The 64145-nt window shown below is 39.2% G+C and overlaps 2 protein-coding genes across 3 annotated transcripts; one reads left to right on the top strand and one right to left on the bottom strand.

Annotated features, from left to right (window-relative positions):
- Window positions 1-3471: 3471 nt before the first annotated feature.
- On the top strand, window positions 3472-28906 carry gipc3 (GIPC PDZ domain containing family, member 3). The gene is made up of 6 exons (XM_036586087.1): window positions 3472-3777; window positions 13469-13654; window positions 14511-14691; window positions 24700-24809; window positions 27927-28008; window positions 28691-28906. Exons 1-6 carry the CDS (start codon window positions 3472-3474, stop codon window positions 28840-28842), a joined length of 1017 nt encoding a protein of 338 aa, XP_036441980.1. The 3' UTR covers window positions 28843-28906.
- A 3328-nt stretch (window positions 28907-32234) lies between these two features.
- On the bottom strand, window positions 32235-55425 carry tbxa2r (thromboxane A2 receptor). 2 transcript variants are annotated; one of them, XM_036586086.1, is made up of 4 exons: window positions 55324-55425; window positions 44146-45031; window positions 40553-40686; window positions 36978-37307 (listed from the first exon to the last, which is right to left on the bottom strand). In XM_036586086.1, the coding sequence occupies exons 2-4, from the start codon at window positions 44935-44937 to the stop codon at window positions 37175-37177; spliced, it is 1059 nt and encodes a 352-aa protein (XP_036441979.1). In that variant the 5' UTR covers window positions 44938-45031; window positions 55324-55425; the 3' UTR covers window positions 36978-37174. The 2 variants fall into 2 exon arrangements, with proteins under 2 accessions (XP_036441978.1, XP_036441979.1); XM_036586085.1 differs by lacking the exon at window positions 40553-40686 and having other exon boundaries at window positions 32235-37307.
- Between the last annotated feature and the right edge of the window lie 8720 nt (window positions 55426-64145).

Genomic DNA, 64145 nt, shown 5'->3' with positions numbered 1-64145 from the left:
TTTTGTCTCTCGTTTACTTCAGTTACTCAGAGTTCATTTACTTTTGTTCTAAGCCGTCACTACTGTCCTCACCCTTGTCATGATCACAGTGCATAAGTCAGCTACAGTACTTTACGAGGGACATTTTCACCCAGTTATAATGTTTAATTTGATGCTGTAGCTGTCATGGGGTTTAGATCATGCAAATGTTCTATATTTATCTCTGAGCTACCTCACTCACCTCACATACAATTCATTTTTACATTTATTTGATATGTTGTAATTTTTATTGTAACTGTCATTGCCATATGTCATAGTGTTATCGGGTGTTTTTTATAGGATGTTTAATGGTAACTTCCTGATTCACATAAAATCAGATGACCGATTGTGTGAGTTGACTGAGATCACCTGACAGTGCTTTGCCTTCTGCCCTGATGAAGATCAACTAGGCCAAAAAACTGGCATTTTGATTTTAACCAAAGAAATGGCTTATAAATAGTTCAAACTGAACTGATTATTAAACACATACATGCTCAAGTAATTAATTAAGGCATTTCAGGTAATAAATAAGTGAGAAATAAGTAGTGCATTCTGAGATATGGTATGTGACAAAGCTTAAAATGAAAAAGTAAGTTTATGCATATATGTATATATATACCTACGCACACACACACACACACACACATGGTATTCATCATCAGATTTACATTCAAATTATGTCAAAAACTGAAAAATGGACAACAGTGATATATATATAGGGCGGCACGGTGGCGCACTGGGTAGTGTTGTCGCCTCACAGCAAGAAGGGCCTGGGTTCGATTCCCGGCCAGGCAACCGGGGTCCTTTCTGTGTGGAGTTTGCATGCTCTCCCCGTGTCTGCGTGGGTTTCCTCCCACAGTCCAAAAACATGCAGTCAGGCTGATTGGATGTGCTGAATTGCCCCTAGGTGTGAATGTATATGTCTGTCTGTCTGTCTGCCCTGCGATGGACTGGCGACCTGTCCAGGGTGTATCCTGCCTTCTGCCCAATGACAGCTGGGATAGGCTCCAGCACCCCACTGCGACCCAGAAGGGTAAGTGGTTTAGATGATGTATATATATATATATATTGCTGTTTTTGAAATGGGATATATATTTTCAAAAGATTGATGGTCTAATTACACATTTGCCATTTGGTTAATTTTCTAACTGAAAATAAGTATGAACGCTGAAATATGGCATTTTTTTCCAAATTTTGTGCTCAGTCTCTATTTAACACATTATATATATATATATAAAATATAAAATGTGCCATTACATTTGCACAGACTCATTTTATGTTTTATTAATTTTCCAATATTTTTATTTCATCAAATGAACAGTAAATTGGTCATTAAAATGTACAGTGTTCTCTGTAAAGGATGTGCACTGTGCTCTTCACTAAAATGAAATATTGTTATGAATATTTAGTCTAAATTCCTGACTTTGCCAAAGAGGGTTACATTTCCCCAAACTGAAGAACTCTTCTCTACAGTAGAGGGTCAATTTGTCTTTACTTACAGCTCATTTGTGATTTTTTTTTTGAGGCATTGATAGGAATAAAAAAGTGAATGAAACAAATAAAAGTGCACAGTTGGGAATTGGGGCTGAAATGGAAACTGGGTAATTTACTTGTTGCTTAATAAAGTAGTAAAGTTAATTTGCAACCATTGGTGTTTTGATGTTTAATAGATAAATAAAAGTGCTCAAAAAAAGCTTGTCACTATTTTTACTGGTTAATAAATTAGTAATGAGCAGCTAATTAGTAGCTACACTCTAAAAATGAAGTTCTGCCAGAATTTAGTAGAAAATAAAGAGTCCTTGGAAAGGACCCGTCCTTAGTCCAGGTCTTAGACCCTCCCTGATCTTGCCAGATTGCCAGATGGAGATGGCAGGGGCGGAGCCAGTAATCCACCCCCCCACCTCGGACAACCAGACAGGGAGCCAACTGGTGGTGGTGGGGAGGAAGGAGGGGAACATCAAAACATGGGCACCTGAAAGCAGCAGAATAGGTACGTAAGTCGAGTCATTTTAAAGACAGATGTAGGCCTGTGATCGGTCAGGAGTAATGAATGAATGATGAAGCATTAGAGTCTTCCTGGCAGAACTTTCACTAAAGCTTCCATGCACTAAACTGTCACTGGGTCAGTTCCACTCTTCTCACTGGGGTGGTACCCTCAAGGGTACATCTCAGTACCTTTAGTCAGGGAACATAACTGAACCATAATCCACTGAAATGATATGTTCTAAGCTGTACTGACTCCACACACCCCGTCAAATACGAACTTTTCACCTGGAAAAACTTATTTAAGGTTCACAATCAGACCTTAAAACCACTGTTGTACCTTTGAGGGAACATTTACATTTTTGTACCTCGAAGAATGAAAAATGTACCTGAACAGAACCTTTATTTTTAACAGTGTAGCATCAAATAGGGTTCTGCTTCTCTCACAAGTCATAAAACTTCTTTGATATATGTTCTTAACAAGAAACGTCCTCTAAAAAGAGTAAAGTGACTTTTTTGGTGGTACGTTCCTGAAAATGTTCTTTAAAGACGTTTTCCATCTTTGAGAAGAACAATTTAACCATGCAAAGAACTTTTTATGCATTCAGATGTTTTGTTGAGTGTTCATGGTTCTTTATACAACCATTGTCTGTGCTAAAGAACCCCTGAAGAACCATTTTTAAAGGGTGTACACACTTAAAAAATTAGCTTCCTAAATGGTTCCTGGCTTGGACGTGCAGTTCTAGGAACAACCTGTTTTTTTCATAGAACACACAATTGGTGTTGAGCTGCTTCGTTACATGGAGGTTCTTTAAAGTTTCAAAACGTTCTTCATACTCAAACATGTCCTTTATAGAAATGGTTCTTTAAAGAACCATGCTTTCATAGTTCAAACATTCTGTAGGGAACCACAAGAGGTGTTTCTATGGCAGCACACTCAAGAACCCTTTTTAGCACCTTTATTTAGCAGGAACTGTTGTACCTTTGAGGGAAGGTACGAAAAATGTACCTGCACAGAACCTAACAGCGTATTAGCTTGATAAGACTTAATAAGAGCATTATAAGGGGATTATAAGGCCCCCTATACTGAACTGTTACCTAAGATCCTTATAGAAATTCATTATAAATTGTTATTACTATTAATCTTACTATCGATATTTTTCCTAAGGTTTGTTTTCTTTAAACTGAAGAAGCCGCATCGTCTGACAGGCGTGAAGCCCTTATCTTCTGCCAGATGGGCATCATGGCTGGCTGGGCGGTCATTCTTCAGGTGCCTCCCTGGCTCGGAGGGTTTGTTGCTCTCCGCTGGTCTCCGATGACAATAATGCGATCCCCAGCTAAAATGGTGTCGGGTTCCTCCTCAGCAAAGCCAACCTCGCTCACCTGTTCACCGTTACCTGGCAACCCTCATCACTAATTCAGCACGCTGGACCCACCTCGGGACGGCTGTGTCTGTCCCAGCCGGATAGCATGCAGAAAGGGTCCGGGAGGAAGAAGTGCGAGCAGGAGCCGATGCAGAACGGAGAGGCCATGAGCCCACAAACGCAGGAATCCAAAAGCTCGGCAGGAGAAGAGGAGAACCGTTTGACTCCTTCAGCTCCACCGTTACCTCCATCACCTCCTCCTCCGCCAGGGCCTCCACCATGCCCCAGACCCAGACTGGTGTTCCACACCCAGCTGGCTCACGGAAGCCCAACGGGCCGCATCCACGGCTTCACCAATGTGAAGGAACTCTACGCCAAGATCGCAGAGGTCTTCAACATCTCACCCTCTGAGGTGGGTACATTCTTAGTGAAGAGTTCTATCTGTACTCTTAAAGATAAAGGTAGAAGAACCTCTTGTGGTTCCCTACAGAATGTTTGAAAGTAAAGTTCTTTAAAGAACCATTTCTATAAATGTGATGTTTGAGTATGAAGAACCTTTTGAAACTTTAAAGAACCTCCATGTAATGTAGCAGCTCAACACTAATATTGTGTTCTAGGAAAAAACAGGTTGTTCCCAGAACTGCACATCTAAGCCAGTGACCATTTAGGAACCTAATTTTTTAAAAGTGAACACACTTTTAGAAATGGTTCTACAGGGGTTCTTTAGCGCAGACAACAGTCACATAAAGAACCGTGAACACTCAAAGAAACATCTGAATGCATAAAAAGTTCTTTGCATGGTTAAATTGTTCTCCAAGATGGAAAATGTCTTTAAAGAATGCTTTCAGAAACGTACCACCAAAAAAGTCACTTTACTTACTTTAAAGAACCTTTTTTGCTAAGAACGTATAACTGAAAAAGTTATACTATTTGTAAGAGTAGCAGAACCCTTTTTTTTGCTACACTGTTAGAAATAAAGGTTCTGTGCAGGTACATTTTTTGTCCATCAAGGTACAAACAATGTAAATGTTCCCTCAAAGGTACAACAGTTCCCGTTAAATAAAGGTGCTAAAAAGGGTTCTTCAGCATGATGCCATAAAAAAACCTCTTGTGGTTCCCTACAGAATGTTTGAACCATGAAAGCATGGTTCTTTAAAGAACCATTTCTATAAATGAGATGTTTGAGTATGAAGAACCTTTTGAAAGTTTAAAGAACCTCCATGTAACGAAGCAGCTCAACACCAATTTTGCATTCGAGGAAAAAACAGGTTGTTCTTAGAACTGCACGTCCAAGCCAGGAACCGTTTTTAGCCAGTAACTAATTTTTAAGTGTGTACACCCTTTAAAAATGGTTCTTCAGGGGTTCTTTAGCACAGACAATGATGTGAAGAACCGTGAACACTCGAAGAAACATCTGAATGCATAAAAAGTTCTTTGCATGGTTAAATTGTTCTTCTCCAAGATGGAAAACATCTTTAAAGAACACTTTCAGGAACTTAACACCCCAAAAAATCTTTTTTTGGTACTTTAAAGAACCTTTTTTGCTAAGAACGCATAACTAAAAGAGTTCAATGACTTGTGAGAGAAGCAGAACCCTATTTGATGCTACACTGTTAGAAATAAAGGTTCTGTTCAGGTACATTTTTCATTCATCAAGGTACAAACAGTGTAAATGTTCCCTCAAAGGTACAACAGTGGTTTTAAGGTCTGATTGTGAACCTTAAATAAGTTTTTCCAGGTGAAAAGTTCGTATTTGTACCTTTTCATAACCGAATGATTTAAAACAGAACAGTAAAATAAAAGCCTGGAGACGAGACGGGGTGTGTGGAGTCAATACAGCTTAGAACATATCATTTCAGTGGATTATGGTTCAGTTATGTTCCCTGACTAAAGGTACTGAGATGGAGCCTTGAGGAAACCACCCCAGTGAGAAGAGGGGTCCTGTCCCAGAGACAGTTTACTAGCTTCTTTCTGAGAGTGTATGTTGAAGTCTCTATAAAGAACTTTAAAAAGCAGGTTCTTCATAGTACCTTTAGGTCCTAGAAAGAGCTATGCTTCCTTAACTGTACTTGGCCCAAGTTGTATTTACCTCTTTCCACTGATATCATGTTTATTATTATATTATCACATAAAAAAAGCATTTTGCAAACGGCAAAGAAACATTTGAGCATTCAAATGGTTCCTTACACTGTCATCGTTGTATATCGGCGCTGTTGCACAAAAACCTTGTATATCTATTTTTTCATTTTTTACATTTTGCACAATTTGAAAACTCCAGTTACCCTTTGGATTGTATTAATTGATTAATTAACCCTTAACATTCCAGGTTTATTTCACACAAATGCTTATTATTCAGTAACTACAGGGACTTCAATGCAAACTAATGGAGTTATTCTTAGGTTACAAAGTGTGTAATAATGAATTAATGTCATGATTACTGGACCAATTGATCTGGCCCAAAATTACTTGGAAAAAAATTCAGAATGTTTTTCCTTCTCCTGGAAAGCCACCATTTCAGAGGTTTTGTTTCTGACTGTGGGGATGTATAACCATTGTTACAGGGTAGTGGTTGAAATCTTCCCTCTGAAATGGGACCCTCAAATAAAAAAGAACATCACTTCATTAACAGCTACTAGCGCTGCTCTGTAGGCGACCCTGCCAGTCTGCAGTGATAGCAGAGGAGGGTAAAGTTCAGCTCCTCACTGCTGGGCTTTAAATTTAGGAAATCATATGCCGTCGAAGATGGCATATGATTTAATAAAAAATGTATTATTTTTTTTATAATAATAAAAAATGTATTATTGTCCACCCCTAATTCTTCAGTGATATGAAGCTGAAGTCAGCTATTCGCCAGCTTCTCATTCTAATTTTCCAGTTCCACCTTAAATGGAGCAGCAGTTACATTCAGGCATCTTAGGCATCAGAACTGAACTGCAAGACTATTTAAGGTGGAACAGGAAATTTATCTAGCTAGCTACCGAGACATCAGCATACTACTAGCGATATTTTATGCTTGTTACGAAGAAAAGGACCAAAATACACTGAAACAACATTAAACTAAGATAATATAATGGTTACTCTAATTTTTAACAGAGAAAATTCTCACATTTGTGTGTTTCTTTGGTCGCTTGTTCAGCCATCTTGCCATTTTTTTTCTCATAACTCTCTGTTTGGTGTCTCTGAAAAACCTCTGTTTGGAGGGCCATGTAGCCCCAACACTTCACCCCCTCCAGACCCCTCCATCTCAACAAGAATCAGGACTCCCTACACCTAGGCATGAACATGCAAAATGGAGGGGTTAGGGCTAAGTGGTAGGGGCGAGGGGTGAAATGGGATTGGGCCCATATATAATCAGACAAAATAGCACAATAATGATGAGCCAGGATTATGAAGGCTAAAGAGATTCACTGCTAAAAACATCAAACTGTCTTTTCTGGATTCAAAAACTTTTTCTGGATTTTTTCCCCTCATAATAAACATAAGAAGCAGATGATTTGTTTGTACGCTGCGATGAGTGATAAACAGTGTCGGAAATGGGGTCGGTCTGATTGTATCAGCTTCAAGACTCCCAGAGGAGGGCATCAACTTTACAGGAACGTAATGATCACAAGAAGTCTTGTGAAAAGGTCACAGTGCGGACGTTCACTGACTGACTGATAATCTGTCAGTTAAGTGACGTTATCTATTTTATTTTAGATGGTTTACTGTGGGCTTAATCACTACTTTTTTTTTTTTTATTTTATGTGCATGTATCTCTCCCTCTGAGGCTGCACTGTGACACAGATATCTGTATGAAAAAATAATGCAATCCAAGATCATATTCTGAAAGAAGTCACTGCTGAATGGTTAAACTACCTTTAATGTGTTTAAATTATTTATTTCTCATAAGACACAAATGAAACAGTGAGATGGTTTGTATGCTGTGATAAGTGACAGCATCAGAAACAGGGTTGGTGTGATTATGTTGCGTTTTGATCTGAGAGGAGATCATCGTTTTTACAGGAGTGGAAATAGATAAACAGGAAAGGTCACTGAGGGGCCTGTGATTGATGATGCGTCAGTTAGATGGGTTTATCGTTATTCCGGCAGTTTCCTCTTTCTCTGAGGTCAGAAACAGAAATCTATTCATAGCTAGAAAATGATAGAGTCCAGCATCATGAAGCAAATATTCTGCTGTACAGGTCTAGAAGAGTTGAATTCATGACAGGCCCACAGTCATATGGGCCCAGTTACAAGATAAAACAGCTGTTTACATGTCTATCTACCTATCTATCTATCTATCTATCTATCTATCTATCTACCTATCTATCTATCTATCTATCTATCTATCTATCTATCTATGAACTAAGTGACGACATAATACACAACACATTTCTAGCACTTTCTACTATCCGAGGTCCCAGTGTTTAGAACATTATCGGCTCTTTAAAGGTGCAGTGTGTAAGATTTAGTGGTATCTAGTGGTGAAGTTGCAGACTGCAACCAACTGAAGACCCCTCCCTCACCCCTCCCTTTCTAAGCATGTAGTAGAACCTAGGTATGTTTTCACTTCCTTGAAACATGGTGGCGCAACATGGTGGCCTCTGTTGAAAGAGAAGCCGCACCGTACGTTGATATGAAGGGCTCATTCTAAGCTAACGGAAACATACAGGATAATATAATTATTATAATTATACACTATGGCTCTGTATACTACCTTCCATTTTTGCTAATACATCTCCCTAAATCTTACACACTGTACCTTTAATGGGCCAAAATGACTTTTTTCACAATGAAAATCACCTAAATGAGTCAAATAAAGTGCTACAATTAAAGACTGGCTATTTAGCACAATGAGTCATGTAGAATTATGCTAGAACCTGTTAAAATATCTGCATGACATTTACAGCATTTGGAAGACGCTCTTATCCAGAGCGGCTTACAATCTGATCATTTTACACAGGTAGGTGAAGGTAGTGTTAGGACTCTTGCCCAAGGACTCTTATTGGTTTAGTGTAGGGTGCTTACCCAGGCAGAGGAGTGAACCCCAGTCTACAGCGTAGAAGGCAGAGGTGTTACGCACTACACTATACCAACCTGCAGCATGAGCACTGCAGAGGTCTAAAACATAAATGTATTGTCAGTTCAGTTAAATGAATAAGTCAACAAGGAAAAATAAAAAAGCACCAGGTCCAAAACTCTCCTCTTTCAGTTCCCTGTAGAAGTGCAGCGCAACTTCTTAGTGCTTCCAGCATCTACCAGCATAGGAACTGAGGTCTGTGAGACGTCCGTTACTCTTCTCTTTTCTGGATCCTTTTTGGTCTAAAATAAACTGCTAAAGCTCCAACACCACAGAATTAAATTAAATAAGGAACTAAACAAGAAGGACTGAATTAGAACTGAGGGAAACTAAACTCCTCACAAATGCAGTTGTGTGCAAAAGTTTGAACATCCCAGGTCAAACTGCATATTTTGTTAATTTTCTGAGTGAAAATAAGTTAACACATCTTCTACAGAGAACACACTTAAACATGGCATTTTACTGCACATTTTAGTGCACAATTTCTATTTATTTGCTGAGTTTAATTCTTGTGTGGTGTTGATGTGTGTGTTACTCAGTGGTCTGCTGGACTCACTGCATTATTGTTTTTTAAATCAATACAGCCATAATAATTTATATAAAAATACCAGATGTTTTAAAAATATCACAAGTGTCCAGCGTAGGGTTCTCCTTTAGCAGCTGTAGCCAGTCAGCAGCCTGTTCGTGTTGTCTACCCTCAAACACACACACAGACATACAAACACATACACACATAGACACACACACACACACAGACACATATACAAACACATACACACACAGACACACACACACACAAACACCAGGCCATGTAGGAGGAGAGCAGAGTGAAGGACACAGCACCTCCACACTTTTTTTCCCCGCAGGTTGACCCAGCACCACACGTGTAATATAAATAGCAAAGGCCAAGGAATCTGAGGTTGAAATAATAATAAATTGCATCATTTTTTTCTTTTGGTAAATATTGAAAATGGGTCCCACAGACCTGAACACCACACAAGGGTTAACATATTGGAATAAAATAAAGCATAAAATAAAAAATATGCCACAATTTGTGCACAGGCCATATTTTATGCTTTATTATTTTTTTACCAATATGAGAAATTTAGCAAATAAATAGTAATTGTGCATTAAAATGTGCAGAAGTGTGTTCTCTGTAGAGGAGGTGTTAATTTATTTTCACTTAATTCATCACTTCATTATATTTTCAAATCAATAACACCTTGTCATTTGTGCGGGGGTGCACAAACTTTACTAAGGAAACTGCAAATCCATCAGAACTGTACATAAACAGAGCAAATGTAATGAGCTGTGGGCCGTTGTGGCTGCAGGTTTTCATTCCAGCCATGCAGCAGCACGTCTCATATGACATAGCTAATCAATAGTTTGATCACTGAGACCAACTGATTAAGCAAAGGCAATCAGGTGTGCTGCATATACTCGGAATGAACACCTGCAGCCACACCGGCCCTTTACGGATAAGTTTGGTGAGAACTGCATGGGATTCCTTGTGTGACAAATATCGGCATAACTGACTGAAATATTTCAAAATAAATATGCTTTTATAGAAGCGACTTTATAGAAGCGACTTTATAGAAGCGACTTTATAGAAGCAACTTTATAGAAGCGCATGTGGGGTTTTGTCCTTGAGCAGATCTCTTATCTACAGTGGCATTTAGTTTACGATTACGGCCAAGGAAGCCTGGTTATCTCGTCCAGCTCAGGCGGCTCTTATTTAGGTCAAATTCGCTCAGATTGCAGTCTGGAAAGTGAGGACATGTGGAAGAACTCCAGGGCTTGCAGGGCAGGCAGGCCTCTGATCACACAATACGAACCTTATAGATTTAACAGATCAAACTATGTGGCCTAAATGGACAAAGGTAAGAGTCTGTATGCTACACACTTGAAAAAGATGGTTCTTCAAGGGTTCTTTAGTAAAGAAAATTGTTCTATATAGAACCATGAGCACTCAAAGAACCCTTTGCATGATAAAAGGGTTCTTCAGATTGATGGAGAATGTGCTGCAGAGGGGTCTGTATAGCACCAAGAAGGGTTCTTCTATTGTAAGAAGATTGACATTGTAACAATAGAAGAACCTTTTTTGGCGCTATATAGAACCCTTTTTCAAAAAGGTTCTGTATAGGACCATCTACAGCATATTCTCTTTCGATCTAAAGAAACTTTTTATAATGCAAGGAACCCTTTAATCATGCAAAGGCTTCTTTAAATGTTCATGGTTCCATACAGAACCATTTGATTTGCCAGAGAACCCTAGAAGAGCCCATTTTAAGAGTGTTCAAAATGGGCATAGTAGTTTTACAGCTATGAATAATTCATAGTAGTTACTGAATAATAACTCTTATTAACAATGACTGAAAAAGAAGCCTGCAGGTTTAGGGACCACAAAAACATATTGAGATAAATAACAACAACAACAACAACAACAATAATAATAATAATAATAATAATAATGTCTTTATTTATATAGCACCTTTCATACATTAAATACAGCTCTAAGTAAGATAAGACAAGAAAGTTAAGTAAAAAGACAATAATAAATAAAATAATATAAAATAAAACAAATAATAAGAAACTCAACAAATAAAAATGATTAAAAAAATCATAAAAGACATAATAAAAGATAGAAAAGTGTGTTTCTTGAAGAAAAGCAGAGTAATGACCACCTTAAGCAATTGCTAGAATGTTGCCAGATGGTTTCTAAATTTTAGGTGGTTGCTAAGGTGTTGCTAACCGGTTGCTATGGTATCCCAGTTGGTTGCTTAGGTATTGCTAACCAGCTGCTATGGTATCTTGTTGTTAGAGTGTCAGTAGGTGATTGTTATGGTTTCCATGGTGGTTGCTAGGATGTTACTAGGTGATTGCTATGGCATTCCAGGTGGTTGCTAGGGTGTTACTAGGTGATTGCTATGGCATTCCAGGTGGTTGCTAGGGTGTTACTAGGTGATTGCTATGGCATTCCAGGTGGTTGCTAGGGTGTTACTAGGTGATTGTTATGGTATTCCAGGTAGTTGCTAGGGTGTTCCTAGGTGATTGCTATGGTATCCCTGTTGGTTGCTTAGGATTTGCTAAAAAGCTGCTATGATATCTTGCTAGGGCGTTACTAGGTGATTGTTATGGTATTCCAGGTAGTGGCTAGGATGTTACTAGGTGATTGCTATGGTATTCCAGGTAGTTGCTAGGGTGTTACTAGGTGATTGTTATGGTATTCCAGGTAGTTGCTAGGGTGTTACTAGGTGATTGCTATGGTATCCCTGTTGGTTGCTTAGGATTTGCTAAAAAGCTGCTATGATATCTTGCTAGGGCGTTACTAGGTGATTGTTATGGTATTCCAGGTAGTTGCTAGGGTGTTACTAGGTGATTGTTATGGTATTCCAGGTAGTTGCTAGGGTGTTACTAGGTGACTGCTATGGTATTCCAGGTGGTTGCTTGGGCGTTACTAGGTGATTGCTATGGTTTCCAAAGTGTCTGCTAGATTGCTGCTTGGCAGTTGCTATGGTATCCCACATGGATGCTAGATTGTTGCTATTATATTTCCATCTTGGTGACATGAGAGAGGTGCACAAACTCTTAGTTCTGCCATTCATTCCTTTGGGAATTTAAAAATCATTGTATGAAAATTGTGTGTCCAATCAAAAAGCTGTATAGAAGCACACAATCAGACCAAACTTGCTGGAGGTTTAATGATGATTTCTCAACAACTGCAGAAAGAGAACTGCAGTGGTAGCAATGTGTGATCTCTAATTACAAAACAACATGTAATTCTCACACGGCTGATGAGCTGCAGGCCTTTTTAGCACATAGCATGAGCCACATTAGGAGGTTACATATTTCCTACACCATGTAAGAGACTTAATATCTGTCTTTCATTTCGACAGTAACATTAACCACCACCAGAACCGGGAGCAAAGCTGTATTTATGATCCATAGCATTTGCTGATAACACTCACAGCTGCTACAGACATAAAACTACTGAGTATCTTGAGTGAAGTTCTAGCAGGCCTAAAGCAGACACTGCCCTCTGCAGGTAAAACTGTGTAACTTCTATGCAATATGCATGCAACATGCAATATGACTATACAAGCATAGTTTTGTACTTAGTTATTAGTTACTGTTATTCGTTGCCTACTCATCCAGGACCCAGGCTTTTGCAAAGAAGTCACATTTAAACTGCTGTTCAATCATGCAATTTTTTAAATCATGCAAGTTTTTTTAGTTATGAATGTTTAAAGTTTAGTCCACCAGACTGCACCTTAAATATTGGGGTTGACTGCTTTTTGCAAATTAATAAATAAATATTAAACACTGACTGAAAGATTGCATTTCTAAGGTGAAAGAGTTCTCACTCTTACATAAAAAAATACACCCCCTTAATAAAGGAACGTGTTGTGGGAGTATATTAAAGGAGCATTCCAGCAACGTTTAATATATTTTTTTTCGTTATGTAATATAGTACTCTGTAGTGCAGCACTCAGCCTCATTAGTTTGACAGACGTTTTCTTGTTTTCATCCATCAGTGTTCTCTCACTACAGTACCCAGCATGCACTGGACAAATACTTCAAACATCCCTACAGTACTCAACAAATTCTGACTGATAGCCAATACAGTAACAGCCTGCATCCAAGCATCCACCCCTAAAGTAACAGCCTTTCAAACATCCTTTTTTGCCAGAGTGTCCCAGTAACAAGCTGGATTATTTAATTTTTAATTACATTTTATTCATTTTCATATCCAGTTAAACTTCAGTTATACTCAATATTTACATTGTTATTCAGAACCAGGTAGGACCAAATTTGAAAATTCAGAACTAAAACACTATTTGTAGCACAGCTTTGAAATGTTTCACTATAGCATAAATAATAAGTAATAAAAGAAATAAATAAAAGTTTTTTCTTGATTTTTTTCACGTAAAACCATGACGTGGCCTTCCAGGCTGAGTTGGGGTATCAGTTTTCAGCCTGACTCATGGCTGTGGTCATCCTGACAGTGGGGTCTAGAGTTTAATGTCTCATCCTGTTTCCTCAGATCCTCTTCTGCACCCTGAACTCCCACAAAGTGGACATGCAGAAGCTGCTGGGCGGTCAGATCGGCCTGGAGGACTTCATCTTCGCTCACGTCAGAGGGGAGACTAAAGAAGTGGAGGTCACTAAAACGGAGGACGCCCTCGGCCTGACCATCACAGATAACGGAGCAGGATATGCTTTCATTAAGGTAACCGGTGCTGACAGACAGACCCTCTCTCCTCCACCCAACCACCACAGTTATGTGCAAAAGCCAAGATCACCCTTCATTCATTTATTTGGCAAAACAGCCATTCAGTACAAGTTATTCATTTTTTAGTGAGGAATAAAAAAGCAGAAAAGAAAATTACACAGAAGTCTCAACAGCTAGATATAAAGTCATTTTTCAGTGTTCAGTGTGTCACTCTTTACCTTTACTACAGCTTCAGTTCTTCTCAGGAGACTCACTTTCAGGTTCTCAATCTGCAGACACACCTCCAAAGTTCAGTCTCAGAAGCTGGTTGATCATTTTCTGAAGTAATCAAACACATTCAGTGAGGAGGTCTGGACTCTTGACAGCTACACATCCTTTCAGACCCACAGCGCTGAGTCGTCTTCTCACAGTGGAAGGATGGACAGAAACACCTGTGGATGTTTTCAGATCTGAAGCAGCTGTCTGTCTGTCTGTCTATCTATCTATCTATCTAACTATCTATCTATCTATCTGTCTGTCTGACTGTCTATCAATCTATCTGTCTATCCATCAATCTATCTATCTATCTATCTATCTATCTATCTATCTATCTGTCTGACTGTCTATCAATCTATCTGTCTATTCATCAATCTATCTATCAATCAATCTATCTGTCTATCCATCAATCTATCTATCTATCTATCTATCTATCTATCTATATATCTGTCTGTCTGTCTATATGTCTGTCTATCTATATATCTGTCTGTCTGTCTGTCTGTCTGTCTGTCTATATGTCTGTCTGTCTGTCTGTCTATCTATGTCTTCTTTTTATTTGAACTGCATAGTAAGTACTTCTGTTTTTTCACCTTTATAGAGAATAAAAGAGGGCAGCACTATTGACCGACTAAAAACAGTCTGTGTGGGTGACCATATCGAGGCCGTTAATGACCAGAGCATAGTCGGATGTCGCCACTATGAAGTTGCCAAGATGCTGAAGGAGCAGCCCAGAGGAGAACCCTTCACACTGAGGCTGGTGGGACCTAAAAAGGCCTTCGGTGAGTCCAGCTCATTGTTTTTCATTAATTAAAAAGCTCTAACTGCCCCTCGTATTAAAAGTTCCACTTGCATTTTTTATCACTGCTATTATTTCCGTATTGTTATCATTTTTGATGACATTTTCTTGTACAGTTCCCTAAGTTGCAGGTATTAACTGGATAAGTTCGAGATAAAACAGTTGTATGCAAAGGTTTGGGCACCTTTTTGCACGTTTTGCTGTGAAGTTAACACGTCCACTACATCCTCTGTATTTCTGTATATGTTGTCCTCTGTGTTCTGTATATCTTGTGCTGTAGAGCTGTAGAGAGTAATTCCCTGAGCCTCACCTCGAGCATTTCAGTGTACAGATGTCCTTGGCATATGGCACATAAGATAAATATACCTTGAAAATACACTAAACTATAGAAAGTTTAATTTAAGCCTTTAAGCCTTTTGTCGTTTTTTACCAAAATCAGCACAAAACCACAAAACTCACTACTGTCCTGTTTGAGTAAATTACTGCAGAGCTACAGCCCCGCCCTGTGGTCACTCACTGTAACTACATCTTTACACCCTCCGCCCTCCATTTTATGATGCAATGCTTACAAACTCCTCCTGAAGCGAATGAACTCACTCACTGTATACAGATCAGACTCACAGTCAGACTCACAGTTTAATGCCTCTAAAAGCTCCTTCACAGAAAATCATTACATTAAATGGTTATGAATTCACTGCCTGAGACTTTGGACAAATGAGTCAGAGAAGCTCCAAAATGGCAAGGCTCACAGAGCAGGTACTATTTGGGTGGTGGATCATTCTCAGCACTGCAGTAACACTGATGTGGTGGTGGTGTGTTAGTGTGTGTTGCGCTGGTCTGAGTGGATCAGACACAGCAGTGCTGCTGGAGTTTTTAAACACCTCAGTGTCACTGCTGGACTGAGAATAGTCCACCAACCAAAAATATCCAGCCAACAGTGTCCTGTGGGCAGCGTCCTGTGACCACTGATGAAGGACTAGAGGATGACCAGCACAAACTGTGCAGCAGCAGATGAGCTATCGTCTCTGACTTTACATCTACAAGGTGGACTGACAAGGTAGGAGTGTCTAATAGAGTGGACAGTGAGTGGACACAGTGTTTAAAAACTCCAGCAGCACTGCTGTATCTGATCCACTCGTACCAGCACAACACACACTAACCCACCACCACGTCAGTGTTACTGCAGTGCTGAGAATGATCCACCACCCAAATAGTACCTGCTCTGTGAGGGTCCATGGGGGTCCTGACCACTAAAGAACAGGGTAAAAGGGGGCTAACAAAGTACGCAGAGAAACAGATGGACTACAGTCTGTAACTGTAGAACTACAAAGTGCACCTATATAGTAAGTGGAGCTGATAAAATGGACAGTGAGTGTAGAAACAAGGAGGTGGTCATAATGTTATGCCTGATCGGTTTATAAGTATATGTATGTATACATCTTGTAGACTTTGCAGCCCCTGCTTCCTGTCACCATCCTGTAAAGAGTCAGTAAATCTCTATATAATGAACATCTCACATCAAACTACTCTGACTTTGTTTACACCTCAACAAAAAGAAAGAAAATAAACCCACCGACACACAGGCAGCTGTAGTGGCCTCCATTTCTGTATTAGGAAATGGGAGCCTTCCAAACAGTAATGGAGAGAAATTTCCTGCTATACTTATCATACCCTGGATTAATAATAACGAAGGAAGCAGAGGGTCATTCCCGGATCTAATGGGAGAGACTTAATGAGAGACTGCATCCAAACTCTGATTTGTCCTAAACCCCTCTGCAGACAGGATGTCTCACTACATCCTGTGTGTCACTCCAGAAAAACGACAGAAATCATGGTTCGACTGCGGCGCAGGATAAAGACTAGAACATCTTGCAAAAGGAGTGTTGACATCATTTGTTGTATTCACAGTCATAACAGGAAGAGTTTTTTATCGTTTAGAGATCTACATTAAAGCTGTTTTCGATCATGTCCTGAAAGCCTCCTGCAGCATAATTAAAGTTCACTGGGCCAAAATAGAAAACAAAAGTCAAAGGAAACAGTTTTATGATGCTTAAAATGAATAATAAAGTAAACACAGTGAAGTGAAAGGAGATCAAAAAGAAAAAGATGAAAAACGAAAGTAATTATGGCAAAAATGAGAGAAACACGCATATCGCCGCTGCCCAAAGAAAAACAAGTATCTTCAAAAAGGCAACTTTTCAGGAGAAGCCACAAACGTTCTTTACTTCTAATGTAAGTTAATGTGAAAAGGTTTTATTCCAGGCTATTTTATTTATTTTACATTTATGTTTAATCATTGAAGTGATTTTAGTGCATTTGTATTGGTCCATTCATTATGAAATTTTCACACAATGTAAAGGGAAGCTCGCGTTCAAATGACTTAGAAAAATAAAAAATAGAAAAAAATGGAGATACTTGTTTTTCTTTGGACAGCGATGATATATTATATTATATTATATTATATTATATTATATTATATCACAACAAGAATGGCCTGGGTTCGATTCCCGGCCGGGCGACCAGGGTCCTTTCTGTGTGGAGTTTGCCTGTTCTCCCCGTGTCTGCGTGGGTTTCCTCCGGATTCGCCGGTTTCCTCCCACAGTCCAAAGACATGCAGTCAGGCTGATTGGACACGCTAAATTGCCCTTAGGTGTGAATGTATATGTCTGTCTGTCTGCCCTGTGATGGACTGGCGACCTGTCCAGGGTGTATCCTGCCTTCCGCCCGAAGACGGCTGGGATAGGCTCCAGCACCCCACCGCGACCCAGAAGGATAAGCGGTTTAAATGATGTGTGTGTGTGTGTGTGTGTGTGTGTGTGTGATCTGTTAAACTGAGATAAACTGAAGTTGTGCACTAAAATTTGCAAAATAAAATGCCACATTTAAAATTGGTCTCAGTGGATGATGTGTTAACTTATTTAAAAAAAAAAACATCACATCTGACCGGGGTGTTAAACTTTCTGCATATGACTGAATACTTAAATTATAAATCATAAGAATAACTTTCTGAGATGTATAAAAATGATTGATTGGTTTGATGTAAATTCTTTATTTACAGCGTCCATTCTTTTCAGGAGTTTTTAAAGAAATCTGCAGGGATGTTTTTCCACACCTCCTAAGTTCAGTCTTAGAAGTTGGTTTTGCATTTACTGCTTCTCACCATCCAAGTAATCCCAAACATGATGTTGAGGTCTGGACTCTGGGGAGGTCAGTACATTGTTCTGAGAGCACCAGCAACTTCTAGGAACCCCCACCATCATTTAATGGGACTATTGTATTAGGGAACAAGTCAATTTATTAACTTGTAACTGTGGCTTCCTTTAATTCCTGGCACTAAATCTAGTGACAAAGGGCAATTACACTGGTTTTCCAAAGTTTCTACACAAACAATTGGTTAAAGCTCTAAATAAATTCATTTAAAATGGTTTGACAGGAAATTCCCCATTACTGAGAAACTTACTGAGTCAGAATTGTTCACAGTGGCGGTGATAGGAACCAGATGTCTGAAGAGTTTAATGCCTCTAAAAGCTCCTTGACAGAACGGTATTACATGAAATGCGTATGCATATGCTTGAGAAATTGCTTTACTGTAGTTTTATGTTATTTTTTTTTTACCACTATTTTACCATTATTGGCATGACTGGTCAATTTGCATAGTAAATAAAATGACTATATTTGTGTTATAGACATCATGACCACTGTAAGGGTCAGTAAGGTTCTCAGCAACTAATCATTTCACATCACACCACTCTGAGCGACTCTCAGTGCAAAATTTGTAAAAGAAAATCGATGGAATTCCCCTTTAAAAGGAAAGAGGTGGCCATTCTCCACTCTTAAAGCTGAAAACACTAATATGGCCAAGACGGCACGGCTCTATTCGGTTCCTCTGAATGGTTCTGCCATGGTTGGGAGACAAAGCAAATGCAGAATTAGTGCTAATATACTTGCAGTGAAAACGAGCGTGCCCGTCGCTCTGCCCCCCCCCCACCCCAACAGCAAATTACTGTTGTTAATAATAGAAGGGCCTTTGATTATCATTATAGCATTAGCTAATTGGATGGTTAAGAATGATGGATTACCTTTCATGGGCAAAATGTGAGTAATTACACTCCCCAGTGCACACAGAACATCCTATAAGGCGTGCAGCGCTCAGAGAAAGCACATCAAAGCCATATGGAGAGAACAGCCCACCGTACTCGACCACTCAGACGCCACTGCTGTCTTACTTGGCAGTGATTCAGCCATGTTGGCTCAAACTGACTCGCTGTGGCAAACAGCTCCTCCTCAGTTACCTGAAGATAATAAACAGGTGGTTTATTGTTGCAGCTGCTGTCATAGATGAAACATTAATTCCATGATGTCATCGTTGTCATTGTCCTTCTGCAGATTAAAGATAAGTTAGTTTAGCGTGTCAAGAATAGGAAAACGAGTCTACAAGAGTGGCCTGCTAGTTCAAAAACAAAGGTTCCCTGCTAAGCAAGTTTACTTATATGCTGCATTTCATAAACACTGCGGGGGCTGTGGTACATAGAGACACAATATCTTTGGCACTTCAGCATCTCCAGTGACAATTAATCTGTATTTTACTTAGTTTATATATATATATATATATATGTATACATATTTTTTTTTTCTTTTCTGGATTGTTATTTTGAGATAACAAGTTATCTTGAAATAACAAATTACTTATCTTGTTATTTCAAGATCTTGTTATATCAAGATAACAAAGTTGTTATATTCAGATTATAAGATTTATATTGTTATTTCAAGACAACAAAATTATCTTGAAATAACAAATTACTTATCTTGTTATCTCAAGATAACAAAATTGTCATCTTGAATTTACAAGTTACTTATCTTGTTTTCTCAAGATAACAACTTTGTTATATTGAAATAACAAGTTATTTATTTTGTTATCTCAAGATAACAAAATTGGAATCTTGAAATAACAAGTTATTTATCTTGTTATCTCGAGACAACAAAAGTTGTTATCTTAAGATAATGAGTTCATTATCTTGTAATCTCAAGATAACAAAGTTGCTATCTTGAAATAACAAGTTACTTATCTTGTTATCTCAAGTTAACAATCCAGAAAATTATAGCAACAGCTCATGGCCTCTCCGGACTTCCGTAGAATTATGCTTTATTATACTGGTTTCATTTTCACTCTTGTTTTCAATGTGTGTTTTGGGTTTTTGGCCCCAAACAGTTTGTAAATGTTGTCAGTTTCTTCATTATTATTTTCATAACTTACACTACACCTCTAAAAATGATGGCTCTTCAGGGGTTCTTTAGCAAAGAAAACCATAAACATGTATATAAAACCATAAACACTCAAAGAACCCTTTGCAAGGTTAAAGGGTTAAAGAGTTCTTTGCATCATGAAAGGGTAGAGCCTTTTTGAAAAGGGTTCTAAATAGCACCAAAAGGGGTTCTTCCACTGTTACAAGTCTGGCATTGCAACAATAGAAGAATCCTTTTGGGTGCTATATAAAGCCATTTCCAAAAAGGTGCACTCTAAAAAAGAAGGTTCTTCAAGGGCTCTTTAGCAAAGAAAATGGTTCTATATAGAACCAGGAACATTCAAAGATCTCTTCACTTGATTAAAAGGGTTCTTTGCATTGTAAAAGGGTTCTTCAGATCAAAAGAGAATATGCTCTAGATGGTTCTATATAGAACCTTTTTGAAAACGGTACTATATAGCACTAAAAGGGTTCTTCTATTGTTACGATGCCAAGCTTCTTTAAAATAGAAGAACCCTTTAACCCTTCAGCCATGCAAAAGGTTTTATGAGTCTTCATGGTTTTATATAGAGCCATTTTCTTTGCTAAAGAACCCTTGAAGAACCATCCTTTTTTAAGAGTGCAGCCATCGACTGAAGGCATGCCTCCTAAGTTGTGCTCTGGTACTAAGCTGTTCTTCTCTATTGGAAAATGAATGGTGTATCTCCACTGTAGTAAACTGAAATGTTCTGTAGTAAACCTGATACGTTCTGTCGTGTGTACATTTCCCCCAGATGTTACTGGATCCTCCAAATTCTAAGACCTTTAAGGTGCCCAAATATGAATACTGGTACATCCATGCTACCATGTGGATTGAAATGACATTGCATGAAAGTAAGCCTACTATTAATGCAATTTGTGGGCAAAACGGTCGGCCACTTCTAGCCTTCATAACTTTAGAACAGTTTAAGGTACAAACATGATTCACGTATCAGGACATTCAGCAGACCTGCCCCTAACTAGCTTGCTTGACATCATCGAGCTGTGATGTCAGCATCAGTAAGTAATTCGGCTTGGAAAATCACCTAAAATCCTGATATTATTGCTCTGCTTTTTGGCCTTCATATTCCAACAAAAGGGTTAAAACAGCGACATGATTCACAACCAGATCACTCATCAGACTCTGCCTCACCATCCAGAGTGATTTCATCCACCTGTGACCATCAATCAGCCAGACATCCAGCTCCAAAATCACCCAAACCCCACTCGCTACTGTTATATTACATCTCTGCTTTTGTTCTTCATATTATAAACAAAGGGCTTTCAGTTTACATGGATTTTGAGTATTAAAAATATCTGATATTAAATATGCACCTCAATTTGTAACTAAAAATAAAGGCTGTCTTGCTGTGTATCAGAGTTTTAGGACTCAGCATGAAGCCAAGAGGACAGAAAATCAATAAAAAAACATGACCCTCTTATGCTAACTGTTTATTTTTGCTCATAATAACCAAAAGAATGAATCACCATCAAAATTATTGCACTTTTAGCTCCAGACTAATCATTTCTGAATAAGGATCTGAGGTGCAACTTGTTTTCAACATCTCTATAAGCAAAAAATGACAAAATTTAGCAGGCGCTAGGTAAATTTTTGATCAGAAATTACCCAAATTCATAAAGATTTTAAATTTCTGGTGGCATTTACATGTCAAATAATGGCATATCTGAGTAGCCCAGGGTCTCCTGAAAATAACAACATATGGCATGTGTGACTGTCTCATGCAAATACTTTATAATTGCAATTGTAATTGTAATTGACCTAAAATACCAAAAAAATTCCCCAAAATTCTGGGGTTCTATTAAACTAAAATACTATGTACCAGGCATGTTCACAGATAAGCCAAAAGGAAGGGCATGAGCTCTTGCCCTTTTGCCCTTAGACTGTATAAGTGCCCTCTTGGTTGGCATGTATTACATTGTGATTTATATGGCCATTCTCGAGATCCGTTTTAACATGGCTCAGCTCAGTCTTGCCCCAGGAATAGAGCTAACGGGTCGACTCCGGTCAACTCGGTTCTCCGCGAGCTTTATCACTTTTGGGCACCCTCTCATGACTTCAGTGGAGATTTCCACTCAGTAATTTCAAATCAAGTAACTGTAAAACACATCAATAAAACACAATAAGATTAGTGCCACACTCCATACTGTAAACAGCGACTAAATTTAACAGTGATCTGCTTTTTGTTATTGTAAGTTCAACGCTCTGCCGAACTCCATAGAGCCAGAACTCACATGTTTTATAGCAATTAAATACAGTTGTGGGAAATGTTGCAGCTTTGTGAGCTGGAGGTTGGGGTTCACTTCCTGTTTGGGTCATAAAGCTAGTGCTTTTGGCTGCCCTGTGGAAACACCACGCCTGGTTTCCTCTGAAACAAGACTTCACCAGGGAACTTGTAGAGGAGAATTACCTCTCTGTAATGTCTTTCGGGTTTCTCAAACACTAGAGGGCGCTCCTGAGCGAGTCCAAAATGAATGGGTTCAGATGGAGCATTTGAGCAAAGTCATAGTTTATAAATCCTTAAACAATTTTAATATAAAGGAATACATTTGTTTCCTGAACTCAGAACAGCGTTAAACATTTTAACAGCACTGTTATATTTTTAAGAGCTTTTAAACTCAAGTTATAGGAGTTTAAAACGGCGCCTCATGTACGTTCATGACGTCAGTGAGCGCGAACAGCCAATGAGCTGCTCCGCTCGCCAACCAATCAGCACTCAGTAGCAGTAATGTTAGCGCCCTGCTGCCCAAAACCCGTTTGCTGTAGAAAAAAAGGAAACACAGGTGAGTTTTCTTCACTTTTTTAGTGAAATACATCCTTCTACTTTCTAAAATTAAAGCAAAGTTCTGGGCAGGTGATTAGAAACTATTTTAACTTTTAGTTTTTAGCTGTTTAGCTCCTTTCACCCCCATTCATTGAGGACACGCTCATGGGCGCCCTCTGGCATTTTGTAGTGATGTTTTTATTATAACGGGGGAAATAAGAAGAGGCCAGGCTCCGCAAGAATCGGCTCTGACTGCAGTGTCTCTATGCTGTTCTAATCAAATTTATTATATTAATAATAATAATTCATTTGTGGATTCCTGCCTTCTTCTCCCTGCTCACTGCTGCATTGTTGTGGCCCAGTACACTCTCAAAAATAAAGGGACTAAACTCTCACTGGGATTGTACCCATCTTTAGAACCTTTAATCAAGGAACATAAATGCACCATATTCCATATTTTTCTATGTAAAAACAGCTTCTCCTGTGAAGGTGAGTGTAGCATACATTCAAAACTTACATAACATACACAACAGGAATTTAACTGCAGCCTGCCCAGAGTGTTTCCTGCCTTCCACCCAATGACTGCTGGAATAGGCTCCAGCACCCCTGCGACCCAGGAGATTAAGCAGCTTAGAAGATGAATAAATGAACTGGAATTTAAGATCATTGTTGTTGCTCAGAGAACAAAAATGTACCATTACTGTAGGGGAGCACAGGGTAAAATGAGCCACCCTTTGTATTTAGGCAAGATGTTGCTATGTACACTTACTGTAAATAGCACAATTTTACTGTTTACACTTAGCGTTCAAAGTAACATCACACTATTTACGCTTGCAGAATTATGTGCTTTTTTACACAATTTCTATTTACTATTTTTTTCATTTTTTTTCAATTCAGCAGTTCGATTCAGCAGTATTACCCTATATTTCAGCAATAAAATAATTCTGCTTTTCTTCCAAGCTATACTTTCGGTCACTAGACTGAAAGCCAAACCTGACGTCCTAGCATGCTTTCTCAACTGCCATAGCAGACAAGCAGCTGAGTCTCATGCCAAAATGGTTTGCTTACATAAACATAAACATATATGATACGTTCTTGCCTTTTCATTCCAACAGAACAGGAAAAGCAGATCGATTGAGTATGTATGTATATATATATATACATGTGTGTCCTCAATTAATCAGCTAAGCCATGCCTGAAGCTATATATATATATATATATATATATATATATACATACAATTTGGAAACAAAAATCTACTTGGAATTTCTCAATATTTAATATTGCGACTGTTATTTTGGCCAAAAAGACCAGAGCATCCATTTCTGACTTGAACACTGAACATACCTTGACAGACTGGCAGTTAGTTGTGGCTGTGATGTCACAGCATATCGCTGTTGTCAGAACAAAACCTCGTATCTCCATTTTTGTCATTTTTCGGTTTTTGACATAATTTGAAAATGGGTGTTGTCCTTTATATTGTGTGTTAATTTCATAATGAATGGACCAAAAGAAACGGCCCAAAATTACCTGGAAAACATTCTAGTTCCATTGAATTACATTGAAAATAAAGTATATTTATAATTCAGCAACTACAGGGACTTCAGTGCAAACTAGCTGAGCTGTTCTTAGATTATAGAAGTGTGTGATAAAAACTGCCATGAGGCCCTGGCCATTTAAGAGGTTAAAAGGTCAGCATGATTATATCAACTTGAGAACTTTTTGTCCAAGAGAACGATTTCACACAGAGACGGAACGATCACGCATGCATGAAGTCTGTAGACTTGTGAACTGGTCATGGAATGGATGCTGGTAATCTGATGGTCAGATGGTTTTGAATTCCTGCATTTTTAACTTACTGAGATTAAATGTAAAGGACTGTACAGAGTGGTCTCGCTCACATCAGAGAGAACTTTGATCTCTGTCTTTTTGTGCTTATCTGCTAAGACATGATCGGCCAGAGGACGAAGGCGCCCAAGTCCAGCGAGGGCAAAATGGTCAGTGGGAAGGAGACGCTGCGTCTGCGTTCGAAAGGGACAGCGACCGTTCAGGAAGTGGTGAGTTCAAGGCCTGAGGGGGTCACTGACAATCGTGGTGGTCCGCCCTGTAAGAAAATGGGAAAGGGCCAAGGTTGATGTGAAGTGTTCGTGAGATTTGGACTTTAGAACATGGCTTTTATTCACTGTCATTTTGATGCACCCTTAAAAAAGTGGTTCTTCTAGTGCTCTTTACTAAATGATATTGTTATAAATAGAGCCGTGACCACTAAAAGACCAATGTGAATGCATGAATGGTTCCTTATGTGGTTAAATGGTTCTCCTCTTTGATGGAAAACCTGTTAACCCTCTGAAACCTGGAACCTTTAAGTGTGAATTGAACGCATTATGAGAGCAGTGTTTAAAAAATACAGTTTTCTTACATAAAATTGGTCTAATTATTTAAAAAGCGAGTGGGTCATTTTAGGGTATGTTGCCTTGAGGTAACACTGTGCGACAATGTTGGAATATAGAAAACAGGATTTGTCCAAATATTTGGGGTGAAACCGAGTAACTACACAATATGTTGCTCTTTAAATATTATGACACCAAAAAATCATGTAATACCGTAATAAACAGCTTAAACCTGCTAAAGCATAAAATAATAAGTTCAGATAGATCTGTAATCAGATCAGTTAGGTCAAGTAATCAGAATTGGTCTTTTAATTTTTTAACAAAACTGATAACACTAGTAAAATATACTGTGTGCTGAGTGCTGTATGATAGAATTGACTGTAATGGGCTTCTACTAATATTGCCTTTATATTAATTATACCAGAAAGAGGTTAAAAAATGCACAACCAAAGGGAAAAACCTTTTCATTTAAACCCCTCCCTTCATCATTATCTCTATTGTTGTTATTAATGAGTCCTGTGCAAACGTTTGAACACCAAAGTGCATGTTTTGTTGATTTTTTAAGCAATAAAAAGTTCACATCCTCTACAGAGAACAAACTTAAATATGGCATTTTTCTGCTAATTTTAGTGCACAATTTCTATGTATTTGCTGCGTTTAACAAATTCAATTTAAAAGTGCACAGCACTGATTCATGTTTTAGTTTTTCCAATAGGTTAAATTCAGCATATAAGCAGTAAGTGTGTCTTAAAATGTGCAGAAGTGTGTTTTTTGTAGAGGATGTGTTTGATCAGGGGCGCACAAACTTTTGCATACGACTGTCCTTGTAAAATGAGAAAAATGAGTTCGTTTCCCTGAGGCAACATTGCGCAATAGAGGGTTAAAAAATGCTTTATAACATGTATGGTTGAGGTAATCTGATTGGCTAACCCACATCTAAAATACTCAACATACCATTGTATGCACAAGTTTGGGCACCCCAGTCAAACTGGCAACCATAGCCTACTATTAAACTACATTGTTTAGCTACAGAATTGTTTAGTGCGAATATTATTAACATATTAAGAGATTTATTGCACATTGGTGAATTTTATCATGTTTTTCGTGGCTGTTTACAGGCCTTGTGTTATAGGCCTTTTATCACAGCTAAGGGGTTTTTATTAAGAGGGTTTTATTATCCCCTTACCTGTCATAAAATCACAGTAATGCACAACCTCAATTGTCTTATTGCTTTTATAAAATGGTGGACAACATAAAATATTTTAAATATACCACTTTCCAATAAATAGTTTAGGCTCTTATTAATAAAAATCACGATAAACAATTCATGAGATACGCAGTGTAGTTCCTTTACAGTATGGTATTGTTGCCAAACAACCATGAAATACTTAAAGAGGACCAGAACATTCAGTCACCCATCTTTGTATATTGCCGTCATTTTACGAACTGTTTAACTTTTTGTCATATAATAATGAAACATATCATAATACAGGGAGATTCACTCGAAAGAGGCCCCGAATATTCCGTCGTAACTCCCATTATGATGAAGCAATCTGAACCAAAAAATACACAACATACCTTGACATATGTGTAATCGATTGCATTACATGCGTTACTGGAAGTGATCTCCGATTTCAGTCAGTCAGAAGAAGGGGTACGGGGGTATGCAGCCGGAAGTTGCAAACAGAGTTTAAACGTTGCGACGACTGTCCGGCGCCTATCTCATCACTCCGATGCAGGGGCGTCCTGGCTTGTTCGAAGCTCCATATAATGAGAAGCACACTGCATGTTGTTTTGTTCAGATTGCTTCGTCCTAGAGAGAGTTATTACAGAATATTCGGGGCCTCTTTCGAGTGAATCTCCTTGTATATCATATTTAACTCAAAAGTTTTCACTTTATTAGTCCTTGCTTACCATATTACCTCCATGACAACAACGCTAATTTCCATTAGTGCTTCTATGCGATTTTCATGCTTATTTAGCACCAAGCTAATGATGTTGTACGTCCCTTTCCCCACTAGGGCCAAATCGCTACTCCATATATAGTGCATTACAATTAAAATACGGGAAAATAGTCGGACACAATTCCATACTGGACAACTAGTACCCTGTTTGGGTGTAGAAGCCAGAATTTCATAGCTTACATAGCACACTATATATGAAGGAGGAAGCCTTTTGAGATTCAGCCATTGAGTCAAATGCTACTTAAGGCAGATCTGACTTTAAAACAAAGACATGTTAAACATGCAACACACTATTTTATGTTGCAGCTTTACAGTGAATCATACAGGAAGTGCTTTAAGTCAAGGCCTATAATATTAATGAAGGAGTTAGCCAGCTGGCCAGCCTGGTTCAGTTAAGAAAATAAGTTTAAACCAAACTGGGTTCTTACTTCATCAGTACACTGTCCATGTGAGCAGCATTACATCAAAGATTATTCCATTTACAGCACAGGGATGTTTTGTGACCTAGCACATTATTACAGAATTCAGTTGTTGTGAGATGATCACAGGTGTGCATGTATCAACTATTTTAGTATTCAAAGGCACTTAGATTTTCAGGCGACAACCATCTGTTTTATAATGATGAATTAACTGTTACATAACTATTAATTCAATATGTCAAAATCACTTCTTTAATGCTTGGCTTTTCATCTTATTTATTTCATGACAATCTGAAGAAGTTTTGTCCTGATGAATGAGAACTTCTGCCTGACTTACTTACCCTTCCATTTCTTTCATCTCATCTCATCTCATCTCATATCTCACCTCATCCTCCAATCAGCCCAGCGAGTTTGAGGAGAAGGCCATAAAGAAGGTTGATGATCTCCTGGAGAGCTACATGGGCATACGGGACCCAGAACTTGGTGAGCTGTGATTTGGTTTTACTTGATTTTGGCAAATCCTCTCCATAAAAGGCAACTGGATGACACTGAATCAGTGAAGCCTGACATTCCCACAGTTCCCATGCATTCACACTGGACAGCAGGAATAATAGACAAACAGCACATACCAGAGGCTGCTGCTAAAGATTCCTTTCATTTATTTCCATCAACATGTGGCTAAAAGCTAACATAATAATACTAAAGCTTTTTATCAGGGGTTTGGGGGGGATTGTTATTGGGGGGAAGACCTGGGAAAGCTTTAATATTTGCTTAGCCCTTCAAGCTACAGCAGGAGAATCTAGACCTAATGTGGAAAATTCTCTTACTGAAGTCAGGACGTCAGTCAGGCCCTAATTATTGCACCAACATCCAAAAGCAGTGTGAAATTCTGTTGCCTCCTTTTACGTTGTAGCTACAGGCAGAGCTTTGGATTGAAATGTAGTATATCACTTTAAATCCACTGTGCTGTATGCATAGTAGGTTAAGAATAATACCTGAAGCTTTTCTTGATTCTGTTACCACTGCAAAATGATACATTTCTACTAAGTTATAAGATACTACTCAGCTCAGTGACACTAGCATCAGCTTGACCTCATTTAAATGTGCATTCAAGTTCATAACGTTGAGTTCTTCACTCTGAAACTCTGTTTTGTGTTGTCTGCAGCAACCACCATCGTGGAGGCCGGCAAAGACAAGAAAAACCCTGACGATTTCGCCGAGGCTCTCGACTCTGTGCTGGGGGATTTTGCCTTCCCTGACGTCTTTCTGTTTGATGTTTGGGGAGCTCTGGGGGATGTTAAAAATGGAAGAGTTTAGAGGCAAAGGAGTGATTTTTCAACCATGCTCACCTTTTTAAACTGCATCTCGCTTTACCTTTAGATCTGGCTGCTCTTTTCAAACATCTGTTGTGAATAGATGTAATCTGTGACCCTGAATCTGGTTCCTTTTTGGCAAGTTTAAATGCACCTTGCTGGTGACAAAACGGATTTACAGACATCACTTTGATTTCACATACAGTATTTTTATTATGGTCATTTCTGAATATCACAACACTGCAGCTGTTGCTTGGACACTTTTCTGGCAAAAGAACATCAGGAATCTGATCTTATCTACAGTTCAGCAGTAGAAAAAAAGCCCAATATTAACCAGTAATAAGATAAGACATTTATAGAGATCCCACAAGACAGATTTGAACTTCAATATCTAAAAGACATGCACCAGATGTGCCATGTATGCCATAAATCATGACCATTGTGAACATTTGAACCCCAAAAAGTACTGGTTCTGCAAGCCAGATGGACCAACGCCTGCTTCTTGAAATAAAAGCACTCGCAATAAAGGATCCCAACTGGCAGAAGTTATTGGTGTGACACTTCTAAAGAAGCCCCGCCTTCTAAGTCATAACATCACATAGAATATGATGGCTTCTCCAGACGTCCTCTAAAAAATCCAGCTATTTTTGTTCACATTTTTCTTGGGAGAATGTTGAACAACTGCCAGTGTAGGGAAAGGACCACAGGTCAATTCAGTGTACATAATGGTCACCCCAGTGTGTGGATAAGTCTGTCCTTAGTTTAGTGGGGGAAAGGCCACAATACTGCATAAGTACTGTTTTAAAACAACTAAAGAAAACCTCAAATACAATCTCAATAACAAAGACTTCAGGAAAAGCACTTTAATAGGCATAAAGCCCATAAAGTACTGTGCAAAAGTCAGAGCGAACACTTCAGTCATTTAATTTCCAATCAAAATGGCCAGTAAGTACAAGTAATTCATTGTTCAGCGTCAGGAGTTTCCACTCTTTCTATAAGGCTCAATTTCAGTTTTTGAAAGAAATCTGCAGACACACCTCCAAAGTTCAGTCTTAGAAGCTGGTTGATCATTTTCTGAAGTAATCAAACACATTCAGTGGTGTTGAGGTCTGGACTCGGGGGTGGTCAGTCCATTGTTCAGCTTCTTTGTTTGATGTGTCCGTCTTCTTTTCTCAGTGAGGTTCTTCTTGACACATCCTTTCAGACCCACAGCGCTGAGTCGTCTTCTCACAGTGGAAGGATGGACAGAAACACCTGTGGATGTTTTCAGATCTGAAGCAGCTTGATTTTCTCCTCTCTCTCAGAGATGAAAGCTTTAAGTGCTGTTTATCTGATGGGGGCAGTTTTGGTGTCTACCAGGTCTTGCTTTGTTGATAGGAGTCCCATTTACTCTGTAGCTTTTTTGGAACTACAGTTTGATGCTTTTTTCACGTTTTCCTTTGATTTTCATCTTCCTTTCGCACAGTACTGTACACTATGTGGACGTTTCAAAGGCTCTTCACACTTGGACATCTCATTTACCAATATGGTTAAACAGTCATCAATTTAAAGGTTCATTATGGAACCAAAGTGATTCTTCCATTGCATTACAGAACACTTTCTGAAACCTTTTTCCTTAGGACAGAAATTCCCATCATTCATGCCTGAAAATTCCTGAACGGTTACTCGGCCTCAATGTTTGTCTTTTATCTGTCTGAGTTTAATACTTGCTCACAAATGAAGGTCTTCACTTCCTGTGTAGATATTTCATGTGTTAAAAGTGAAAGTGATTATCTGTTTTAACTTATGATCCTGTAAGAATAATGCTTTATGTATATATTATGACACACTGTTGCAGCCTTTAGTCTGTTATATGTCTACATTTTGATCTTCACTGTTTGAAAACCTGATATGAAGTTTCAAAGGAGAATTGAATCAGTGTTTTGCAGTTCATGACAGGCACATCTATAAACAAACTGAATGCAGCAATAGTGTTTGTGTGGTTTTACGTTATGTATCCCATTCATATTCTGTATGTATCTCTTTTGTGATCCTTAAGTGAAGACCTGACAATGTACAGCATCTTGGAATTCATGTTTTTCAATCAATAAAATGCTTATCTTGAACTTGAACGTTTTTAGACAAGCTGTTAAACTGCTATCACAAAGCTTTAAAGTTTTAAAATATTCAAAAGTTCTGCATAATTCAGGGGTTGAGATGTAAACAAAGTCATTCAGAGTGATTTGATGTGAAATCGTGGAGAAACTTACTGACTCTGGTTTCTTTACAGTGGTGGTGATAGGAACCAAGGATCGCCATGACTACAACACAAATATAGCCATTTTATTTACTATCCAGAGCCACAAGTGAACTTATAGGTGTTTTCTGAGTTTTATATACAATGTTAATGATGGTGAAATAGTGGATAATCTGACAAAGAATTATGGTTTCTCTTGGTTAACTTGCCTTATGATGCCCTACATGTATCTCTCTGCCCATAATATCTTTTGAAAAACAAATTTCAGGTCAAAATCTAATAATAATGAGTGCGTTTACATGCACACAATAATCGGATCATAATCGGATTTCTGCAGTTATCTGATTATTCAAATGGTCATGTAAACAGCACACTCTGATCTAGAAATCTGATTAAGAAATCTGTTAAAGAAAGCTGGATTTTAGCTCAGTAATCAGATTTCTCAGTGTATGTGAACTCTTACTCAGATTTCTTTCGGATTTCTCAGTCTGCGCATGTGTGAAACAGACGGTGGTACTGGAAGTGAGCAAGCAGCGTCGGCGTGAGATGCAGCAAAACACTGAAACCAACTACATGCTTGACGAAATGAAGGATTTAAATACTCTTCATCTTCTAGATGATGTATGTTCATATTTTCAGTGGTGTGATTTGTTTAAAAAAAAACGCTGCATGAAGTTTGAGGTTACATTTACGTCACGTCTCCTTTGGTGAGTTTACTGGTTGTAAAGCAGATATCTGATTACTGTCTGACTTATGTAGACCTGGTGTTTCCCCAGTATCTGATTACTTAAGTGCATATAAACGTGTTGATCGGATTATTGACAAAATCTGATTTTCTGCAGCGTATTCATAACCATTTCATGCAATTACATTCCATTAAGGATTTAAAGACGTTAAACACCATCTGGTTCTGATCACCAAAATTCTGACTCAGTAAGTTTCTCTAGAGTGGCGCGTTTCACATCAAACCACTCTGAATGACTTTGTTTACATCTTAATATCTTAATTTAGTACAAATGTTAAAAATCTGTGGAATTCCCTATTAAGGGTCACTGAAGGGGAGGCTGTTCTCAATGGCTTCACTGGGGTTTATCAGAAGCCACAACGCAAAACAGTGGAAAAAATCTTGACAGTAAATGAGTCAGCAGGAAAACACTGAACCAAAAGCCTCTGATCCTTTACTGTTCGGCTCAAATGACAAGCTGCACATGTGGATATGGACAGAAATCAGATCATTCGTTCCATATGTGTGTTGTTGCTGAGTGCTTCTTCACTGGCGTAGGATGTGCAGAACATTTCTGATTGTTTCCAAAAGCAATCCAAACAAAAGGAGGGTTACACAAGAGGCCGATACAATGGTTTTATGTTTTGTGACTAAACAGAACAGGTGATCCGTACATGTATTTATACTGAGAATAAATATATGACAATGAAAGACCATTTATTCTGACTGTGTTTACTCTGAATGCTAAACAGCTTAACATCATGCACTTCGGGGCGAACCGAGAGCTCGATTCGTGGTGAGAGGTTTGGATGAAAGTTTGTTAAACTTGGCATGTAGTCCTTCGCTGTGAATCCAGTGGGTATGTGGAGAATGTTTAGTCCTGGACACGACGCTATGAGTGGGTGACAGTGTGTGATAGCTGAGAAGCAAGGGACCACCTTCAGAGTGTGCCAGCTATAGAGAGCTAAAGAGAGAGATAAACTGGACAGGACTTCACCTGGCTCTATATTCGCAGCATCAAGAGAACTCCTTCATACACACACAAACAGGGGGGTGACTTAAGAAGGGAATGGGGGAATGCACCCCCCCACTTTTGAAAAGAATTTTCCCCTAATATAAAGCTAAAATATACCTAATGCAGAGGGGACCTTCAGGGCATTCTAGGCTTTAGAAAAGGTTTCATGAGACCCACAAAAAAGATTAGAAATCTTTAAAAACACCCAATGGAAAAGTGTCCAATCAGGGTATTTTCTTAGTGGTGTCTAGGTAGATACTTCCAAGCAATGTCTCCCATTCGGCAGGACTTAGATTAACTAACAACATAATTGTTAAGTGACAATGGAATCAACCAATCATGTTTTGATTTACAATGGGTGGGACCTATTTTGTGATAAAACCTCACTCTAGGCCTTTTGAAACTAAATTGAACTCCTAACTGAAAAAGTAAAAGAAAGCACACTGACAGGCGCAGTAACCCTTTTAGTGGACAGCGATGAACAATGTTTGTTTATTTGATCCGCGTCTGGCTTCACTTAAGAATTCACCTCTACTTGCTAACATTAACAAAAAGGCGTTTGTTAACATTCCGCAAACACAACAGAAAGAATTTGTGACAACTCAGACATGAAAATTCATGAGCAGTCAAAAAAGGTGGCAAGTTCAGATACCAATCCCCTGTAGGGGGGTCTGGCGGTCCCCATGAAATTCTATGCAAATGTAAGTCAAGACCAAATATTGCATCATTTCTAGACCCTTTGACAATATTTAAATCTATCTGCTTACCATACCAAGGCCAAAGGGTGTGTATAACATCTGAGACCCACATCCATTAAAATCGAGGCCACTCTAAAAACTCTGCCTATCATTTGTGATCTGCTGGTTTCATAACTGCACATAGTGCTTGGACCCCCATGATCGCTATTTGCATCATTTGTAGATGGGCGTTCTCACAGCATTTAGAAAGTCCACAGAAGTCAACCTGTTCTACATATATTTCAGACTCAAACTAAATGGAAGCTGACTGTCTTGGCTGTTTGCAATGATAACTTGCACATATTAAAGGAGCAATATGTAATACTGACAACAAGTGTTGAAAATGGGTATTACAGAGAGGGGAGAGTTGTTTGCCACTGTCCCCTCCTCCCAGGACTCGAAGCTTACGAACACATACACGAACAAGCGCAATGTTAAACTTTGACAACATTAAACTTTGACAATAGCAGGCGATGACGAGTCATATGCTGTAAGTTGAACAGCTAATGTATATGTATGCAATGTTACTGTTGTTTGCAAATTATAAACCAGCTCATGTGGATTTTTTATAACTCTGTGAATGTTAGCTAGATGCATGACTGGCTATGTATGGTGGCCAAAGCTAAGTCCTTTATCCCAACAACAAAAGCCCACTGCTCCAAAAATACTTGCTGCCTTGAAGGAGCCGAAGACAGCTTCTTACTCGCCAGCTTATTGTTCGTTGTTGCTCATTCCACCTTAAATGATTCAGGACTTACACTCTGGTACCTCAGCCTATTCACCAGGTTCTTATTCAAACTTGCCCGTTCTACCTTAAATGGTGCAGCACTTACATTCTGGCGCCTCACCCAATTTGCCAGATCCTTATCGAATTTTTCCGTTCCACCTTAAATCGTGCAGCACTTACATTCTGGCACCTCAGCCTATTCGCCAGATCCTTATCCGAAGTTTCCCGTTCCACCTTAAATGGTGCGGCACTTACATTCTGGCACCTCAGCCTATTCGCCAGATCCTTATCCGAATTTTCCCGTTCCACCTTAAATGGTGCAGCACTTACATTCTAGTGCTTGAGGTGCTAGGTGAAGCTGGAAAACAGAAGCCCAACTTCAGCCTCGTCTGCCTTGGTAGCCCAGCTGAACATGCACCACAGGGTATGGATGCCAGTATTCGAATGTTGAAATTACTTACAATGCCCATCTTTACTAGCTGTGATAAATTAGTTAAAGTTAGCCAATCTTAGCTGAAGCTCAATGCTTACCTGTTCAGGAGAAGATTGGCCAACTCAGTACCCGTCTTAAAGTCCTTCTGGGCTCTAAACTGTCTCAATTTTTTAGATGCACTGCCAATATTTACTCGTATTTTACTCCATCTCTGGCCATGGAGCTCTTTAAAAGGATGCCAAGGCTTTTTAGGTTGCAGCACACTGTGTTTGCCTGACAATTTGTTTTGTATTTGACAACCCGGGGTATCGGTACTGGGAAATGGGCAGTGGGTGGGCTCACAGGCCAAAAACACAAACAGACTTTTTGCTCTGGAACAAAAGATTTAACAGAGAACATACCAGCTGTATCACTGCTGCTGGAGAATCCAGTATTATAACTTAGCATGTTTCTTTAATCTCTGATGACATATCAGGGTCATTTTCTGATTTACTACAGTCAATATACACCAATAACATTATGACCACCTCCTTGTTTCTACGCTCATTGTCCATTTTATCAGCTCCACTTACTATATAGGTGCACTTTGTAGTTCTACAGTTACAGACTGTAGTCCATCTGTTTCTCTGCATACTTTGTTAGCCCCCTTTTAAGGCGTTCTCCAGTGGTCAGGACCCCCATGGACCCTCACAGAGCAGGTACTATTTGGGTGGTGGATCAGCTGATCGGTGTTTTACATATTGCTCCTTTAACTGTTTTTCGCCCACCATTCAAATCAGACTGAAGAAAGATATTAGAAGATGTGAAAATGAAACCAACTTGGCCACAACCTTGCTTGCTTTTCACTTTTCAGTCAGGCTGGGCATACAATACACGACTTTTAAAATCTAAAAGGGTCTCTAAAACGGAGAGCATCACACACTTAACGTCAGTTTGTCACAGAATTTCTTGTCTTTTTGTTGTGAGGGCGCTCAGACTGGACGACAGGGCAAAGAGAGAGTAAAACACATAACGAGTTTGGGCTATGAATAAGAACTCCCACATGTCCTCAGATCACATGACACAAACTAAGCTAAACTTACTGGATCTGATCTGTTTGTGCTTTTATGCACAGCGAAAGTGTGTATTAATATGGATCTGAGAAACGCTACTTACACACAACACTACTGTTTACATCTGTCACTTGCAACATGCACTTTATGGACCACTGCTCTACATACTTGCACATACGCACATGTAACTTTAATTTTTCTTTCAACTTTGCACATATAACTACTTTTTTTTTGTTTTTAGTGTATTTATACTTATTCAGCATATTTAATATATTCTTATACTTTTTTTTTTTTTCTAAGACTATATTGGTGAATGGAGGAACAGCAAAGTAAGAATTTCATTGTTCAGTGTAACTGCCTGCTTCTGCTGTGCATATGACAATAAAGCTCTTGAATCTTGAAACACTGAGCTGGACAAATATTTCACTACAAACTGGCAGCTGAGCTGAAAATATAAAGACAGTGCTTTGACGTCTGGATCCACGCATCATTTGCATGTACGACAATTCAGGATGAGTATTAAGTCACCGAGAGTAATCACATGACCTGATGATTATGTGTCGACTGCCTAGAGTTTGCTAATCTTGTTTGTTAGCTTGGTCGCTAACACTAAGTCTAGTAGCATAATAGAAGCTGCATGTTTTTGCTCATATTTCCAAAAATATACCCGTCTCATTTCTTTCCCTCCTATTGTAAGTTATCAGTTATGCCCTTGCAAATACATAACACTCAGACATTGAGAAACAAATGCTAAGTAGCATTCAGCTACAGTGGCCAGCAGTGCTGGTCAACGCCCACACAGCCTGATCCAGGTCCACAGCATGCTGCTGTCTCATCACTGAGTCATCTCAGCAAGATTCGAAACATATGTTACTGATAGAATCCACTTATTTCAGTCTGACGAAGCGGTTTACAAAGCCCCCCCTGGGTGGTGAAGGTCAAAAAACACTGGAAGAGGTTCCAGAACATGCTTCAGAGCCTTTTTTGGGAAAAAAAAAAAAACAACGCATGCAGAGTGCAGAGCTCAGACACCTCTTCATATCTTCCCATCATGCTTTAAATGGAAAAAAGGCTGACATTACTGTTTATAAATGTGAAAATACAGGTCCGGAGTGATAACAGTAATAGAAATGATTATGAACTTGGAGAGGTGCTCTGCACTGGTAACGGAGCATCTTCCTGCTTGAGTTCCTGGGAGTTTTGCCCGTTGAGCTCCTGGGAGTTTTGCCCGTTGAGCTCCTGGGAGTTTTGCCCATTGAGCTCCTGGGAGTTTTGCCTGTTGAGCTCCGTTTCGCCGAGCCTGCTGGTGCCCCCCAGGGAGGCCCGCGTGAGCTTGCGGATAGAGGAAGAGAAAGAGGGGTAGAGGCTGGCGATGGAGCCCCGGGACCAGTCCATGCGCGGGTAGACGCGCTTCAGTACGGAGCGTCGGAAGAGGATATAGACCCAGGGGTCCAGGATCTGGTTCCACGTGGCAAATCGTATCCAGAGCAACAGGCCGTGGATGCTGAGTGTTTCGTCCGAAAGCACAGTTTGTGCAATAAACACCTGCGTATGGAGAAACGGACAGCAAGAGAGAGAGAGAGGTTGATGGAGAGTGGTATATTGAAGATGGAGAAGACAGAGAGGGAGAGAGAGAGAGAGGGAGAAAGAGAGAGAGAGAGGGGGAGAGAGAGAGAGAGAGAGAGAAAGGGGGAGAGATAGGTTGATGGAGAGTGGTATATTGAAGATGGAGAAGAACAACAACAACAACAATAACAACAACAAGAACAAGAACAGAGAGTGTAAGAGAGACAGAGAAAGAGAGAGAGAGGGAGAGGGAGAGAGACAGAGAGAGGGAGGGAGAGAGAGAGAGAGAGAGAGACAGAGACAGAGAGAGAGAGAGAGTGAGAGGGTCTGTTAGCTGGAGGATACAGGCTGAAAGCACTAACTCAACATGGAATATGGAACACATGCAGGTCTAACTCTAGTTGAACACATGCACACATGCACCCCCCCACACACTTTCACTCTCTCACACACACACACACGCGCGCACACACTCTTTCATTCAGATCTGCTGAAACTCCCTTTATCTTTTATATAACTCCTGGCAGACCACACGGAACGACACGGAACGACAGCCACGTTCACAGTTGTCTGTGTTTGAGCTGAAGGGAAAATCAGCTGGACTGTAAGAGTCACACAGAATCACCAACTAGTCATGAAGATTCCAATGAAGAACAACATGCAGAACGAAATAAATGGTGGTAAACTAATTAAATGGTGACTCTAATTCGGTAATTCTGCCTTAAGGGCAGAAAGCTCTCCTTATTCACACAGTCAAACTCTCTTAGACATCATTAGCCATAACAACGTGACCTGTACATCTTTACATAATGAAAAGGCAGCTGCATGTCAGTCAGTCAACACTACTGCAAACCAGTGAGTCAGACTCACCACACACTCACAAACATCATCAGATCAATTACACATGCTCAACAGGACAGTACAAGCACGGAATGAGTTAGAGATGCTTGGAATATCATTTTTAGGGATGCACGATGATATTGGAATAACATCAGTATGGGATGAATGACACTGGACCAAAGCTTAGATTTGACCAATAGTACAAAACTGATATTCAATGATACGTTTATTATAAAGCAGACAGTTCAGGCGACGCTGGGTTTCTATGCTAAAATGCTCACTTTTTTTCATTTTACTGCATTTTTAATGCTATACAAACAAACTGTTGCTGTCATAACAAAACCTTGCATTTCCAAAATGGTGATTTTTCAGGAGAAGGAAAAACTTTAATTCAATTCATGTTAATAAAACGAGTAACTTTGCACCATTTCTACCAGTTCAGTGTTTCCCCCACCATTAAACAGGCCGCGTAACCAAACTCACAAGCTGCCTGATTTGAGACATTAAAGGATGTAACTGGCGGGCTACGGTTTACTTTCTAACATTTTATTCTTATGTGGTACTCTTGTTTTTGGCAAAATAAGAATTTCAAAATTAGTTAGTTTGGGTGGTTTTATTGAAATATTGTGGTAATAAAAGACGTGAAGCATAGTGGTTCGTCTTTGTTGTTCCATCTACAAGAAAACCAGCAAGAACCCCCCTTTCTGGATGTTTGCAGACCTTAGCAATCGATTCTTCAAGCCCTAATAATCAGAATTTGTAATAATAATTTGTGTCAATTAAACAAATTTTTAACACTGTTGTTATGCATTTCTGTAGAAAAGTATAACTTTTTTTTTTTGACCAGCATGAACTGTGTAGTTGCACATAAATTCTTCGGATATAAATGAACTGACTGGGTCATTCTCCATTTGCAGTGCGAATTCAGCTGGATACATTTAAAAAAACTTTCTTTCATCCCAAAACTAAATAACCTTAACATGTCCATTAACATCTCCCATTATCATATATGCAAAAAGGAGAGCTTAACTTCAAACATATTTCACAGTCACTGGTGTTGTATGAATATGGTGTAACACCAGTTACGGTGACTCCAGTGACATTCTGGCTAAAACTGATGATTTTGTAAATTGGCTGACTCATTGTTGGTCAGGTGACCTTGTGCAACTATTTAAAATCAGTAATAAAAATGATAATATGGCATTATTTAGACACAATTTTAATTACCCAGCCATTAAAGCACAAAACACTGATGAGACATAGAAGTAATGTGCTGCCTAATAAACAAAAGTATTAATAAATGAATGAAATATAGTAAGCGAGTCTGGACTCGCCTTCTCAGGCCTTGAGATGCTTCCTCTCTGATGAGCCTCGACCCAAAGAAGCAGTTTAATAGAGCTGAAAATACTGTGTTAAAATGTAATATAAGAGTCCTGAAAACACCAGTGACCCAAAAAAGTAAACATGAATCTGTTTTACATACATTCCTAAGTTAAACCTCTTAAAAATATAGTTTTATACTAAAAATGGTTTCTCAAATGTTGAAGATTGGTTTTGTGACGAGCTGTTTTACAGATGCAGAGCGACTATGAAACAGGATTAAAAAAGCATAAGGGAAAAGTGTTATTTAATCATATGTCAACTGTTTAAATGTACATTCTGACTTTTGGAGCTGTGCCTAATATTTTAAGCATCTCTATAAGCTCTGCAACCTTTGTGACACGGTTTCCCCTCCAAATGGAGAATGACCCGATTGTAAATAAGCACTTAATTAATCAATCCCAATGAAATTCCTGAAAATAAATGGACAGAAAACATAAAACTTGGTATATTCACATGCATAGGTGAAGTTACTGTATTTGTAAAAATAATTCTGTGTGATGATATGACTCCAGTTTGATGACAGCTTGTACCCACAACAACACTGGTAGCTATAAAGTTGTAATATGACAGCAACAAAATGCAAAATTTTGCTTTTGCTAGTCGTTTTCTAAGTGTTTGTTTATAGTTAATTAAAATCGGCATCGGCAGATACATGAATGAAAAACATCGCATATCAGCGTCAGCTCAGAATTCCCATATCAGTGCATCCCTAAATGTCCCAAATACATTGGTAGTTAATGGACGCCAGGCTTGAGATGCTGAAAAAGAGAAGGTGAATGGTCAATGTCATTTGGCATGGAAGCTTAAGCACTACACACTACAGGCACTACAGTGCACTACAGCCTGCGCTACTGCTCAATGCGCTAGCAGCTAGCATGGAGCCATTCTGGATCTGTAACGTTTTGGAGATGAGTCTTTAGCGTAGTTCATTGCAGACCGGTTAGCGCTGACAGGTGAGATGGTCGCTGTTAATCTGGATTAGGCTTGAGTCATCTACTCGCCTCAGTCTAGACTCCTGACAGAGGATGTAAATCCACGGGTCACATATCTGATTTAAGGTGGCCAATCGAAGGTAGAGCAAAACAAAATCTCGGTGGACGTCCACTGCAGACAAAACAGTCCTCAAAATGTATATCTGTCCAGAAGAAAAAGGGTTAGTCAATGCCAGGGAAATCTCCTCATCACAAATCAGAAGTTCTCTGCGTCCTGGAGCCACGTTTCCTAAAAACAAGGCCAGTTAGAGCGGAGCCTGCACACCAGTTATACCACAAACATTAGCGCCAAATGCTAAAGTTCTCGGTCAGGGGAGCTAAATGGCTAAAATGTTAATAAATTATGTTTCTAGCTAATCACACAGAAACTTTCCTTTGTTTTGGGAACAGTAAGTTGTTTTATATTAAATCGAGGAAAACTTATCAGTGTATTATTGTTTTTCTACAGTAAGTAGAATGCTAGCATTACTGCTACTGAGTGCTGACTGTTTGACATTACTGCTACTGAGTGCTGATTGGTTAGCATTACTGCTACTGAGTGCTGACTGGTTAGCATTACTGCTACTGAGTGCTGACTGGTTAGTATTACTGCTACTGAATTCTGATTGGTTGGCTTTACTGCTACTGAGTGCTGATTTGTTGGCGTCATTGCCACTGAGTGCTGACTGGTTGGCTTTACTGCTACTGAGTGCTGACTGGTTGGCATGATTGTTATTGGGTGCTGATTGGTTGGCATTACCGCTACTGTTTGCTGACTGGTTGGCATTATTGCTACCGAGTGCTGATTGGTTGGCATTACTGCTACTGTTTGCTGACTGGTTGGCATTACTGCTTTATAATCCTTTAGATTCACAATTCATAATAAAAGTCCTGGGAGAGGTCTCTCTGTGCTAAGACAGGTTTATGCCTTTAATATTTAAATAAATACTACTGTATGAAGAAGGGGCCCCTGAGTACAGATCAACATTCTTGTCCTTACTGACATTTGACCATGTTTACTTGCACACAATAGCCTTACTAAGTACTAAACCGAGTTCTTTTCCAGTCCATTTGTACTAGTCCATTTGTAACCCCATTTTCACGTACGCCAGCACAGTCTGACATAAGATCTTTATTTCGGTGTCATAAAGCTGTCGCCTTATGGGTGCAATGGAAGGAAGTGCCGCAAAACATCCATGTGAGAGTCAGGGGAATGATCTAAGTGCATACATGGCCAACTGTATTCTAAATGGCCCAGCCAATCTGCCTGGACTGCATTTTTCACCGCAATTTACCACAAATTTCTTGAAGCAAACAAAATTATCAGGCAGTGCAATAAGATAATTTCACTAGGCAAAAATACTTTCTTGACTACAAAAAGACTATAATATTTGGTAAGACTTCACTGTAGGGCAGCATTCATAAGGCCCTATATAAGCCTTTCAGGACAACTGGCATATACCTATATAAGTACTTAATATACTAAGGCTTTTATCGGACCATGACAATCCCAATCGCGCTGTTTACATGATCATATCTTAGACTAGCAGTCTTGACCTAAGTATGAACTGGACGTGCTATGTGAGAGCCATGCATCTGAGGAGTTGGAGGGAGGGACTTCCTGTGTTGTCCTCCACCGGAGATGGTTCTTCCACACATGCCTTATCAGCACCCAACACAGTAACGCCTCTTGCCTTACAGAACATAGTGCATTTCCTGAGCCGGGCCTGCTTCTGAAGTGCGGTCCTTAGGGAGAAGTGAAGTAGCCAAATCCACTTTAACTTTGTTTGTTTTAAACTTCATTCATCATCATTTTGTTGCTTTTTCTGAAATATCCTTGCATTGTAAATTAGATGATTAAAAGCATACACAAAGCACTGGATTGTGAGACCAGTCCCACTTAGCTAGGTCTCCATCATTGATACCACTGAACACAAATTCTGATGTTCCAGATAAAAAGCATAATACATGAAGTAAGATTGTGGTATTTTGCTGCAAATTTTACAGCACAACTTTAGTGCCATAATGTTTGCACAAGATATTTTATTATGACCCCCGTATGTTAAATTAAGGGGTGCCCAAACTTTTATGGATCACGTGCTGTTATAAACTCCAGTAGCAGCCATCTTGAAGGCTAAATTGTCTGTAAATTTATCCATTTTTTACACATACAATTGCCATGCAAACATATGGGGGGCCTGGTCAAATTACACATTTTGTTGATTTTCTAAATGAAAATAAGTTAAAACTATTTTATGCAAAGAAAAATTAATAATAATATGGCAAATATTTCTGCTAACTTTAATGCATGATTATTATTTATTTGCTGAATTTAATATATTGTAAAGCAACACTTAAATTTTGAAGTGCATAAGTTACACTCTCAGTCAATACTAGGTGAGACCACCTTTGGCTAAAGAAGTGCTTCTAGTTGGGAAATACACATAGGTCGTCTTGCACAGCGTGCTTAAGATCTAATAATATACTGAATAACATTCAAGGGGACATTCCAAAAGCTTAATCTTTTGTTTCTCTAAATAGTACAGGTGGATTTTGACATTGTTTTATTGGAATAGCCAACCTCTTTTCTTCTTCAGTTACTTCACTGGACTGTGGGACACTAGCTTTCACTTTCAGAGCCCAAAGCATAATAGATCCACCTCGTATGTTTAAAAGTCGGAAAGGTGTTCTTTTCATCAAATGCTGCTCCTTTCTTTCTGATTTTTGATTCCAAAATGCCTCTGGTGTATCTAAGTGTTGTGATTCATACTTCAGATGTTGACTTGTGAGAGTTTAACTTCCGATGACCCTTTCAGTAGGTCAATGCATCACTTTTCCCATGCCAGCCAAAACTTCCTGTAGGTTCTTCACAGTGATGTGGGGGTTTGGCCATGCAAAATGTATGTGACTGAACTACGCGTTTTTTCAGTTTTTCTGAGATTTCTTACAGATCTTGTTTGGAAGTGTTCCCTTGCTGTGTAAGAGCCAATTATCTTTAGTTTCAGATCCTCATCAGCTGCTTAGATCACCAAAAATAAAAAGTATAAATAGAGTAATTAAAAAAATCTAATAACTAAAAATCAATTAAACTATGCTTTTAATACATTAAATGTTTTATGTAATATTTAGTCTGTAGTAAGCCATCCACACCACTAGGAATCTATAACACCTGGCTTGGATTAATGCCCAATGACTCAAATAAGCTCTGAGACCTTAAAAAAAACACTAGTGACTTGTGGTACATTTTAGTGTTTTTTCCAGCAAATTCATGGTACTGGTGCATTAAAGTTTGTAGAAATGTGGCAAATTTAAGTTGTTAGCTACATTAGCCCCATATATCCAATGCAAAAGGTGGCAAATTTCAGACATCAAACATGTTTTGACTGCTTGACTACATTTGGGTAAAGGGGAACATTGTAAAAAATTAGATTTTTCACCAAATTATTCTTCAAACATCACAAAATACCTAAGAGATGTCCTGTACAATAGCACAAGCCCAAAAGGAATCTGCAGAGATCCTGTTCTACACGCTTTAAAATAACTTTTCTGTATATAAATTGTATAAGAATTCACTGATTCTCTTCGGCCTAGCGCACTGCTTTCCACCCAGTTGAAGCACTTACCAATAGTGGACACCAGCAGATAGAGGCAATGACCATGATCAAGATGAGCTGCACCATCATCTCCACTTCGTAATCTCTCCGCCGCTGGGTGGAGTCCTGTCCACAGCAGACCCTCAGCAGCGTGACCACACTCACCGTGTTGAGGACAAAGGACACGAACAGCGACAGCAGCCCCACCAGTGAGAAGATGAGGCAGAAGGCCATGTCCACAGGGAATTGGCTGCTGATGTTGAGGAAGCACCAGGAGCCAGGTGGCTGGAGGTGGTAGCTGCCCAGGCCCAGGATAGGGAGCAGGCTGATCAATCCTGCCGTCACCCACACCGCGGCCACCACGTAGCAGGCTCGGCTCTTGGGAATGTTTGCGGAGCGTGCGAAAGGCCAATTGATGCCCACAAAGCGCTCCACAGCCATTGTGGCCCCTAGGAGCAGTGGACACAGGCCATAGAAGACCATGGACATGCCCATGAAGTTGCAGAAGTGGCATTTGGGGTCCACCAACATCCATCTGGAGTTTGTCATGCGGAAGGAGACCACGATGGAGCCGGTGACCAGCAGGCCCATGAAGTCGGTCACCACCAGCCCGCAGAGGAAGAGGAGGAACGAAGAACGGGAGCGGCTTTTGGTGTGCCGGAAGGTCTTCACCAGCACTATTAAGGCAAACAGGTTGGAGCTGAGGCCCAGCACGCTGAACACGGCGGAGAAGTATTGCGAGGCGACGGTGCTGTTGTTGGAATAATTGTAATAGGTTGCGTTGAGTGGGAAACAGTACGCAATGGACTTATTGCCTGCCATTATGCTAGCGGAGTGAGATGGTGATGTTTCCCCTGTTAATATCCTCTGACAGGTGATTACTTCATCCTGCAGGCCTTGGTCCACATCTGCCAAACTGATTGGAACACATGGTTAATCAAAGGGTTGTGTACAGAAGAAGCTGCTCAGCACTGTATACTGTGGCTGTGTTAGTAAAAATACATTTTACACCATCTGAAAATAGGGGGGGTTAATATGGAAGAAACATAATTTCATGATACTTGAAGACATTTTAATGAAATATGATATGTATGTTATGTATATTTATGCTGTACATGAATGCTTGAGTGGATTGAGTCGGTTAACCCCTCAACATTCCAGGCTTATTTTGCATTAACTACAGTGACTTCAATGCAAACTCATGGAGCTTAGGTTACAGAAGTGTGTAATAAGACTCGGCTTGGTAAGGGGTTAACGAGGGGGTTTGAGAGACTATACTGATTCATTTGGTAGACTATACTGAATGATTCATTTGGTAAGCTATCTGGTTACACGATCAATTGGAATAAAAGTTAATTTATGCCACTCACTCAAAATTTAGATCCTGTCTTTTTGAATTCATTACCATTCAAACTGGTGAATACGGTATCTTTTTCATATCTCGGTCTTCGAATTCCCACAAACCCAGAATTGTTGTATACGCTAAGCTTTCAGTGTATGCTTGACAAGCTTAAGACAAATGTTGAAAAGTGGAGACTACTTCCTTTGTCAATGATGGGACATTAATGCATTTAAAATGGTGATGTTACCAAAATTTTTGTATCTTTTTCAGAATTTACCAATTTACTTGCCTGTATCTTTTTTTAAACGGTTAGATACAATTATTTTGTCATTTGTTTGGGCCTGTAAGACTCCTCGTATTTCGAAAGCTCATCAAGCTGCGGCGGGCGGACTGGGCTTGCCAGTGTTTAAATACTATTATTGGGCGGCTAATGCCAGGGCTCTGGCCTATTGGCAGTGGGAATCTCCAGACCAGGCATCACTGAATCCATTACGGATTAAGTTGGAGGCTGTGTCTCTCCCAGGTTCCTCTCTTCCAGTCTACTAGGGCTGTTGTTGGCAACAATTTTAAAGTCAAGAGCTCATTTAGGATTCTTAATCAGATTAAGTGTTTTACTAAAGCTCCATCAACTTCTATCTATGCTCCAATTTTACACAACCACTTATTTCAGCCTCCTCAGCTGGATGGGGCATTCTCTGTGTGGAAGGACATAGGATTACAGTGTACTGGGGACTTTTATGTAGATGGGAGATTTATTTCTTTTGAGCAGCTCAAAGAAAAATGGTCTTTCTCATTTACATTTTTTTCAGTATCTACAGTTTAGGCATTTTGTTAGAGAAAATATTCCAAACTTTACAGTCAAACCTGATGACCGTCCACTTTTTGAATTGTTTCATCTGGTCCCTCTTCTAGACATTTGGTGTCCCACTTTGTATCAATCATCATTTCACCCCCCAGCACCGACCATCTTAGGGAGGCCTGGGAGCATGAGCTTAATAGCCCTTTAGCAGAGGGGGTTTGGACGGAGAACCTGTCCAGGACATCACGCTGCTCTATAAATTCTAGATATAGGTTGATCCAGTTTAAGGTGATTCATAGACTTTACTACTCCAAAGTTAGATTAAGCAAAATGTACAGTTTTGTGTCTTTGGTCTGAGATAAATGCAAAACAGACGAAGGATCTTTAGGACACTTGTTCTGGTCTTGCCCTTTGGTGCAGAACTTCTGGTTAAGTGTTTTTCAGTGGTTCTCTGAAATACTTAGCACACACTTACATCCTGACCCTCTAATTGCGATCTGTGGACTCTCAGATCCAATGTCTACCTTTCCATATGTTCAACAACAAGCCTTAATGGCTGGTATGGTTGCGGCTAATAAGGTTATTCTTTTAAACTGGAAATCAGCTTCTCCACCATGTTTTAAACATTGGTTATCAGAGATGCTTCAAATTATTACAATGGAGAGGTTGCGTAGTGGTGACTCAGGAGCACAGAGACGGTTTAACTTGGTTTGGGATCCATTCTTGGACCATCTAAAATGACCTTGAATGTATTTTTTGTTTTCTTCTCTCTCTTTCCCTATTCTTCTTTTTTTGTTCAATTAATGGGTGTTTGGGCTATGCTCGGGGATGGTGGGTTTGTGGTGTTGATGGGTTTATGTCTATTTTGTGTTGTATTGTTTAAATGAATTAGAATTTGAAAATAAAATATAAAAAAAACAAGGGGTTTGAGGTCTCAGGATTCATGTAGTAAAATCGCTATTTGGGTCCTCATTACATTTCAGAGTAGAAGACGGAGAAAATATGCAGACGAACAACTCAGCGGAACCTAAGAATAGCTGACCCAGTTGGCACTGAAGTCCCTGTAGTTACTAAATAATAAGCCTTGGTACACAATAAGCCTGGGATTTTAAGGGGTTAACCGGACTGTAAAATGTTTAAAAGAGTGTTGGGCATATTTGCAAGTAAGCATAAATTATAGTGCACTTTACAATTTGCGGAACCTTAATGTGAGCACACTGTTAAAGACCAACCACCACCTACGTTTTTGAAATGACACCCTTTTTAATTAAAAACTATATTACTTTGTAATAATCAAGGACATCATTCACAATTATTATCAGTTCAGTCTCTGCAGCGCTGAATCTATGTCCCATTGCCAGGCCGCCACTGTAAATAAGACTATGTTCTTAATGGTTTACCTGGTTAAATTAAAGGCAAAATAAAAAACAATATGCAAATCAGTCAAACACTGATACTGCCCTGATGACGACGTCCATCTCGACCAGTTTGAAACACTGAACACAGTCATAAATAAGCCAAGTTGGCGTCACTCTCCTACCTAATGTTAGTTAAGGTTAGCGGTGTGAGAAGCTGCCACACATTCAATATGGAGAATGAAGACGTGTCGTACTTATTCAAGTATGTTTTTATGTTTATACAATTGTGAATGTGCACTTTCCATAAACACACGATGAGTTTGGATTTCTTGTATGCTCAGCTAATCACTCCCATTCCACGCTGTCTTCATTCTGCCAGTTTTCTCCCCCTCTCTCTCTCTCCTTCTCTCTGTTTATACTTGTTTACTGAGACTAAGAAAGATGAGGAATTTTGTGAAAGTGTGAGTTTCATCAGCAATAGGAGACGGGACAGCATTAGTTTCTCTGTTTGCTTTTATGCATCATAGCGTCCACCCTCTTTACCTCTTAACCCCTTAAATTGTCAGGGCCCACTGGCAGGCCTAAAGTTTTATTCACTTCTATAACCTAAGAATAGCTCAGCCAGTTTGTTCCCTGTAGTTACTGAATGATAAGCCTTAGTATGTAATAAGCCTGGATTTTAAAGGGTAAAACCGTCCAAACTCTCCTTCCATTTTGAGCATTTTACAAAGCGGAACAAGGAGTGGACTAATTTGAAACTAGCAGGGTGTCCACTCTTTAAGGACGTGAATGAGAGGTTGCTAACTAGGCCGCATACTCTAGCTTGTTGCCAGAAACAGTGCACTGTAAAAAATGATTCAATGTTTTAGCTTTAAAAAGTTAGTAACCTGGGGCCGTATTCCAGAAACTCCCTATCTTTTTGTCTTAACTTAAGATCTCACAGGTCAAGATAACATTTTTCACAAATTTGTATTACAGAAGCAAATCTGACCCTAATTTAATAATCTTATCTTATCTTACAGCATCTTATCTTACATCAAGTTAGGGAATTTTAACTTATTTGATAGAAGTCGACAATCAACTGTCATGTCTGTTACATAGTAACCGACCATACGCAGACAGCTGACACGTAAACACATAATCAAGCTAGTTAGCCAGACAGCTAACATTAGCTACTGTTACTGAGGTAAAAAAAGGTCAAATAAAACTAGCAATAGCGTGATAAACTGAGTTAGGAATATTGTGTCTGCACTTTGTGCTGTTTATCAGAGCGTCGCTGCTCTCAGTTTCAGTTTCATTTCCCAAACGCTTTAGCCGACAGACACACTTTCAGCTCTGTCTCCGCATTGTTCACCACCATCACTGTAATATTGTATCTAACAGGTTTTCATCAAACATTACACCCGAAGGTAATAAGAGGGGATGGTGGAGATCGTGTCTGCAGCGTCTGAGCTTTTAAAAAACGCTGTTTAAAAAAAAAACAAAAAAAAACGTCAAAGCACCGTTTTCAGTGTACATAAATGTAGCGTGAATATGCTACTTATAGTAAACTGTGCTGCCTGACACTGCATAAAACAATAGAAACAGACGGTTAAAACAGAAGTTAAGACACTGTTGGGGTTTATCATAAAGTTAGGAAAATATTTATGATATTTTGGCAACTTAGGACGTTTCTGTAAAACCGTTTTCTTATCTGGAAATAAGATAAAATTATAGACTTAAGAACTGTTGTTCTGTAATGGCTTCTGTCCTAATGTCAGTCTTAACTGAAGTTACCGTGACAACAAAGCAGATAAGATATGATCTCAGACTTAAGCATTTTCTATAATACGGCCCCTGGTTGCCTTAATTTTTTTATTCACTGAACTTCAAATAATAAGTTAACCGAATGTAAAACACAGATTGTTGTTCTTTTAGTTCACTATTGGAATTCAGTGAGCTCCAAAATTGAAGGCAACCAGATCACTTACTTTTTTAAGTTAAAACACTGAATCATTTTTACAGTGTGAGAATATATTTCTCTGACAAAATAACCTGAAGGTAGGGACAATATGTCACAATATGCTTTTCTGAGCACATAAAGGATCTCACCAGTACTTAAATATACTTTCCAACTCCATGCTTCATTACAAAGAGAGCATAAATAGTCCTGTTTAATTGGATTTATGCAGTGCAGTGTGTAAAATTTTGAATACAAATCACTGCATTCATAGTTTTTGACAGTATTTTTACATGTGGCACTACATTTTTGATCTGGTCTCACTTATTGAGATGTCAAAAACAAATATTGTCATATCATGTGTCATGAAAAATTTCTGAAATCATGCTATTACTTTTTTGTCATATTGCCCACCTCTACCTGAAGACTCCTGAAGACTACTGAGGAGAAAAGACCTTGTGTAAAAGATGGTGAGTCCTCATTAGCATTCAATGTTGTACAGGTGTGGAGTTTAATCATACATTGTACATCTCCATCCTGATCTTACTTCGCCTGGGCCTCGGGGAAGTGAAATTAAGACGTGGATGTGAGCTTGGGCTTCACACCGGTTCACTCTAGTGTTAGCTCATAAGCTCCGCTGAAGAGGCAGCTTCTGTTACTAATCTAAAATGATAACCTACCAGCTATTTTTGAATTAAAACCATGTTTTATACTGTATTTCTCTGTGTTCTGCTTAATTTTAAAAGAAAATGTATGACTACAGACCTACAGTCCTTTTTTGCTTGTTGTTTTTTTTTGTGTGGTTAGTAAATATCCATTTATGAACACTGATACCTGAATATCAAAATTTGAATGTACATCCCTAATCGGAATTATTTTTTTCAATGTTGGATAAGGTTGACCTGGCTGAAAGCACCAGCACTGCAACATTTAAACATTACTATCAAAACTATCATTTCATAACATTTCATACAAAGCGCTGCACTAAATCCAGTTAAACAGGAAAATGTCAGTAAACATTTCATGATGAAAGAACAAACACAAACAGCCCAAAAGAACTTGATATACAAACTCATTACATTAATGTTTATTAAAAATGTAGAACATTTTATCCTTTTATACCCTAATATAAACTGACAGTGCCAGACAAAAGGTTTTGTTATGACTGCGACAACAGGCAGAAATGTAAGGGTCCCTGTCTGACCTTTCTTGTTTTATTTTTTCTTCTGAGGTCCTTTTATCATGTTTGTGTGGTTTTGTGTACCAAAAACAGTCATAATTCATTTTTACTACTGCTATTTCGTAACCTCTCTTTATCCCTTAGAATTAAACAGGCTGTTTTTTGTTACTCCGCCTTTAAAACAGAGATATGTTAATGAGCTCTCTTCTGTTTGGCCACCCTGTATGGTGCTTGATTCAAAAAGAAGTCCAGGACAAAATACTACTTATAGCCTCAGTGTGAATGGGCTAAACTACTGTAGGCTGAAAAAGCAGTTATATGTAATTTTGTTTTTGTGACATCAAACAAACTTGGATCTTTAATGTTTACATGCTTTATCAAACTTTTTTCTTCAAAAATATAAGGAAATTTGTTTTTCTATTACTTAGGCCCTTTAATAAAGGCACTTCAACTTACTTTAACCCTTTACAATTTTAGATATAAGCCCAAATTATCTCACAAAACAGGAATTCTTTCACACAGACCTAAGAAACAGGTATGCAACATACAGATAATGCTTTTCATATAAAATCCATTATTAAACCACTATATTTTCAGAAAAAGATATTTCACACTTCACAAGTGTGAACATAAGTAAGGTGGTCACAAGGTCATGCACCAGCATTTATTTAACCCTTGTGTGGTGTTGATGTATTTGTCACTCACTGGTCTGGTGGACCCACCTCATTATTGTTTTTTTACAATACCATAACAATTTATGTAAAAATAGCAGATGTTTAAAATATCACAAGTGACCAGCGTAGGGTTCTCCTTTAGCAGCTGTAGCCAGTCAGCAGCCTGTCCATGTTGTCCACCCTCACACACACAGACACACACCCACTAACAGCAGGCCACGTAGGAGAAGGACAGAGTGAAGGACACAGCACCTCCACACTTTTACTCCCCACGGGTTCACCCAACACCACATGTAATATAAATGTGTGGGGGGTGAACAGAGTGAAGACACTGAAAATGGGTTATTTTATATATTCTTCACAGAAAATGAACAAAGACCAAGGAATCTGAGTTTGAAATAAAAATAAATGACATCATTTTTCCTTTGGTAAACATTGAAAATGGGTCCCACAGATCTGCACACCACACAAGGGTTAAGCCAGTTCGCACGTGATTGCATCTTATCCATGTTTCATTGCACAAGTTTTTCTTGTGCAGAGTGCTGGCGCATTGTAAAGTCTTCTATTGTTGGTCACTTTCCAGAACACAAATGTCTCGAGAGAACTCCTACAAGCATTTCCCGTGTTTATTTGCAGAGAAACATTCATTTTCAACAGAAGACTTTTTTGGTCATACTGTAACGTCGCTGTAAGTTTTTTTTTTATCTCTTAAGTGGAAAGTATTGGATTTTGGCAGCGTTTAGTCATGTGAATAATGACCCTGTCGAAAAAACACAGGTTCAGAGTAAATGCCTGGAAAAAGAGGCTAAAAAAGGCTGAAATGAATTGATATCACATTTGATCTCAGGAGTAGCATTCATCCTCTTGGTGTACACATAAACAGGAAGCTCAAACAAACAAACAATGCCATCTGACGGGTACGATCAAGACCAATGACATTACCTTTCTACAATTTGTGATGACATAACAGGCAGTCAAACCGTAAGTCCAGGAATGTGTTTCCCAAAAGTGTTGTTGAACATCTACCATAATTAAACGATAGAGAGACTATCATCCTGAACACTCTCTCTCCATGGTAGTTGCTCAATGACGCTTTCGGGAAACGCAGTCCAGATTAGCAGCACTGCCCTCAGGAATGTGCAGGGTCTCCACTCGTCTCTCACCGGCCTCACCACTAATGACCCTTACCTCACTCTGAACTCTGAATGTGGTCTCATAAACAAGCAGCCCACTTAGGAAGCCTGCTTTAAAGTCAGTGACATTAGCACCACATTTCCATCCATTTGGTGCTACAGCAGAAATGAGGAAAGTCAGCATTAAGGCCTGTTTTTTCCTTTGCAATGCATTACTAATTCATCAGCTAAAAACACGGCCTGTCACTTCCTGATGAAGATCACAGAGAACTTCCATTCATATTACACTACTACTTGTATAAAGATCATTTATATATAAGAAAAAGACATTTAAATTTATGAAAACAACTGTCCTGAGGCATCGAGCATTCTCTTTATCCCTAGAATTAAACAGGCTGTTTTGTTACTCTGCCTTTAAGACAGAGATATGTAAATAAGCTTTCTCCTGAATGGCCACCCTGTACTGCGCTTCACTCAAAAAGCAGTCCAGGCCAAAATAATACTTATAGTCTCAGTGTGAATAGGCTAAACTGCTGTACTTACATTCGTATTTCACTACTACTCGTATAACAATCATTTATACATAAGAAAAAGTCATTTAATTTTATGAAGACAAACTGTCCTGAGGCGTAAAGCATGCACTTATTAAAGTTTCACCTTCCGTTTGCTTAATTTTGTAACAGCCAGGCCTATTTCAATTGACTTTTTCTTTCTATGCCCTGAATAAATTCAGGTTATTTCATTATATCATTGATTTTAATACACTTTTGGCTGCAGTTATTGAGTTAAAGTGAAGTTAATCATGGAAAACCCCATTTTTTTGCTTCAATTTTTTTAAATGAAAAAGTTTGACGTAGTTTGTGAACACTGCTAAAGTTTCAAACGTACCGTTCACTCCCCAGTCCATGCAGTCCATATATGGAAGCTGTAAAAACAACCCATTTTGAATTCTTTGTTTCTGTGATGCCTTTTTTAGCCTACAGCATATTAGCCACACCCATTCACACAGAGGTTATAAGCAGTGTTTCAGCCTGTGCTGCCTTTTGAATGAGGCACAATACATGACAGCCAGTCAGAACAGAGCTCATTTACATATATCAGTCATAAAGGCACAGTAACAACATGGCCTGTTTCATTCTAAGGGATAAAGAGAGGTAAGAAAGTGGTCATGGGAATATTAGTTATGGCTGTTTTGGTACATAAAACCACACAAATGTTATATGTGGCTTCAAGAAAAACAGTATAACAAGAAAAAAGTAGGACACTTCTTGTTCTTAAAGTGTATTTTTTTTAACTTCTGCATAATTAAATGATTAAGATGTAAACAGACAGTGGTTGGATGCGAAATTCTCTGTTCTAGAGAAACTTAGAGTTAGAAGTGTTCACAGTGCTGGTGAGAGGAACCAGGCATCCGAAGAGTTTAATGCCTCTAAAAGCTACAGTCATATGTTGCATGAACACCCCTGGTCAAATGACATGTTTTGATGATTTTCTAGGCAAAAATGCAGTAAGTTTACACATTCTCTACAAGGGGGAAACACTTAAATACAACACTGTTCTGCAAATTTTAGAGTTATATAAAATGTGTTTTTGCAGAGGCCTAATTTTATGTTTTATTTCTTTCCCAATATGTTAAATTCAGCAAATAAAGAGTTATTGTGCATTAAAATGTGCAGAAGTGTGTTCTTTGTGCACGATGCGTTAACAAGTCATTTGAGTGCCCCAACTTTTGTACTGTACATCACAGAAAGTTATAACATGCAATCCTTATGAATATACTTCATGTTGCCTATTTTACGATTGTTTTGAGATAAGATTTTGGCTTAAAATGTACTTTTTAAAAGCCATTCATGGCAGAGAGGTACACGGAGGGCGCAATGCAAAACAATCCCCAAACAAAACTTAGTTTGTCCAGAATTATTACTATTTTACCACCACCAACATGACATATAAAAGCTCAGAAGACACGTGAAGGTTCACTGGGGGTTTGGATAGTAAACACAATGTCTATATTTGTGTTGTAGACGTCGTGACCCCTGGTTCCTATTACCACTGTAAAGAAATCTGAGTCTATAAGTTGCTCTGCATGAACCATTTCACCTCAAACCACTCTGAATGACCATGTTTACATCTCAACAAATAAATTTCCCAAATATCAGTGGGATTCCCCTTTAAGACAGAAAGCTCAGACTGATGAAGGGAAGAAGACGCATTCATATCCGTCCTAATAACATCCTGCTGAGTGCAGCAGACTGTACACTCGCACTCATTCAAATATATGATAAGAAAAAGTTGAAAAAGCCTAAAACTGGCAAGCATTGACTGAGGTCTGATAATCAGAACAGACTTAAAACTTTTTTTAAACAGGATAAAGACACTATTAGTTAAATATTTAGATAAGATATGACAGAAAAAGCACTTGCATATAAAATAGCAGATAAAATCAAATGTGCAGTATATACACTATATGCAGAATACGATTTTTTTTTTAATATAGGAGATCCTATGTTTCCCCCTGACAACTTCTCAGCAGCTGGATCTTAGAACTATTTGTCTGCTTAGTTCTCCACAGTGCAGCAGCCTCTAGTGCAGTATGAATAGAGAGATCATATTTTACCTCCTAAATGTTCATATATACTGAGTTACTGCAGCTACGACTCGGTATGAAGCCTAACTCTCTATGTATTCACGTTCAAATGTAGCTTATGAAGTCTGAGCTCCAGTTTAGCTGAGGTGGTTCTATCTCCAGGTTTAAAATATTAGGAAAAACTGTCTTTTCTTACCATTTGAAGGCGTCTGCATCGCTCAGTAGTGGAACTACAGCAGTCCCAGTTCTCTGTTATCTCTCAGACTTACTTCATGCTTCTGGACTAAATGCTTCCCTTTACGTTTACTGAATCTGAACATGGTGGGCTGCCCGTACTCCGCCAGGCCACGCCCTACTGTGCTGGGATTGGCTAGAAGCTCATCTGCTCAAAGAGCCCGGCACTTGCCGGAATACAGGTAGGTTAAAAACAAACGGCTGTTTTCCCCGAAGGGAAATGACGAGGCTAAGTGGACGAGGGCTTGTTAAAACTATTGTATTGTATTGAAACGGAGGGGGCTGACTTTTCAGTATATGTTATTGTGGACTCGCTTGACAGCAGCTTGCTCCTTCTATGTCAATATCAGTATTCAAGAACGCAACCCACCAGCACAAACACCTCAAAAGTCTCATAATTAGTTGCAACCACAACGTGATGGCAAGGACTGAATCTTGCTCTGCTACAAAAACCAGCATGGACCAGCACGGCTAATCACTAGCAAACTCAACATATGTTGTGTTTTGGATGTTGGTATGCTGGGTGATCAGATAAACCAGCATTAAACCAGCATTAAACCATAAAACTGCTGTTTTTTCTGCAACGTTGGTTCAAGTTAAGTTTATTCTGACAAGCTATTTTTTTGTCTAGAGCAATTGTGGAAGCCACTACTTTCATAGTGCTATCGTTGGCTTACGGAACTGTAATTCCCTTTCAAGGGTTAATTTTTATTGCAAACATGATGCAAATCTTCATGCATAATTGGAGTTTTCTGGGGGAGCCATGCTAACTTGTGTTAAACGTATGGCCAAACGATAGGCCTGTTGTCTGTCTAACAGTGTCGATGAGCTCACCATCGCCCCCTACTTTGAGCCACACCTTTGCAAAGCGTTGGATTTGTTTTGAAATTTCACACCCAGTTTTTCCACCATAATAAGTTTACATCCCCCCACGTTCAGCCCAACATTTCTCATGATTACCGCCAGATGTTCATGTTAATAGATCATGTCCAACCCCATTATTAAGGAATGTAATGGAAACAAAACATCGACATGCTGTGTTTGCACATACAGAATAACCGTCAGACAACGATTTGAAGATCATTTCATCTGTGCAAATGTTAACAAGGCATCTGCTGGTATTTTTACTTAGGAAGTTGTCAAGTGCATAAGAAAATTTGGCTTAGCATGAACAGCTGTGAATAAGGGAAATATTTGGACGCTGTTGTGTGTGATTTTCTATTACATTTACATTTACAGCATTTAGCAGACGCTCTTATCCAGAGCGACTTACAAAAAGTGCTTTGTCTATCCAGAGAAAGTATCTTTGCTAGTTACCAATAGGTTAGAGAGAAAGTCAGTCCTGAGCTCAGATATTGCTAGAATCAGAAAGTCATTATTGACATCTAGACAAAAAGGAACGGAGTTAAATCCAGAGCAGTGCAATACAATACAATACATAAGTGCAGTACAATACCTTACAATCAATACTGAATTCAGTGCTCATTTAAGTGCTGTATAAAGAGATGAGTCTTCAGTCTGCGTTTGAAGACAGCGAGAGACTCTGCTGTACGGACAGCCAGTTGGAGTTCGTTCCACCACCTGGGTGCTGGACAGAGAATAAAATGTACATTTTATTTCTATTCTATTCTATTAAAATTATTAATTTATTTATTACAAAATGTGCTAAAATGTCACATTAATCTCTCACTAGCTAACTTTGATTAGCTATTGGCTTAATATAGCTATATTTTGCACTGCCCCTAGTGGCTTGGAGCACTTCTGCGCAAATCTGGCATTTTGTTTTAGTTAGCGCTGTTGTGTTATGACAATGTTAATGTGCTTTTGTTTACTTCACAATTGCTGTTGTCTTCATCCTGTGGGCCACCAGGTTTTCTCCCATGCTCTTCTTTCATTAGTCTGACCATCCTGGAACAATGTGGGCTGGAATAGTGTTGGACAACTGCCAAAAGCATTCAATACAAAACCCATTTCTGTTAATATTAACTGAAATCTGAGAATATCAAAACAAGATCATTTGTTTGTGCTGTGGAGGTATTTGTGGCTGTTGGCCACTCTGCATGCTGTTCTTTAATTTTGAATGAGAACTTATTGGTTCTGAGAAATTCTGCCATCAATACTTCTAAATAATGCATAAGAGTGGCCTATACCGAAAACCATTTCAGAAACTAATGTTTGTGGTAATGCACTCATAACAAGCTTATGGAGATCATAATTATCTGAAACCTGAAGACAGCTGGGAGCCACGATGTGAATAAGGCAAGTTCATTTATATAGCACATTTCATACATAAATGCTTGACATAAATAAAAGCAAAAGGAACATCAAAAGGAAAAATGTTGACAAATTACTCGAGTGAAAAAATAAAAGGTAGAAGTCTTACAAAAACATAATTACAATAAAGTACAATGTACATAAAGTAGAATAAAAACATAAAAGGGAATTAAAACAATGAACATACACCAATCAGGCATAATAATATGACCACCTCTTTGTTTCTACACTCATTGTCCATTTTATCAGCTCCACTTACTATATAGGTGCACTTTGTAGTCCATTAGTCCATCAGTGCTGAGAATGATCCATCACCCAAATAGGACCTGCTCTGTGAGGGTCCATGGGGGTCCTGACCCCTAAAGAACAGGGTAAAAGGGGGCTAACAAAGTATGCAGAGAAACAGATGGACTACAGTCTGTAATTGTAGAACTACAAAGTGCACCTCTATAGTAAGTGGAGCTGATAAAATGGACAATGAGTGTAGAAACGAGTCATAATGTTATGCCTGATTGGTGTATATTGTCAGTGCTGATGTGTTGAGGACTGAGTGGTCCTTAGTGATAAGCTGAAGAGCATGTATGTCCATGTTCATCCTTAAAATGGATCAACCTGTGGAATCAGAGCTTGTTCCAAACAGTTAACCAGTGAAAAATTAAGTATTATAAAATTTAGCTAATAAAGGGTAAAGTGCAGTAAGAATAGAGTGCAGGTTTTAGAGCTTAATCACAGTTACATGAAAAGAGAAATGTTTTTAACCTGGATTTTGAAAACCGCTACATTTGGGGCACATTTAACATCTGGCAGTTTGTTCCAGTTGTACACAGCATAACAGCCAAACTGCTTCACCATATTTGGTGTGGCCTCTGGGCTCTACTAGCTGACCTGAGTCCATGGACCTAAGAGACAACTCAGTTTATATTCTTTAAATATATCAGAAATGGGCCTAAACCATTTTGTAACTTATAGACTAGTACGGATTTATAAGGACAGTGAAGTTCAGTCTAGTCTGGTCAGTCATATCATAAGACCCACCCACTCTCCCACACGAACGTAGCCCCAGACATTTTTTTATTAGCTCTGGATCTTTTTCTAAGATTAAAATAAAGTTCATACATAATATGTATAATAAAAGAGTCGACTCCAAAGATCTAGACTCTCAGTCATTGACCAAGAGTCAGCGATGATTCGCAAACGTGTTAGAGTCGAAGAATCGACTCTTTTGGGGCAGAGTGATATACTGAAAAAATCATAACTGTAGTCAGAATTCTCTCAAAAGGAACCATTTTCATTTTTTTTCAATTCTTTGAAAAAAAAGAAGCCGAATGTTATCTTATTTCTCTGTTCACAAGGCTGAAGTTGGCTTCGTATCTGCCATCTTCTTATTCAGCTTTTCCGTTCCACCTTAAATGATGCAGCAGTTACCAAAACCTGTTATGAGTTATGAGTTATGAGGAGTCTGTCCACTTCTTATTTCCCCCGTTATATCAAAAACAGGACTGCAAAACAGCAGAGGGCGCCTGCGAGTGAGTAGTCATTGAATGGGGTGAATGGAGCTAAACGGCTAAAACGAAAAGTTAAAATATTTTCTAATCACTCGCCCAGAACTTTCCTTTCATTTTAGAAAGTAGAAGGATGTATTTCTTTAAAAAAACAAAGAGTCGACTCCTAGCATTTCGACTCTCAGTGTCATTGGCCAAGAGTCATTCTCGAATCGGCTCTTTTGGAATCGACGCATCCTCACTAGCTGGAAGACAGAACACAGAGGACAAAACTGAAAACTATATCTATATATATTTTAAAAAAGTAGACAAAACGAAAAGCATGTCGACTCTCAGAGTTATTGGCCAAGTGTCATCCTCGACTCGAAGAATCGGCTCTTTGGAATCGACTCGCCATCCCTAGCTGGGAGACATTGGAGCTGCGGAGTCGGATTTACAGCGGTTTGTGAACAGTAACGTTAGTAGAGCGGCCTGCTGTGGTAAAAGTTAGGAAAGAAATGAGAAAAGTGAGAGAAATTCTCCTCTTATTCGTTTTACATTGTAGTGTTTTTAACAACGTGACCGACATTAATTGAATTTTAGTCCATTTCAGTCTGTCCTGTAACCTCAGCGAACGGTAGCTTGTTAAATAGGTAGTTAGCTTAGCTAGTTAGCCAGCAGCGCTAACGTCAGGCTAATTTGTTTGGGTTAATGTCGTGCTAACTAGCTAAGTAAAAGCTCATTAACACGACATTAACACGGAACTTCTACACACCAACGTTAATACTGTTGGTTCTTCAAGAGTTCTTTAGCTAGTAAAGTGAATAGTTCTGTTATGAACCATGAGTTATATACAACGTTAGAGCCATTTCATGCTTAAATGGTTCTTTGCATGGTGAAATTGTTCTTCAGATTGATGGAGAATGTGTTGTACACGCTTCTAAATAGAACCGTTTTGAAAATGGTTCTAAATAGCACCAAAAAAGGGTTCTTATATTGCTCCGAGCTTGGCATTATAAATGTCAAGGTGCTGTGTAGCTAGAACCATCTTCAAAAATATAGCTACGACACATTCTCTATCAATCTTAAGAACCATTTCACCATGCAAAGAACCATATAAGCACAAAAATAGTTCTACATAGAACTCATGGTTCTAAATTGAATCATTCCCTTCACTAAAGAACTCTTGAAGAACCACCTTTTTTAAGGGTGTAGTTATGTTAGCTGACTTATTTGTAGGAGATGAAGCTTATTTACATGCTTATTCAGATTTTCCAGTCCACCTTAAGTGGTGCACCAGAATGCAGGCGCTGGAAGAACTGCAGCACCATTTAAGGTGGAACAGAAGATTCGAATAAGAAACTGGCGAAAAAACGCCAGTTTTAGCTTCCTTCGTATTTTAGCATGAGTAAGACAGGCTAGAGGGTATCATTCTACTATAATATTTGTTTTCCTTTCAGTTTTAAATTCTGATTATTTTAAAGACTAAAGGTTCTGATCAGATGCAGCACCAGTTTATACAGACATACTTATTTGTGGCCATTGGTAGTAATTATACATGAAATTCATTTTCAGCTAAGAGTGTTTCCTTTTCAAGTAATTAATTTAATGTTGCAGGTAAAAGATGGTCGGAAAGGTTGCAGAGGAGAGGCACCCCAGACAGCAAGCATATGTCTGTCCGCTGGCTTAATAAGGTTGGCACCCCACTGATTGTTGGCCACTGCTGGTCCACCCTCAGACCGCCCAGATTATTATCCTGCACACAAGCTCTAACTAGTTTTTAATCTCCTCAAACAGATTTTAAATGCACAGAGACTTTTATTTTGGAAAATAAACTTACACAAATGTTACAAACAACTGAGAGAAAAAAAATAATGACTAGTCCTGATGTAAAATGATTCTATGGAAAATGTTGTTGCTGACACTGAGCTGGATTAAAACTATTTACTAATCTAATTTACAAAGTGTAACTAAAGAAAGGAAGGAAGGAAAAATCAGTAAATTGGACTGTGAGTGGAAAATGAGCGATGATAAGTGGACTTTTGTCTAATACTCTGCTTAACCCCCAGTGGACCACCTGGAAAACGCTGAGCAAACTACCAGTGGACCGCCAGCTTTGCTATTAGCGGGCCGACAGTGGACCACTGTCCTCTTGCTATCAGGGACTGACCATACAAGCCACAGAAACAGCAGAAAAGGTGAGCGCTGGCACAAAGGGACAGCAGGAAACAATATAAAGTAATTTAATATGCATATTAGTGTTCTGGTTATATAGCATACCAGCAGATACAGATATATGTATTTTTAATGACCTGGTAATTATACATGCAGTTCATTCTTTTTTTGAATGGCTGTATTGCCTTTTTTATATAGCTTGAACTGGCAAAGCATTTTTACAGTCTATATCTAGAGGACAGACTGTGTAACCATGTAAAATAGACCATGAGCTCAGCCCCTGATGTTGGTACAGTCTAGTTACAGCCCTGGTAGGAAAAGACCATTTTTCCTATCGCTGACTGAAATTCATTTTATACAAAAATGGGGGCACTTTTCAAAACATTTTTTATGATTACAATTTTTATTGATTTTGATCTTAGATTAATACAAAACCACATATATTGGTATTGTTGCAACAACATGACACCGTTTACCCTCCCCCTTCCAACCCCAACTGTGCCGTACTACATTGACCTAATCCAGTGCAGTACAAGGCTCTGTATCTTAAAAATGAAGAAATAAACAAATCAACAAACTCCAGTAAATGTATCAGCATACAGATAACCATAGATACACAAGTCTTAAAAAATAAATAATAAAAAAAATTTTAAAAAATAAAAACGCAACAACAAAGAACTCTCCTTAAAGCGCTCTCTATAAATCTTAAATATTTGCTCCATTTATGTCTTTTTAAATACAGCTATTTTGCCCCTTCCAGCAACCCATTCTTGAAACAACATGTATTTAAACTTAATAACAGTACTAGCACAACTAATGTTAAATTCACAAATTCCATTCCATTCACAAATACTCGTCAAAAAGATTGGTCCAAATCACTGCATAGTCTGTTCTGAGACCTCCCCCTGACTCTGATTGGTCCTAATCACTGCATAGTCTGTTCTGAGACCTCCCCCTGACTCTGATTGGTCCAAATCACTGCATAGTCTGTTCTGAGACCTCCCCCTGACTCTGATTGGTCCAAATCACTGCATAGTTTGTTCTGATACCTCCCTCTGACTCTGATTGGTCCAAATCACTGCATAGTTTGTTCTGATACCTCCCCCTGACTCTGATTGGTCCAAATCACTGCATAGTCTGTTCTGATACCTCCCCCTGACTCTGATTGGTCCAAATCACTGCATAGTCTGTTCTGAGACCTCCCCCTGACTCTGATTGGTCCAAATCACTGCATAGTCTGTTCTGAGACCTCCCCCTGACTCTGATTGGTCCAAATCACTGCATAGTCTGTTCTGAGACCTCCCCCTGACTCTGATTGGTCCTAATCACTGCATAGTCTGTTCTGAGACCTTCCCCTGACTCTGATTGGTCCTAATCACTGCATTGTTTGTTCTAAGACCTCCCCCTGACTCTGATTGGTCCTAATCACTGCATAGTCTGTTCTGAGACCTCCCCCTGACTCTGATTGGTCCTAATCACTGCATACACTGTTCTGAGACGGCTCCCTGACTCTGATTGGTCCAAATAACTGCATACACTGTTCTGAGACGGCTCCCTGACTCTGATTGGTCCTAATCACTGCATAGTCTGTTCTGAGACGGCTCCCTGACTCTGATTGGTTCTAATCACTGCATACACTGTTCTGAGACGGCTCCCTGACTCTGATTGGTCCAAATCACTGCATACACTGTTCTGAGACGGCTCCCTGACTCTGATTGGTCCTAATCACTGCATAGTCTGTTCTGAGACGGCTCCCTGACTCTGATTGGTCCTAATCACTGCATACACTGTTCTGAGACGGCTCCCTGACTCTGATTGGTCCTAATCACTGCATACACTGTTCTGAGACGGCTCCCTGACTCTGATTGGTCCTAATCACTGCTTACTCTGTTCTGAGACGGCTCCCTGACTCTGATTGGTCCTAATCACTGCTTACTCTGTTCTGAGACGGCTCCCTGACTCTGATTGGTCCTAATCACTGCATAATTTGTTCTGAGCCGGCTCCCTGACTCTGATTGGTCCTAATCACTGCATAGTCTGTTCTGAGACCTCCCCCTGACTCTGATTGGTCCTAATCACTGCATAGTTTGTTCTGAGACGGCTCCCTGACTCTGATTGGTCCTAATCACTGCATACACTGTTCTGAGACGGCTCCCTGACTCTGATTGGTCCTAATCACTGCATACACTGTTCTGAGACGGCTCCCTGACTCTGATTGGTCCTAATCACTGCTTACTCTGTTCTGAGACGGCTCCCTGACTCTGATTGGTCCTAATCACTGCATAATTTGTTCTGAGCCGGCTCCCTGACTCTGATTGGTCCTAATCACTGCATAGTCTGTTCTGAGACCTCCCCCTGACTCTGATTGGTCCTAATCACTGCATAGTTTGTTCTGAGACGGCTCCCTGACTCTGATTGGTCCTAATCACTGCATAGTTTGTTCTGATACCTCCCCCTGACTCTGATTGGTCCTAATCACTGCATAGTTTGTTCTGAGATGGCCCCCTGACCCTGATTGGTCCTAATCACTGCATAGTCTGTTCTGAGACCTCCCCCTGACTCTGATTGGTCCTAATCACTGCATAGTTTGTTCTGATACCTCCCCCTGACTCTGATTGGTCCTAATCACTGCATAGTTTGTTCTGAGATGGCCCCCTGACTCTGATTGGTCCTAATCACTGCATAGTTTATTCTGATACCTCCCCCTGACTCTGATTGGTCCAAATCATTGCATAGTTTGTTCTGAGACCTCCCCCTGACTCTGATTGGTCCTAATCACTGCATAGTTTGTTCTGATACCTCCCCCTGACCCTGATTGGTTCTAATCACTGCATAGTTTGTTCTGAGACCTCCC

This window comes from Colossoma macropomum, unplaced genomic scaffold, assembly GCF_904425465.1.
Source record: "Colossoma macropomum unplaced genomic scaffold, Colossoma_macropomum, whole genome shotgun sequence".
NCBI classification, from domain to species: Eukaryota; Metazoa; Chordata; class Actinopteri; order Characiformes; family Serrasalmidae; genus Colossoma; species Colossoma macropomum.
The sequence above is the reverse complement of the archived record's forward strand: the minus strand, read 5'-3'. Positions and strand labels throughout refer to the sequence as shown.

What these genes read in the sequence shown, in the direction of transcription:
- gipc3 (XM_036586087.1), top strand. Translation starts at nt 3,472, where the DNA reads ATGCAGAAAGGGTCCGGGAGGAAGAAGTGCGAGCAGGAGCCGATGCAG. An exon ending in CAGGATATGCTTTCATTAAG is followed by an intron (nt 13,655 to 14,510) that starts GTAACCGGTGCT and finishes TCACCTTTATAG; the next exon opens with AGAATAAAAGAGGGCAGCAC. An exon ending in GGGACCTAAAAAGGCCTTCG is followed by an intron (nt 14,692 to 24,699) that starts GTGAGTCCAGCT and finishes TTATCTGCTAAG; the next exon opens with ACATGATCGGCCAGAGGACG.
- tbxa2r (XM_036586085.1), bottom strand. Translation starts at nt 44,937, where the DNA reads ATGGCAGGCAATAAGTCCATTGCGTACTGTTTCCCACTCAACGCAACC. An exon ending in TCTGCTGGTGTCCACTATTG is followed by an intron (nt 37,308 to 44,145) that starts GTAAGTGCTTCA and finishes CTCCATACGCAG; the next exon opens with GTGTTTATTGCACAAACTGT.